The following is a 67,720-nucleotide window of genomic DNA, read 5'->3' as shown; positions in this document are numbered from 1 at the left end:
GCAGCTATTTCAGCCTGGATGATATACCCATCTTAGAGATGAGAATCAGAGGCACCTGGATGGATGGAACTTACCTCAAACCTACCGTGCATCCTGCCTCCCCCTAGGAAGCAGCCCACAGTGAAGCAGAATACACAAGCTTGGAGGGAGATACTCATGGTTCTGCTACTACCCACTCTTACATCACTATCTGGGCCTCACTATGATCTCTAAAATGAGGATAATCATACCTGCCTGGTAGACTCTTGTGAGGATTAAATGAGTCAATTCAAACAAAGAAATTGTTTTACAAATGGAAACTTTCAATTTGCGCTAGAATATGGTCAACGTGAATATAGAAAGAAGTTAGTTGTCCATCATGGTATCTTAGTTTGTCCACTATGTATAAAAATGGTTATTATTTTAACCCCCTCCAGTATTAAAAGACTAAAAGTTGATCCAATTTATACTGACTTCCTGGGTTCCCCTTACTAGAAAAAATGACTGAGTCGTGTCAAAAATGTTCACTTTCCCCAGGCTTCATTTAGTCCAGTGACAACATGTGCATCTGGAAGGGTTTTCTGTTGTCAGCCCACAGCTCTCTCCACCCCACGCCCAGGTAGGAGCTTCAGAAGATCTTAGCAAGACTGACAGTACATGGGGTGACTTGTCAACAGTGTATGCACTATAGATAAATACATTGGGCTTCATGCTGCTGCTTTGTTCCAGTATATTCATTCCAGCTTGTTTATACTAGCAAAAGTTTGGAGACAAACAGAATATCCTGAATATGGGACTGGTTAGAATACCACCGTATATCCTTACAGTGGAATACTATGCAACCATTAAATAGAATGAGATGCACTCTTGCTACTGGCATGGAATATGTCCAAAATATATTGCTAGTGGGAAAGAGGTAATGGTGTAGTGTGCTGTGTATCGAATGCTACTATTTATGGGGAAAAGGGGGAGATAGACACATCTTATATACATGTCAATCAGCATATAAATGCTTGTTATATATAGATATATAAAGACAGTAAAAGGATACAAGAAAAACTGAATAATTATTGGGACTGGAAATGAAAATTGGGGCCTAATACCAAAAACTAGAGGAAGACACCCTTTTTACTAGATTTGTTCTCCTAATGTTTGAATTTATGTCTTCCATTTGCATGTCCAATGCATCTATATACGTAAACGAAAGAAACAGACTGCCTCACTGTAGCCCTTTTTCAGTTGGGTAAGGAAGGGTCCCTGGTAACAGAAAGTTCAAACAACTAAGTTATGAAATAAAGCTTAAAACTACCATGGTGATGCAGCATAGAGTTGACCTGAAACCCCCACTCTCAGCCAACAGAGAAGCTGAGTGCTACAGACACCCACTCCTTCCTCGTCCTGCCCTCCTTCCGCATGTCCAGCCACCTTCGTAACGGAGAGCTCATGGTACACAGCAGGCTCACATTATTTGAAGCCTATTTGTTTATTCTCCAGCGGTTTTCCTCAGTGACTATAAAAGGCTTTTGAAAGTTCGAGGTCATCTCTAAGAAGGAGCAGGAGGTAATGTTCTTGTCCCTCTGGCCCGCGGGGTCCAGGCGGCGCAGCGCCCCCTGCCGGCCAGGTCGGCGGCGGCCGCGGAAACCGGCCTGAGCCAGCAAAGGCGCTGAGAGCAGAGGTGGGGTTGCCCCGCTCCGCGCCCCCTCCTCTCCTGGCCGAGCCTCGCTCCCGGGCTGTGCCCGAAAGTCTGGGTTTGTTGCTATGAAGGAAGCGGGAGGACCTCCGTGTAGAGCCTCCAGACCCCTCCCTAGGAGCCGGTAACCCGCCCCCGCGGTGGCGGAGCCTCTGGGGGTGAAGGGAACTGAAGCATAACGCGGTGGGCCCTTCCCTCGGGGCCCAGGGTCAGCGCCATCGGAGTTTTGTTAGAGCACACCATGGGCAAATCCGTCCGTGACCCATCCCGGGGTGGGAGCACGGGTCTCCGGAAGTAGACGCCCCCGACCCCGTTACCACCGCGCACGCGCCCAGGCACGCACTGACTCCTCGGCCCTCCTCTCCTCCTTCATTCCCGCCCAGGGGGAGAGCGGGACTTGGGGAGGTGGGGAACCAGCGGAGCCGGGCGCAAGCCCACCACGGGATCTCGCAGCAGCTCCCGCCCTTTCCTGGCAGGAAGGCGCATTTACACGTGGCGGTCACTGAGGGTCGCCGAGGGCGGCCAGCTCCCTCTGGGCTTTCCAGTCAAGGGCCCTCAGCCATCCGAGAGGCTGTGAGAGAGGCCGCGGGCTGGAGTCAGCCAGGGGTGCAGATTCCAGAGAGGAAGCATTAGAAGCAAGGATTGCAGTTCCCCACAGGTAAAGAAGAGTTGATCACCAGCACTTATCATACAGGGCATGGGGTGGTCTTCGCCAGCCCCCAGTAGGCCTCCTGGATGACCAGGGTGGAGATTCAGTCACACAAGCAGCTGGTAAGGGCTGGCCTGGAACCCAAATCAGTCAGTGACCTTCACGTCCCAGGAATATTGTACGGTGGCAATTGGGCCCTTAATTTGGGGAGCCTTATTCAGCAAACATTTCTTGAGTACCTATGTGCTGGGCACTGTTAGAGCATTTTTAAATGGGGTTGTTAAGGTAAGCCTCCTTGATGAGGTGACGTTTAAGCAAAGACTTAAAGGTGGTGTGGTAGTTAGCCTTGCATATATCTAGGGTGAAATGTAAAGCGAGAATGTGCCTAGTGTCTTTCAGGAACAGCAAAAAGGTCAGATACTAGAGAAGAGTGAGTGAGAGGGGGAATAGTAGGGGATTTGTTCTGAAAGGTAAGAGTGTGGGAAGGCAACGCACTTAAGAGCATAAGGACTTTTGTAAGGATTTTAGCTTTTACTCAGAGCGGAATGAAAGAGGTGCTAGAGGGTTCTAAGCAGAGATACATGATCTGAGTTATGTTTTAAAGGGATTTCTCGGGCTGCTGTGTGTGAGGTCAAGGGTAGAAGCAGAGAGTCCAGGTCCAAGGCTTTTATAATAACCCTAGTGGGAAGAAATGGTCTCTCAGACTAGGTGGTGCCAGTGGAGGCAGCGAGAGACGACTGGTTGCTGGATGTGTTTTCAAGGTGACAACGATTGACTTGACTAACAGTTTGGAAGTGTGACAAAAGAAAAAGAAAGGAATCAAGAATAATACCAAAGCTGTTGGCCTCAGAATGGAAGGGATGATGTTACCTTCAACTGAGGTGGGGAATGCTAATGGAGGAGCAGTTTTAAGGGAGGAGTAGGGGAGAAGAAAATTGTTTGCATCTGGGACACGTTAAATTTGAGGTGCTGTTAGACATCCAGTGAAGACGTCAAGCGGACAGTTGGATATACGAGTCTAAAGTTCAGGAGAGAGAGCTGGGCTAAAGGTGTAAATTTGGAAATTGTTGGAGAATCAATGCCTTTTAAAGCCTTGAGACTGTGTGAGGTCACCAAGACATTGTGTGTAGATAGAGAAGAGGACAAATAACTGACCCCTGGGGCTCTCCAAAATCCAGATACCAAGGAGAAGGGGAAGAACTTGCAGAAGAGGCTGAGAATGAAAGCCCTGTGAGGTCATGGAAGAGCCAGGAGACTGTGATGTCCCAGAGACCAAAATGCAGCTTGACATGACTGTGTGCCTTGAGGGCCACAGGACTGATCTCACAATGCTTTTCATCTTTGCTTCTATCACAAGAAGTCCCATTCCCAGGTCAGCCTCATCAAGGAGGAGGGAGTGACCAACTGTGCCTCAAGCTGCTGAGGACAGAGAATCAAGCCTGTTGGGGTGGGGAGGGCTTATTTGAAATGAAGGAGCACCCCATTACCCCTATTGCTGGAGCTGAGGAGTCTGGAGTGTCGACTGAGGAGATTTACAAAGTTCCTGGCCTAGGAGACTGTCTTGTCCAGGAGTGAGTAGGAAGAGGATCCGCATCTGAGTCATGTTTTCCGTCCTAGAAGAGGGAATGAAGAGACAGAAGGCAGGGCATCTGTGTCTCACTTCCCCTGATTTACCAGTCCCTCATTTCCCAGACCCCAGACCCTCAGTACTTCACATTCGCTCCCTTTCTTCTCTCTCCACACTCCTCTAAGGACTCACCTGAGGAATTCACTTTGTCATATCCTCCTTCCTCTTAGGCATCCCGTTTCAGCTCCTCCCTCCTTCCTTTATCCCACTGCCTTGACTCTGCACATTCTCCTGGAGATCTCTACAGGTTGCACAAAGACCCACCCCATTTTTTAAATTGCCACGTAGTACCAATGGAATCCTCATATCAGGGAGCTGTGTGTTTAATTCCCAGTTCTGTCACTAATTTTCTGTTTCAGCTAGACAAAGCATCCCACTGTTCTGGTCCTCAGCTGTTCAATGAAAGACTTGGAACAAAAGAACTCACAAATTCCTTCCAGCTCAGACCCCTATAGTTCTCTGAATTCCTGATAAAGGAGTAGGGGTGTGTGTGTGTGTGTATAGAGGAATGTCTACAGAAAGGGCAATCCACGTTTCTGAATTTTTCTAATATGTAAATCTGATTTTCTTACAAGATTATACCTAAATCCAGAAGAAATAGCCTGATTACCTGAAATAAAATTATTATATTATGTATACATATATGTAGGTATATGTGATGGTTAATTTTATGTGTCAGCTTGACTGAGACACGAGGTACCCAGATGTTTGGTCAAATATTATTCTGGGTGTTTCCATGAGGGTTGTTTTGGATGAAATTAATCCAGTCATGCATTGCATAACGACGTTTTGGTCAACAAGGAACACCGTATACCATGATGGTCCCATAAGATTAGTACCATAAAGCTTAGGTGTATAGTAGGCTATGCCATCTAGATTTGTGTAAATACATTCTATGACGTTTGAATAATGATGAAATCGCCCAACAACCCATTTCTTGAAATGTATCTCCATTATTAAGTGACGCATGACTGTATTTAAATCAACAGACTGAGTAAAGCAGATTGCTCTCCCTGTGTGAGTCGGCCTCATCCAATCAGTTGCAGGCCTGAATAAAAGGAAAAAAAAAGTTGACCCTACCCAAATAAGAGAGAATTCTTCTGCTGGATGGCATTCAAACTGGGACATCGACTTTGTCCTGCCTTCTGACTCAAACTGAAATATTAGCTCTTCCTGGATTTCAAGGGAGACTGCCTTCAAGACTAGAACTACACCATCAGCTCTCCTGGGTCTCCAGCTTGCCAACTCACTCAGGAGATCTTGGGACTCGCCAGCCTCTATAATTGCATGAACCAATTCCTTATATTAAATCTCTTTATATATATTTAGTATATATCCTATTGGTTTTGTTTCTCTGGGGAAACCTGACTAATGCAGCATGTATGTTTATTATTGTTGCCGTTGTTGTTGTTGCTTTAAGATTACCAAGAAAAACATTTATTATATTGCAGGCAACATGCAAATTCCTATCCCTCAGAGCTTTTGTTCAACTGAGCAAGAGAAAAGATCAGCACAGAAGACTGCAGGGTGATCTTACGCCTCTGAGACCATCAAGATGTGAAGACCGGGTAGTTGGCTAACACACTGGGGGATATCCGTCAGTCAGCAAACATTAATGGAGTAGCTCCCATCCCTGGCTATCTCCAACAGGGTTCACCAACCTCTGGTCTAACAGGAAAACGAGAGGCCTAAAACTCAATAAACCTACAAGGAGGCTTTGATGGGTGCTGTAAGGCCTAAAATATCTCAGCATCATTCACAATTTTTATGCCTTAGGGAGTATTGAAGATAAATGCAAGGAGTATTGAAAATAGACAAGGACGCCACCACCTCTTTGATGCACCTATTCCATACCAGGCAATTGGGATTAAGCCTCACGATAATGCTGTCCAGTAGGTAACGCTCTCTATACTTTCTAGTGTTTTGACCTGTGCTCAGGATCCAGGGTGACCACCGTCAGATTTAGTATGTCTGTGCATCGTGGAGAATTACACTGTTCCCCTGGTAGAAAAGAGAAAGCAAGCTGCTTATCTGTGGTCACATGGTTGGTGAATAGCAGAGCTCTGAGTCAAACTCTGATCTGTCTTTTTAAAAAGCCCATGCACTTTAACAGACAACTAAGTTTGTCCTTCTTAAGGGGAGGATGTGAGGCAAGTAGGAGACCGAGGTGGAGGAGAAATGATGCTTTATGCAGGAAAATAGCCCACTTTGGAGGAAGAACATGCCTTGATAATTAAGAGGCTCTGAAAGGCATTCAAGGGAAAGCCCCAACTACTAAGAATATCAGCAGTAATGATTGTTGTTGGGAAACAAGTGGAATAGCTCAAATAGAGAAACCAGACAGCTATGGTGTAGACCCAGGTAAGCCTGACTGTTTATCTCAGGCTTTCCCAGACATCAGGCATTCTCCACCGTGGCTCCTTTCCATCTGTATTATTGATTAATAGTTCCTTTTTATCAACTCACTTTTTCACAGTTTTGTTTTAAGCAATAATACATATGAAACCACAGATTTGATGTATTGATTATTCGTTCACATTAAAATTAACACTTCAAATATTTATCTATGTACTCCCTAACGTCAGTCATCTCACCTGCCACCAGTTGTACACATTTCATACTTTTGCAAACAGCTTTATCTCGAGCTTGAACTCGAAAAATTCTACCTGGAAAAATGCTTTTACAGAAGAACAAAAGACCCAAAGACAGTAGGAAAAATGAAGCCCAGGGTCAAAGATTTGGTCATACTTATCCAAATCTGTTCAAAAGAGAGGCTAAACCAAGCAGGCTCTATATTCTCATCATTAAGGAAGCGTTTCTAATTGCTGGCTAGGACAGTTCCTCGTATTTTTCATAGAGTTCAGGAAAGAAGTCCTCAATATACACGGTAGTTACATTCCCAGAAATTCTTTGTGTTTGAAAACCATGCAAAATGTAAAGAAGTTAGATTAGAGGCTCAGATAATTATAAGCTATTTATTGCCCACATTTTTTTTTTTTTTGTGAGGAAGATCAGCCCTGAGCTAACATCCGTGCTAATCCTCCTCTTTTTGCTGAGGAAGACTGGCTCTGAGCTAACATCTATTGCCAATCCTCCTCCTTTTTTTCCCCCGCTAAAGCCCCAGTAGATAGTTGTACGTCATAGTTGCACGTCCTTCTAGTTGCTGTGTGTGGGACATGGCCTCAGCATGGCCGGAGAACCAGTGCCTCAGTGCACGCCCGGGATCCGAACCTGGGCCACCAGTAGCAGAGTGCGCACACTTAACCACTAAGCCACGGGGCCAGCCCTATTGCCCACATTAATATCCAAGAGGACAGTCATAAGTTGTGTAGGATATGTACTAATTCTTCATTTTTCAGGGCTCTCTTACACATTGTTGCTGTACACTGAGCACATCTGGCCCCTACCCATTAAATGCCAGTACTGGCTCCCTGCCCAATCATTATAGTTACCAAAAATATGTCTAGAAATTTCAAAGCCACAAAGTCACTGAAAACAACTGGTCTAGATGTATGATGAAAATATGTGTAAAATTACTTTTCTTTTGCCATTATGTCATCAAATTGGAATAGCTCCCACTGCATTTCATTTTTTTTCCTTTGTTTTTCTTTTTTTTTTTTTTTTTGGTGAAGATGATTGGCCCTGAGCTAACATCTGTTGCCAATCTTCCTCTTTTTGCTGAGGAAGACTGGCCGTGAGCTAATATCCATGCCCATCGTCCTCCATTTTGTATGTAGGATGCTGCCACAGCATGGCTTGATGAGCAGTGTGTTGGCCCATGCCCGGGATTCGAACCTGCGAACTCCAGGCCGCCGAAGTGGAGTATGTGAACTTAACCACTGCACCACCGTGCCGGCCCCTCCAACTGCGTTTTAGCCACATCCTTACATCCTAGCTGTGTATATTTGATTTCATAAGTCTTTGCTTATTTTTAAGGGACTCTAACAATGTTTAACTGTTCATTAATTCAGCATACACATTTCAAGTTTTACAATGTGTCCGGCCCTCCTCTAGGCACTGGAGATACAAATGTGAATAACAATTTGTGTCCTCCAGAGCTCCAGTCAAAAGAATGGACGCTCACAGACGATTATGATACACAGTGATGTCAGCATCACAGAGTTTTTTGAGACCGAAATGGCTAACATAAATAAAAAGGCCCTGTAAGACAGTGAAGGTAGTTCGTTGCCATTCCCTCTTGAATGATGAAAACTGGCGAGAGAGATCCCTAGGAAGTCTCAACAAGGCCTCCCATACAAAAGCTTTCCTCAGTGAGGCCCAACCACTGACCTACTCCACCGCCCACGTCTGTGTCAGTGGCCATGTGATCCGTTCAGAGCATCCCTCAGGAAGTTATTCCCTCAAATACGTCACTGCAGTCTTTCCTGTACTTTCCTGTTTCATTCCAGAAACTTGATGAGAATGATCAAAATCTGCTTTACTTCAATGGCCTTCAGAGGAGATATATAGGAGGCTCCATACAAGAAGGAGGAAGGCCTCGGCCATCTTGCTGAGCCCAAGAGACCAGGGAGAAACCAGTACACCATTTAACTTTTGAGCTCAGGTTACTTCGTTCCCCCCATTCATCACAACTAAATTAACCTGCACCGTGTTATTATTATGACAGTCCTTCCAGTGGTACCAGCAAGCAGTGTGCATTGTCATTCCCATAGACAGCCGCGGCATTGGGAAAGCTGTGTGTGGGAAGGTGTGGACGGTTGGCATCTCCCTATCAGCAGGTTAAGGGCGGACACTGCAAGAGTACCCAGGGGCTGAAGAAATCGCAAGTGCTGGACACTGAGATGGCTTTGAGCAACCCTGTGGCCAATGTCCTCAACAGTAGTTCTTACCACAATGCAGAAGGCCTTCTCCTGGGACTACATCTTACAAAGTCTTTTGATTACAAATAATGGCATAATGACATTAGCTGATAATTCAGTGGTTACGGTGACACTGATGTGGTCATTAAACTAAATGAAATAACAGACCAAGCTCACATTTACCCGTCTTTTGATGCTAGAGACAAAATCATTCTGATAATCCAGTGTACTTTCATTAACATGGGTTTGTACTGATTCCTGTTTCAAATACACAGGTCCACAGCCCAAGATCTCTCCTGTCAACTTGTCATTTGGATTCAATTTGGAGGCAATGGAGGGCAGTTAAAAATGTGCACAGTGAATCTTTGAAAGAAGAAAGTATCAGAAAATGTGTTGAGGGATGTTCTCTGAACACAATTTAAAGGAATGGTTAAGGATTGGATAGAGTATCATCTAGACCTCTCTCAGGACACGTAACACATCTGATGGCTCGTAAACACAAATGTCTACAGGATCCAGGCAGGTGTCATCACTGAGTGAACAGGCAGGATGGGCGTCAGGAGGGAGGAGTGCATCAGTGAAGACCTCCTGAGCTTTTGAGTAACGGTGGCTGCTACTCAGCGCTAGCTGATAGTTACATTGAGGTAACGGCGGCCACATTTTGGGCTACTTTAAGGCAATCCAGGAATCCAAATTTTCTGTGTGAAAATCCCCGTTTGGAAAGGTTACTACCAACTCCAAAAATTATTTTAAAACACACAACAACAACAAAACCCACTGAATAGGCCAATCAGGGCAGCTCTTGAGCCAGGTATACCCACCAGACTGCAGTGTGTGATTTTTGCCTCATATCTTAAGCACCTGAGTACAGCTGTTTCTACCCATTGAGACTATGGATAAGCATCACAGAGGGGGTACACTATACCTAATTCATGTTTACATCCTCATCACCAAAGAAATGTTTCACACACAATAAATATGAAAAATTGCTTAATAATTGAAGGAATTAAGGAATTCCACAAAACAAGATGACAAAGGAAAGCGCTATTAGCTCTGCATTCAGTCCTGTCCAGACCACAATTCGTGTCCATATTTATATAAGGACATCAACAGTGGCGTGATCGCATTTTCAGGGAACAAGGATATGGAAAGATAGTAAAAAATTATGTGAATTAATTTTGTTGGAAGATGATATTATATCAATTCAAGAGTCTACTTCCACATTTTGTCACCTAGAAGCTGGTCGAGGGATTTAACATCTATCTCTTATACTCAGGCCTTTCCCCACCTTTATGCGTTTTTCCACACCAGTCCCTTTGTCTAGAATGCCCATCCTTTCCCTAATGCCCCAGCAAATGCCTGCTCATCTTCATGATCCTGCTCAGATGGAGCCTCCTCCTGGAAGCCTTCCTGGCCCCATCAGGGAAAGTAACTTCCTTCATCCCTGATCTCCCATAAAACCACATTCATACAAGTGTTATTACTTCTATCACATGTTTAGTTTCTCTATTTTTCCATAAGCTACTTGGGGATCAAGACTACATTTCGTGTATCTTAATATACCCTGTGATTAATACAGTTTCAGGAATAGGGTGCACAGTCCATAAATGCTGGTTTATATGTAAAGATAAAGTTCCCATTTTGCATAAAGAAAAACAAGCACTGGGAATATAACGACAGTTGTGTAGAAAACAGCACAATGTGAAGGAATGCAGGACTCTAGAAACCCCGGTTGGAGTCCTTTATGCAACAGCAGATATGCATTCTTTACGGATTCTACAGAACGACTCCTGTGTCTCCTCAGGTTGTTAGTTGACACGGAGTGGAGGCAATCATCCAGTTCAAGACTAAAAACTAAAAGTAAATCCAATGCAAGTGGAGCAGAGGAAAAGCTCAGAAGAATTTAACAAATTTCTTTACCCTCTGCAGAATTTTGAAAAGCAAGAAACTCAGAGACTCGAGTCTCCAGCATCGGGAGGTCATGATGAGACGGAGAGTGTTTGTGTGAGGAGAAAACAAGGATGTTACTAAAACAGAGAGGAACCTGGGTTCCTCCTTTGCAGACAGCCCTCCCTGGCTCTATTTGTTCGAAGTATAGGCCTCTCTTTATGTAACGTGGCCCTTTGGTGGGCTGGAGTAGGACTAAAAAGAAGGGAGAGAGGCTGCACTGGCCTGTAGAATCTCGGGAGATATTGTTGATGTTGATGCCACGGTACCTTCAGAGCTTGGATAAAGGCATCTTACCAAGTTCAAAATATAAATTTGGAACAAGATTTGTATAAGAAAAGAAGATACCACCTTGCATGACACATTCCACTCCTCTCCTGGTATTAGCCCTTAACACAACGATGGGCACATCTAATGCAGTCAGTAAAGAATTCCACTAATTCAGAAATTTTAAATAATCAAAACTATCTGCATATCATAAATAAGCTGTTTCTCTTCATGATCTTTCAACCTCCAGGGCCCCTCTCTCCCTGCGGTCTCTCTAGCAATGAAGAGCTTTATGAAGACAGTTTATTTTTATCTTTACTGAAGGCAGGGCTATAATGACAATACTTCCATAGCCTCCAAATTCTGCAATTTCCCAAACGCAATAGAGGAAAAGGACTCACTTAATATGGGAATCTTCATGAATCAGGGGAACACAGGATTACATATTAGTGATCACCACATAGGTTTATAGTCTTCTTGGGTGTCCTAGTAAATACTCAAAAAAACCCTCCAGGAATCCAACCTTATTTGAGTCCTTAACGCAACAGCTGCCATTCTGCACCTCTAGGAAAAGTCATTGACCGAGTGACCAAACTCAGATGTTTTTGTTGACAGCTTGGCTCCAACTAACATCCTCCTCCCACTGCCTTGGATAATAGCCTGATAATGGATAACCATGTTTAGATTTTTAGCCCAAAGAGTGGCAGGGCAGAGAGGCAGCAGTAGGAAAGCTATGAAATCAGGCGCCAGTGTGGAACATCCCCTTCCCCTCTGCCTAGGGATGCTATGCTGGATGAAACTGATATATAACCTAACAGCCCCAAAACCCTAATGAAAACACACATTTACTCACATTACAGATGAATGGTATGAGCTAACGAAGGATTTGGATGTAAAGTGTTTTTGTAGAGATAATACCATTTAAATCAGGTAATCGGAAGTGCTGCTTGACAACGACATATGTATGTGGCCCTAAAAATGGCCACAAGTACACATGCTAGTTTACTTAGTATGTTCCAAAAACATGTGTTTCACAGGCAGGGATAATGATAGGGCTCCTTGGGGCTGTAAAGGGTGAGAATCACCAGAATGAAGACCCCCTCCCATCTCTCACATTCTGGAATACGTATTTTACTATGGAAACAACATTAGAATCTAGAAAATAAGCCTGATAATACCGATAGGTTATCCTCGTCAACTTTTCCTATTTTAGAAACAAAGAAACAGCAACAACAAGAAGGAAAGGATTTATCGTAATTGTACTGTGCACCCAGCTCCTCTAAGAGGCAGCTGGAATAAACGGGAACATTCCAGCTTTTGAGGGAGACACTCCTGGTTCTGCCACTACCGTCTGTTAACTGTGTGGGCCTCTGTTTGGTCCTCTTTAAAATGAGAACAGTAGCATTTCTACTTTGTGGGTTGTTGTGAGGATTAAATGAGTCCATTTAAGTAAAGTGCTTACCCCATAGAAGTTGCTTGAAAATGAGAGCTGGCAATCTGCTCTAAAATTTTCTGTATGTGATTAGAAACTAAATTAGTTGTCCTTACTTGTATCTAAGTGTATCTAACACATATAAACAGGTATTACTTTCTCTCTCCGGTATTAAAAGACTTGAACTTTGAAACAATAATGCTGACTTCTATGTGCAGAGATGTTACTGGGCTCTTGTTACAGGGGAATCATTCCGGTAGTCATGTTTATATTCTGGAAAATAATACTCTCCCAGGATTCCTTGGGGTCAGTGACACAGATATGCTTCTGGAAGATTTGGTGTTGCCAACCCATGGCCCCCCCACCCCACCCCATGCAGGAGCTTCAGTATGCCAGGTCCTAGGATCGCTGATAGTGCATGGGAGTGAGCTTGTCAACAGCTAAATACACAGGGTGTGTTGTTGCTGTTTTGTTCCAGGATATACATTCCAGCTTGTTTACAGTAGTAGAAGATTGAAACAAACTATATGCCCCTGAATAAGGGACTGGTTAAAGAAATTATTAAATAGCCATAGAATAGAATACCATGCAGCCACTAACTAGAGTGAGGTACGTCCTTTGCCAAAATATATTCTTAGTAATGAAAAATAAGGTGCAGACGGCTGTGCATAGGATGCTACTATGTGGGAGGTAAAATGGACAAGATACACACAAACATACACAAACCAACATACATACCAATAAGCTTATATATGTGTATAGGCTTATATATTACGTATAGACTGTGAAAGGATACAAAGAAAGTGAATACTTGTTGTTTTTTAAAAGAAACTGGAGCCTAAAAGACAAAGATTAAAGGAAGATATCCTTTTCCAGCATACTATATATGCTTCACTAATGTTTGAATTTATATTTTTACCATATGCATCTACTGTCATATCTGTCTGTCTAGCTGTCTATCTGTCATCTCCTCAAAGAGAACCCTTGCTCTTGGAGCAGAAAAGCGAAGAGCTCTGCTTATACCCTCTCACTCCTCCCCTCCTCCCCCTCCATCTTCGCTGCGCTGTTGGAGGCTCAAGGCACACAGTCGATGCTCATTAGATGTGTCTGCTGCTGCCCTTCTCTCTTTGGAAAAAAGTGTGACTCTCCCAAGGCCACAGATAGAATGAGAGCTTGAGGGCCAGTTTGCTGCGGAAGGGTAAAAATCTTGGGCTTTGGGAGCTAATTCTGCTTTGCGATATTTAAATCTTATATGTTTATTTCTTTGTTGCTCTCCTTAGGGCTCAGAAAGACTTTGAAAAGATAAAGCCGGTCTCAGCCTTGCTAAGTAGAACCAAGAGGGAAAGACCTGGTGCTCTCTGAGCTCGCAGGGAGCAGGCAGCACCGCGCCCCCTGCCGGCCAGTTCGGGGGCGGCGCCTCTGGGCGAGAAGGTGGCGCAGCTGCCAGAAGACAGACGCCGCCAGCCTGGATCAGGATCAGCGCCTCCGGGAGTTTTATTAGAGCAGCTCGTGAACAAATTGGCTCCATGACTCAGAAAGCAGCACCCTAGGGCGGGATCAAGGCTGGCAGAAGTAGATGCTCCCCCCACGCCCCCCCACGCACTGCGCACGCAGCGAAGATTGCCCAGGTGAAAGAGGAACTAAGGAAAAGCTGAAGAAGAGCCGAGTCGCAGCCTAGGATGTCGCAGGGCCCCCTGCACTCATCTGGCAGGAAGGGCAGTTGTGCTGGAGGAAACAGAGTGGCCTTTCTCCCGCGGTCCACCCATGTCTCCTCACCCCACCCCCTACCACGTGAGACGCCCTGAGAGAGCTGGCGGGCTGGGGTCAGTGAGGGGTGCAGATTCCGGGAAGAAGTCGAACGATGGGGAGGACCACAGAAGGCAGTCCAGTTAGGGTGCTGGGATCCCCAGACCGCCGGCAAGGCGTGGTGTCCCGGGACCCAGCCCTCCAGATGAAGGGGCTGGTTCCGCACAGGTCAGGTGATGCTTCGGGACCACACCCTAGACCTGTGAGGTCAGGGGGGCGGGACCCTGGGGAGGCCACGCCCTTGGTGATTGCCAGTTTTCAGAGGCTGAAGTGACAGGTGCCCATTGCAGGATTCTGAGACCTCGGAGGTGGGCGCTGCATGTGTCATTTATCCTTCGGAAGCTCTGGGGAATGAAGGTATTGATGGGCTTGCAGACCCCGGAGACCATTCCCCTGCGCTGCGTCGTCACGTGGCCCTACAGGCTGGACCCGCGCGGGATCCCGGGCCCCTAGTAGTCACACGAGGGCGCTGGAGAAGCTCCGGGCCTGGGAGAAAACAGTCTGGTGTAGCAGCAGAACTGAGGAGGGCCCACATCAGAACCATGTTTTCTGTGAAAGACATGAAGTGGGGATCAGTCCCTTCCTGAGACACGTGTCTTCCCCGCGCCCTAGTCCAGAAGTGTAGTATTGCAAATTCTCTCCACTCTCTACCCGACTTTTTTCTACACTCCCTCTTCTGCTCCATCTCAGAAATTCATTCCATCACACCCTCTTCTCCTTGACCCACCTCCTTCCTTTTCTTCTCTAGAGCTTTTCCTTCCTTTCTTCCCATCCCTCTGCCCTGGCCCAGCACATTTCTAATCATATTTCTTGTGTCTAGGTTCGTTCCAGGAGCTGAGGTGGAGGGAGCTGTCACACGAGAAAAGGGCCACATTCCACCTCCTTCTAGACGCAGGGCAGAGATCCCATCTTATCCCAAAGGATCTGCGCTCCTCACCTCACTGCTCCTCAGTAACTGCCAGAATTTACTTTTCTAAAGGGCTTTAGGGATGACAAAACTTTTTTCATCTGATTCTCACACAACTGTGTGAGTTAAGGCAAGTATTTCTACAATCCTATTTTATAAAGAGAGGACTGACTCTCCGAAAGTTTCAAAGTGAGACAGCTAAGAAGTGAGAAGCAGCCTAGAGTAGTGGCGAGCCCTTCAAATTAAATAAAAATAAATTCCCACCATTAGAAACCTGCTTCATGCCGCAAACTAGGAAAGCATCTCCAGCCTCCTCTCCCTCTTCACTCACTTCACCTGATTCATAAATACCTCACCCGGCCCCTTACCCACTCTTCTCCCCAGGTCCACAGAAGGATCGCCACAGCTCTCTCTACCCCTCCAATGAGAATCTTCACATTCATAGCCTTGTTCCCCTGCGTGCGGCCCCCTGTACTAGGCCCTGGGCTAAGGGCCCCGCAGAGTTAGATGTGGGGATCTGCGGCTGGAGAGGTGTTGAGGGTCTCTCCTCCCAAGTGTATTGTTATAGTGCCCAGCTACAGGGAGGGACAGGGGGCAGTGGGGCTGAATAAGGCGTACTGCCCCCACTTTATCTCCCAGAGGTGAAAGTTGAGACTTTCAGGCCTGACACTCAAAGAGGACCTGCAGCAATGTGTGGGGAGACGGCACAGCAGGAGCCCAGTGGTGCTTGGCGAAATCAAACCCACACGTGGCCTGGAGGGTGAAGACAAGCAAATGGAAGGCAGCCCCAACTCCTGGGCTCCCCAAATAGTCGTCTTCACTCCCTGAGCCTCTTTTTAGCCTCGGATCATATGAGGAAGGGGTCCTCTTATTCTGTTTTAGCCAGAAGAGCAGTGGCTAAGGAGGAACAGAGCCTAACTAGACAGCATAGATCCTTTGGCCAAATGCAACCCAGCCTGAGCAACAAGCCAGCCTCCATCCTGGCTCTGCTCTCCCCAAGCCCTGCTCCCTGAAGTAGCCCTGGGGCTGTAACTAGAAGGGCCTGGGGAAAATAATACTCATAGTTTCCCAGTGAGGAAGGGTCCCCTCAAAGTCAGCTGGAAGGAAGGGAAGAGGGCCTGAGGGGCCGTTGGGGGGTGGGGGGAGCAGGAGCTAAGATCTGAGGGAAAGATCCAGTGCTGATTCTGTGGGCACCACCCTCTCTACTGCCCTCCCAGCTTCCCTGAAGGAGATCCCTGACCCCCTAGCGCTCTTCTCCTTGCACCACCAGAGCCAGAGCTTGGGTCTCAAGACTTTTTGCCACAGTCCACACTCTGGAAGGGCTCTCCAAATGCCTCAGCAGCCTTATGCACTGCAGGCTGGGTCATCCCTCAGACACCCCTGAGAAACAAAGACCCACAGTCTTTGTTTCTCTGTTAGTTGGTTCTTTCAGCCTGACCCCTCAGCCCTGCCTGCCCTCTTTCCTCTTGGATTCAGGGCTTCCCCTGTGATTCAGACTCCACTCTGATCTGCCGTAGGCCCTTTGACGGGAATCGTTACCCCTCGTCTGGAAAATGGAAATAAAAAGATACATATTCACCTATGATGCATGGTCCGTAGCACATGCTAAGTAAAGCTTTACAGAATGGAATGGGGCCGCCCCAAGTGAACGGAGAGAGCCTGAGTCCTAAATCAGGCACCTCCTCTGCATACCTCTTCACAACATGGCAGGGTGATGACAGGGCTTCTCCCTTTTGTAGAGCTCTCCGGAGTCTCCTAGATCCCTGTTCTCGCGTCCACATGGTTCACTCCTGTAGAATCCTTTCTCACATGTGATGCTTACCTGAACACCTTTGGGACCATTGGGGTCACTGCAATTGTGACCCCATTTGACTTGTTCTGTTTGGGCAAGAGACGGAATATAAAAACAAACTTCTTAGTGTTGCCAAACTTTTCTTTCCCCAAGTCCTCTCTTCTAACTTTTCCTTTGGTTAAAATTCCTAAGCTTTCAGTCATGTCTGCTGACCTTCTCTGGCTCTTCTACAGGGTCCTCCACCTCACTCTTGGCAATGCTGGTGAGCGGGAATGAGTCTTTTCCTCTCTGGAGACAGTTAGGATGTGTCCCCATCACTTCCTCCTATACTGTGGCCTGATTTCCCCCCTGCCAAGCCACCAGAGGCCCAGTGCCAGATGACAATGCCATGGAAAAGGGCAGGGACCATGCAGGTACTGCCTATCCTGTGCCCTGTGGCCCCAGCTGCCAGTCTTTCCTACCCAAGGAGTCATCTCTGCTTCCTCTTAGGGGATCAGGGGTCATGAAGTCCTGCCTGGTGCTAAAGGGACCCAGGGAGCACAGCTCGCGCTTGCCAGTCGCTGCCACAGGGGGGTTTGTGGCCAAGGTGGCATGATTTGCCTATGTGTGTCCCAGGAAAGAGAAGGGATGAATATGCACCTCTGGGCAGAAAATAAAAACCAGAGTCAACGAAAAGAAACTAAATGTGTGAAAACTTTTTCTAAAGTCAGCCTGGAGAATGCCTGAATGACTTCCTGAAATCCCCTCCAGGCCTGTCCTCCAGCCATGCTGAACCATGGACAGCCACCTCCAGCTCTGCCTGAACATCCCTCCCCTGGAACTTCGTCTTCTAGGGAGAGTATTATTTATCCTTCCAGGTTCAGTTTGGTGTCATCTCCTGCAGGAAACCTTCCCTGTCCCCTGCCACACACTCCCCAGACCTGCAGTTAGGCCCCTTCCCTGCTCACCTTTGTGTTATTATCATCCAGTTATAGGTATGTTTTCCCCCAGCAGACTGTCAGTTCCTGAAGGGCACAACCTACAACCTCAGTCTCTGACGTCTCTGCCTAGAATGTTATCTGACATATGGAAGGGACTCTATAAATGTTTATAGAATAATAAAATTTGGGATCAATGGAACAAAGGATATGAATATCCTTTTGGCTCCACATTGCAAACTCCCTTTCAAAAGGTTTGCACCTATTTATACTACAATGCCATCTGCTATGCATAGAGTGTAGGTTTCACTGCAAACTTGCTATTTTATTAAGAGAAATTGTGTCCTAATGTTTTAACATGTATATCACTGGCTGGTGAGATTAATAATTTCCCCAATGTTCACTTCACTAATCATAATGCTCTATTGTGGATTATCTCTTTATATCCCAGTAATCTTTTCTAACAGCTTGCCAAAGCTACGCCCGAATTTCTTTCTCCCCCTAAGCAAGGAGCCACAGGCTCCTTGAATGGAGAACTTTTTTCCTAAACTATGTAGATACACATCAACGTGCCCAGAAGGCATTTTACAATCTAGGTTTGCTACAAGGCCTAAAACAGTTAAGATTCTCTACATTACAGACTATTTTCTTGGTGGGAGCTACAGATAAGATATACAGTCCAATAGTTTTCAGCAGATACTTGAAGTTTCTGCAAAAATGCAAGTCCATAAAAATGATCCTTCCTTGCTATCCCTTGAAATTTGCTGAGTCTGTTCTCTAGAACTTCTCCCCTTAAACCTCTAGATGGAGAAGGATATCAGGAGTAGGAGGAAGTGGCATCGTCAGAGCATAGCTCAAGGACATGTCCACACTGAGAACTTCTTAGCCAGCTTTGCGGTCAGTTGGTTATATGTTGTGATATAAATTAGAAGGACAATATCTTTTTCTCTAAAAATGTAGGCTCTAAAAGTCTATCCTTATACCTCCCTGGTATGGGTCTCCTCGTTTACTCTGATGGACAGCTATGGAAAGAATACAAACTATCATACCATGGTGACAATGACTTTTCATTATACATACTAGATAGCATTAGTGAAAACTTATAGATACTATCTCATGCCCCACAATTCGACTTCACACAGTCTCACCAACTATTCAGGTTTTGAGGCCTACTCTAGTTCGTCTCAAAGTTCACATGTACTGCCAGTCCCCATTGTAGGCCACAGCGATTTATTCCTTGATCTCTGAAGAAGCAGGTTTCTTTCAATCTCAACTCTGGGCCCAGTCTTCATGGCTCAAGGAGAAACTACCCTCCTTATGTCCATGCAAAGCCAACTCGAGAGTTTGTCTGTGTTTTGTTTAGAGAACATTTCTAAACTACTCTCTTCGTGGCCAACAGTTCTAAACTTCTCCTGCCCTGAAAGCTTTCTCCCCCTTGTCTGTACCCTAAAGAAACTCTTCTTAAAATTCACCAACTAGAGGGCATCCAAAGAGCCAGCAACTCATCTTTTTCAGGCACTCATTCCATTCACTCAAAAAACATTTGAGCAGGTACTTATTAGGAACCCACTATGACTACGTACCTGACTTTTGCCTAAGTGCCGAAGATACAGCCAGAACTACCCTTAGACCCAGGAAAGAGGGGCCCCTTTCCTGGGCCTCACATTGAAGAAAGTCCCACATGTAACTAATGCAAATATGCAAAATAATAAATTTATTAATGAATACAGAGGTGCCTCTGTCCTCGGGATCCAGTGAAACTCATGATCCTAATCTCTGTTTCATGACCAACCTGGCTCTAACCCAAGGAAAACTTCTTCACATTTCTTCTCCAAGATCCTTAAAAGATGACCACGTCTGAGTGATAAGACTCCTTGTAGATGGTGACTCTACCAGGATAGGAGACAGACACTGCTTCCAGGTGCTGGAAGGATCTGGGCAGCAGAGGCATATGGGTAAAAGAAAAGACTATCTTGTCAAATTCTTCCTCTCAGATAGCGTGGCTGAAATGCATTTTAACATTATGGTGTATCATGGTGCCAAGCATCTCTTTTCTTCTTTCCCTTCGTGTTCCAGAGCAGATTTCTGAAGGTACTCAGAAATTAGCACAATATTGCCAACAGCTGTACAGGGCAGCTGAGGCACATTTTGCAATATTCAACAATTTTACTCATAAATTTATATATATGTAGGTTTGGACAACATGTGTGAAACTTGCCACTAATTCTTTACAATACTTTATGTATCTAGATATTGCTTTAAGAAGTGGTAAAAATCACAATATAAGTTATAGCACTTTAAATGATAAAATTAAAATAATCAATAATATTTTCTGTGGTCATGTTAATTTAACATATGCAACCCCATTCCAATATTAGAAGATGATATGAAATGAATTTACAATTCATTTCCAAAGCTATATATTGCTTTAAAGATTGTACGGACAATACCAATTGCCGTAGCCTTAACAGAGCAAAATGTCTTCAAATTAAAATTAATTTTTAAAAAACTATCTAATAACTATAATGACTAAGAAATATTGGCTAATTTGATATCCATTGCCATCAGAAGAACATAAGTTATGTGAGAATCTAGACTATAATTACAGGACTTTGGAAGGGATGACTTGGAAGGGACACGATTATATAGACATTAGAGAGCTATTTCTGGTACAGAGGGTTTGTATGACTATAGAAAGGAGGCTTGAGGAGAAGTACATTAGACTCTCCATATATTTCTGAGTCGCTGATGCTATCAGCATTGGAGATAATGAGCAGAGGTTGGGAGATTTCAAGCAAGAGTGAGTCATGCACTTCTTGCCTCCTCCCATCCCAGGAGCCCTTGGAGTCCCCTTTAGCCTCCTCTGCTTTCAGCCATCAATACTTTCCTTTCTTCCTATGACCATTTCTTTTCCCTTTTCCCAAGATCCTTACCAACCAGGACCAAAAGCATTTTGAGTTCAAACTACATTGTATCAAGAGCTGGAATAAAGCTAGAGAATGGCTCCATAGAGGGAACATCGGGATCAGGAAAAGGAAACAATATTGGTCATTTTTAAAAGGTACGAACCCCCAGCCAGGAGCCAGAGAGGACTATAAGGGAACAGAAGACAAATGTGATTTCTGAATGAACTTGAAATGAGGAAGGATGGAATAAGAACCACAGGACAGGAGAGAGAGCTGAGTTAGCTGGGAGGTAATGACTACAAGCCAGTCTCAGGAGTGACTTAGGAAGGGAACTGGGACTGGGAAAAGTTAGGAAGCACCATGCCAACCACAGTGAAACACTGTGTCCCCATGGGCTAGACTGGAATCTCTAGGACCGACAAAGAGGTCAGTCAAGGACAGCAAACTCCCTCTCCCTTGCTCCCAGCAGAGAGCATCTCTCTCTACCTAATTCTTGGGTTTCTTGTACACAGACATCTATAGCAGAGAGACACACACAGTCACCACCCATTTCACACACCACCTCCATGACGGGTACATACACACATACTCATATATGTACACATACATGTAATTTTATTCTTCTTCCGAAGATTACCCTGCTAACAGTGTTATCTATGTAGATAAATGTGCTGAGAAGACCTGCTGTCCCTTCCAGAATGTACAGCAGCAGTATTGCCAGGCAATACTCCAACTCCAGCTCCAGTTGGAGTTCTTTGCTGTTTCCTCATGTTTTGCCACAGCTTAAAAACATCAGGGCTTTTAATGATACTCTGTCTGTCCTCATACTAAACTCACATGTTCTTCCTGACATCAAGCTTTGCCTTCATAAGAAAGAATGGCAAGAGACCAAGGGAGAAGTCAATGATGATTCATCTTTTAGAAAAATATTCTTATATCAAAAGTAGAGTTTCCCTGGGTGGTATGTATTACTAATTAGCCTTCTGAAAGACAACAGAAAGAAAATTCCAGTTATGCAGAGAATGAAGTATTTTTCTTGAGAGGTGCTTGGAGAAAAGAAGTGGACTTACCCCATAAAAGTCAGTCAAGAATTCTCTGAGCAAACCCTGGGATTCCAAACATTCCTCCATCAGTATCACCCCACCTGGAGGAGGAGTCCAAAATTCTAGGTGAGTGTGTGGTCCCCACTGCAGCAGGAAGCGGGGTCTTATGGGGCTGGAAAAGACCTCAGAATGTCTGATTTAAGGAGCCAGTATTTTAAAGAACATTTTTATTTTTTCTTATGACAGAAGTGACACATATTCAATACGGAAATGTTAGAAAACAGGAAAAAAATAACAAAAAAAATAGCTGTAATCTGACTAACCAAAGATAAATTCTCTTCATATTTATAAATTTCCAACCAGTATTTTTTCTGCTTACATTTAAAACTAAAATATGTGATCTTATACATCATCTTATGATCTACTTTTTTTGCTCAACAATGTAAAGGGAATGTTTCCCATTCCCATAAACTCTCTCCTAGGGTGTAATTTATAGTGGCAGGATAGTTTTCCATCCTAGAGATGTGCCATCACTTAATTATCCTTTCTCTTATTGCTGAGTATTTCAATTATTTTCCACACTCAGGACAGCAGCCTGAGAGCTGATAACTGTGCTTGAAATTTTGCCCTCAGTGATGGTGACCTTTTCCAATAAGTTGTTTAAGAATATGTGATTACCAGGGTGGGGACTTGTTCTCATTAAAGTTCTTGATCTTTGTTTCAGTTTAGAGTGTTAACAACATAGCTGGAAAAACAAAAATGCATGCTCTTCTAACCGAAGACCTTTATTGATTAATGCATGGGAGGATAGCTGGGCCAGCCTAAAGGCTGCTGCTACTTTACAGATGAAAAAATGACAGTGCAGAAGGAGCAAGAACAACCCCGGTCTCATGATGTGCTCGCTTGACTTCACCTACGTACAGTTTCACTCTTCTAAAACTTCTCTCAAGGTGAACATAAAACAAAATGGATGTACTGTTCCAGGATTTGCCTTTACCCACTTTATACAAATAGTATTTTCAGTTTCTGCCAGATTTCAGAGCTGACAGCCCAGCCTGACTCAGTAATTGGTGTCCTCCAGGGTAGAGATGTTGCTGCAGGCTCCATGGGAAGGGAATACTCTTTGCGTTCTTTTTCCCCCATTGGTGAGGCTCTGCGCTAAGCCACTCACATTCCATCAGCCAGGTTTCCTTTAGGCGATGACAGGGAGCCAGGGATGGACACTCAGTTCCCTCAAAGGAATCTGGCCAGCCCAGGTGTGGTCCTCCGTTGATGGAAAGATTGAGTAATGATAGGAGACTGTTTATAGCTCTAAGACTCATGGGACAAATCAGAGGGATGCCAGTCAACTAATACTGGACATCTGTTGTGATTTGTTAAAGTACTTTTAAAAGATGCCTCATCCCCCACTGAAGCGAATCTGTTTTGACAGAGGGTTTTCACCTTGCTTTGTCAAATTATACACGTTGTTCTTAAGAAATCTCATAAATATGTTTATGTAAATCTTGTTATAGACAAGATTTATTTATAGGTTATTTTTTTTTCTTTGGTGAGGAAGACTGGCCTTGAGCTAACATCTATTGCCAATCTTTCTCTTTTTGCTTGAGGAAGATTGTCCCTGAGCTAACATCTGTGCCAGTCTTCCTCTATTTTGTTTGTGGGATGCCACCACAGTATGGCTTGATGAGCGGTGTGTTGGTCTGCACCTGGCATCCAAACCCGCAAACCCCGGGCCTCCAAAGCGGAGTGTGCGAACTTAACCACTGCACCACTGCACCGGCCCCATAAACTTGTTATTTTTGAGAGAATTTTTAAAGTAGAAAACATATTTATATCTGAAAATTGAGTAACATATACATGTTGTTTGTTTTTGAGAGGAAGTCTGTGGAAGAACTGATGAAGATCTAGGCTCAGGCTCTTGGCTGCAGTAACCCTCAACTCCTGGTAAGAGTCTAAGCATAAAAGCCTGGGCAGCCATACCCTCCTTGAACTTTGAGCACTGAATACAAATCTCCCTGCACTTCTAATGGGGAAAGTTGAATTGGGTTTTCAGCAGAGCATAACCCCCAGTCTTTGAGGGGTCTCCAGCCTACTTGTACAAAATGAGGAAGAAAATCTTTCAGGTGGAGGTCACTGATGCATTAGCTGGGCATCAGTGACAGTCTGGCTCTGAGCCACTGATTGTTCCTGTAGGTTGGTGTGTGTCTGTCCCTTGTGCCCTACCCTATGTATTTGCTAGCTCCCTGCTTAGCTAATTGACAGAAATAAATGTAAATGTGGCATTGATGAAGTGGGTGTATGTATCATAACTATTTTCTCTCAGTATTGCCTATACTTTGAAATCCTGAACCTAAGGGGTTTACATTTAACCTTGAATTATTACTCAAAATAAAACACACATCCTTTCTTCTCATAGTTCTTGGCCAAAATGGCCTGCTGAATCCTTGAAAGCCATAAGAGAGATGTATGGCAACCTATTCTTACTCAACTTGGTCAATCTAGTGAGTCTTTGTCACTCTCAGAGAATTTTCCTGAGAGTAAAATCCACTCTGCTCTCGGACAACTATCACCCTGACCAGGGTCAGGTTTAATTGCATTCCAGCAACACAGAAGTCCAACAAGTAGAAATGCACAACGCCTACTTGTTGAATATCTAATGTGGTCCTCTAATTTATTAACAGGACCTACTAACCTGAAAAAGCACAAAATCTCTATTTTGGAATATATTAATATTTTTATAACTCCCCATTTCTACACTGTACAAAGTACAGTTTACAAAGCTCAGTCAAATACCAGGAACCTAAATATCTAAACATTAGAACGAGTTTCTAATTCAGTTGATAATGACACTGTCTTTAATTACAGGGGGAAAAAAGGATAATGCATCTCACTTGATTCACAGAGAATCGACCTAAAATATACTGAGATGCGTAAAATGAACAGAAAAAGACACAGAATCAATAATCAAAGATAGAAGAAACATTCTTTGGCAAAGGGTGGGGAGCTGTTTTTAGAATTAGATAGAGATCACAGAGTCCCACCATAAGCAGAAGCAACACAAAAACATTGCCTTTTGAAAAATGTCTAAGACATAACAAAAGAGAAGGCATTCTGAAAGTTCCTAAGTACGAAGAGCAGGCCACTAGGAGTAGAATACAGACAACAGTAGTCCAGGGCATTCCACTAAAAAACTAAAAACTACCCTCTGGACACCAAGAAACAAAGGATACTGTGTCCAGTTAACTTTTTATTCTTATGAAAACAATAGAGAGACATTCTTAGGTCACTAATATTTATTTAACTGACATCTCTGAGTGCCTTTGATGTGATAAGCACTGTGCAAAGTGCTGTGTGTATTGTGGTGAACAAAACAGACACCTGCCTGCAGTCTCTAAATTTTGTCCCCACATACCTTGCTTGTGACAATAATTATACAGCATAGGCCAAATATTGAACTGTAAATCTGTGAAGGAGGGTGTGAATGAGGATGCTGCCTATTTATCACAAGTGTTAACCAGGGATATCAGTATCTCTGGGCCTTAGAAATGAGGATTGGATATTTCCCCAACTAGCTCTGAGAGCTATATTTTAACTAAGAAGAGAAAATCCTTCTATTGCAGCAGTCAACTACCCCCAGTGAGAACCCACTTTCATCACCATCATAACCAGGAACATTACAGGGGAAAGAATGGCCTTGCCTTTGGCACCAAGACTATGGCTTGGGACCTCCTATGTGGCTGCATCAGTGGATCAGGTGAGGACAATCATTTATCAAATCTGGGAAAGATAAAAAGCAAACAACGTAAGATGAAAAGGTAGTGCAGGTCATCACCAGATGGCTCTGCTGGCTTGATAAGTAAAATCAAAGTCACAGAGGGTATAACCAAGAAGAATCGCTACTTTAAAATTTCTCTCAAAAATAACAAGTTTATGGGGCCGGTGCAGTGGTGCAGTGGTTAAGTTCGCACACTCCGCTTTGGAGGCCCGGGGTTTGCGGGTTTGGATGCCAGGTGCAGACCAACACACCGCTCATCAAGCCATACTGTGGTGGCATCCCACATACAAAATAGAGGAAGACTGGCACAGATGTTAGCTCAGGGACAATCTTCCTCAAGCAAAAAGAGAAAGATTGGCAACAGATGTTAGCTCAAGGCCAGTCTTCCTCACCAAAGACGGTAAGTGGAGCCATTCCTGCCTCTACTCTTTGGTTGCTGAATCATGTATTCTTCCTATTGGGGACACAGTACTATTCAGAGGTCTCTGGTTTAATAAATACACTGCATCCTGAAATGTGGTACTCCTTCCTTCCAGAATGTTGCCTCTGAGCTGTTGCTTCAGCTGTGTCTTCAGAAAGCCAGTCTGTCTCTCTCCCTACCTCCCTTTGTCCCTCCCTCCTTTCTTTCCCTCCTTCTCCACCTCCTCCTCCTCCTTCTTCTCCTTATTTTCTCTTTCTCTCTCTCTCTGAGCTGGAGCAGCCTGCTCCTTCTCCTTTGTTCTGAAGTAAACACCAATCAACTTTTCCCGTTAGTCCTCTACATTCTTCCAGAGGTCATTGATATTATTGATGTACCTTCAACAGAAATTAGGAGAGTGCTTCTGAACTGTGATTAAATAGAATTTGGTAACAAAAAGAAATGAAGCAGGAGATAAAAAGGATACTATTTGGGATCTTTGATGGCAGAATTTCTTTAATTTCCCAAGAAACTTATTGCAGTTGCTTTACACCTTCATTGTTGAGAGTTTCTCTGAATCTAATTATTAGTTATTTCCCTTTTTCATGAACTCAGTGGAGAAAACCAGTTGGTCATCATCCATCTCCAACCAGATTATCCAAATCTTCCTCAGAGAATCTTTTTTATTTTCCTTTACTTAATTTGGGGGTGGGGGTTATTTCTCTTAATATTGTCTATTTTCTCCACATTTATGTCTGTTTCTTTTAATGTAGAGCCACTAATTGGAAATACTACCCAAGTCAAGGTATGACCAATGCTAACATGGCAGAATTTACGGATTAGGTGTGAAATGGGCTCATCTATGTATTTGGGGAATTGTGACCTGGTCAAATGATTAGACTCAGATCCTCAAACTAGTCTATTCTGCTGACCTTTTCCAAGCATGAAAACAAAGAGGGGTCATTTTATCAACATAATCAACAAATATTGATTAAGCATTTTCAATGCACCAAGAATTGTGTTCACTGTTTTAGATGTCTTGAGGACATCTTTGATCTATGAGGAGGATGGTGTGGAGGTTTTTGTTTTCTTTTGTTTTTATGAACAATACTTTGGATTAAGAACAAAGACACTTAAAATTAGGTCCAAGTCAGCTTTTGAGATGTTGTATTACCAAAGGAAGAGAACAATCCTAATTAGGCCAGTGCTAGAATGAAGGAGGCCACAGCTATGTTGGCAGCTTGATGGGAAAAACAAGACGGACATTCAGAGGCACCACCCAAGTTCTCCTGCTCCTTACTTCTCAGTCTCCACTGCTCAGTCTTACTTGGCCCCAAATATCCCCACTTTCAAGTCTGTCTTGGAAATAAAACATAAATTTATAATAAAAATTAAAATGTGGGGCCAGCCCCGAGGCTTAGCGGTTAAGTGAGCGCGCTCCGCTGCTGGCGGCCCAGGTTCGGATCCCAGGCGCGCACCGACGCACCGCTTCTCTGGCCATGCTGAGGCTGCGTCCCACATACAGCAACTAGAAGGATGTGCAGCTATGACATACAACTATCTACTGGGGCTTTGGGGGAAAAAAATAAATAAATAAAAAAATAAATAAAAATGTGATTATGTCCCTTCAAGTTCCCAAAATACATGATCACATATATGATAACAATATCATAAATATATTGAGCATTTACTTTGGGCCAGACATTAGCTCATGAAATCATCATTCCAATAACCCTATGAGGTAGCAACTATTATTATCTTGCTGTTCTAGAATTCAAATTCAAACTGCCAGATTCCAGGTGCCAAGCATCTTATCCCTATGTTCTGCTACCTCCCTATGACAAAAAATAACATAGCCAATCTTATGCTACAGCTAACCTACAGTGACAGGGATATTTTATTTTGCTAATACTTGAGCCAGCAATTTAAAGTAAAAGCAAAGTGTCACAGACATGAGGCTAAGTGTAGCACTGTGAATCAAAGCGTGGGGAAACAAAATGAAGAAGGTGAACCTGAAAGGGAGGAGAGCAGTGAGTAGGGAATTTACAACAGTTGTCCTAAGCACCCCTCAAGTCTCCTTCCAGAGTATTCAGATTATAAAGCAAAGACCTCCTTTATTAGAATCAAAGCTTAATAACCTAAATGCAAACCAGACATTTAACTCTCCAGATGATACAGTTCCCCATATTCTATCTCATAATTATCATATCTGGACTCTTTCAGTTACAGCAAAGGCAACAACACTTCTATCCTTCCAGCCAACAGATTTCTATCTCAAAAGGTTAAGATATACCAGAGTTGATTAATATGTTTGCTATAGGAATCAACAGGTTACAACACAGTGAGTTTGTTTTAATGCTACACGGTAACTTAACACTTCAGAACATTTAGCATATTGTTCTTAGTTAACTTGCTAACTTGCATTCCAAGGAGCAACAATGTGAGGTAGGACTTATGTTTAAAAGTGAAGCTCAGACTCAGACTGCCTAGGTTTAAACCTAGTTGTCACCTAACAAGCTTTGTGATCTTCGGCGTGATATTTAACCACCTGAGGACTCACTTTTCTCAGCTGCAAAATGGGGTTAACAACAGAATCTACCTCATAGGATTGTGGGGACTAAATGGAGTAATATTGCGTAAAAGTGCGTGCCACAGTATCTGGCACATAATGCTCTAAGTGTCAGCTATTTATCAAAGAGGGCCGGTTTAATATGAAGACAAACTAACATGTAAAAAACATTAACTCTATTAACTATAAATCTCTGTTATCTTCGGTCACCTAAATCTGGTTTTTCATATCTCATCTTTCCGTTACTCCATTCTACTCTTTTCACAAAGGGAAAAAAACTCCAAGGCTTCAGAGTTCTCCGTAGTGAAAGCAAGGAGCTCAGGTAATTATTACACCCAGAAATAGTCTTTGCCTGTCTAAGGCGCCTTTCTAGAGACTCCAGGAAAGGGCCCTTCCCCACCCCGCCCCGCCGCGCCCCGCCCCCTCGATGTCTGGACCCGGAGACCAGTCCCAACGCAGCCGCGACGCCACCTCGCTTGCGACTAGTTACGTGGGAACCGAGGTCCGAGTCCGATCCATGTACAGTTACTCTGCAAGGTGATTTACATATCTATTGTTTATTGGCTACCAGCAAGCACTGGCTCTCTTCATTGGCTAATACTGCCCGGTGCCGCTGTTCCGCAGGGCATGGTCCCCGCGAGGGTCACAGGCACCTACATTTCCGTTTCCGGGTCGCCTCGGGAGCCATGGCGACCGCGTTGGAACTGAAGTATCTGCTGACATTAGGCAGATGGCGCCGCGGCCTTGGAGTACTTCCCCAGTCTCGCGTGAGTGCCTGCTTTTCCCTGTTCTCGGAGGGACGCTGGATCTCTGGGAGGCGCTCTCGGCAGCTCCTCTCTAAGCGAACGCCCAGAACCTTGCCTTCTGCCCCTCGCAGTCAGCTTTCTTTTCCCGGGCTGCAGGCTCTCGCCGCCCTCGTGCCCGGCGTATCCCAGGTGGATAACAAGTCCGATTTTCTGGGGAAGAGGCCCCATCGCCGGCACCCTGGCATCCTGCAGCTGCCGCGCGTGCGGCTGCCGCAAGCCCTGGCTGACGCCGCGCAGTTACTGCTGCTCGGTGAGTGACGGTGGAAAGGGAGGCTCGAGAAGAGGCGGAGACTGGGGCTGCCCGCGAGTGATGCCGCTTTTCATCTTTCGCCCGTAGAGAGGTCTATGCCCAATGTGGAGAAGCAGGTGCAAGCACTGACCAATTATCTCTGGAGCCGGCATTTACCTATAGAGCCAGAGGAGTTGCAAAGACGGGCTGTACATCTTGAGAAAAAATTCTTGGAAAACCCAGGTAGGGCTTAAGAATAAAGAGGCCAAATTGAAATATCGGTGAGAAGTGAAGAGCAAGAAATAATATTACCGTCTCTCAAATAGATACTGCGTTTTCTTGCTTGACTTTCTGGCCAGAGCAGTTATTACAATGACGTCTTATCAAAAGAAGAAAGATTATTTCAGAGATTGCCCTTGGGGCTTTGGTAAAGGTCAGCGAGTGCTTCAGTATCCTGTTGAAATCTAGGTCTTTATTTGTTTCCTCCAAGTCCGCTGGATTAGAACCATCTAAGTTTTTATTCAAGTGAAATAAAGTCCCTGTATGGCTCCCTGTCCAGTACTGGAACCCTCTTCAGGGATAGGAGAATACTAAGTATAATTTGTCAAGTTATTTTCATGATTGTGAGCTCCTTCATATTACAGACCTACTTTTTCTTCGTCTTGTATTCCCTGCACTTCCCACAGTGCCTGGTTCATAGTAGGTGCTCAGTAGATAAAATAGTACTGAACTGAACACGGTCATGAGGCTTAAGATATTCAAGCCCCTTTCCTCCCTATAGGAACATTGAAGACATCACAATCTTAAGTGTGGGAGAAAGGAGGAAATCCACAATATATTGTCCTTATCCAATCCTTTGATTCTTTACCATACTTCCCTTGAATAAAGAACAAAACCTGTGGGATAGGGTTGATGGAGTTGAATAAACTGCTGGTAGAGGTGAAATACTATCTGATGCAATCTGTTGGTGGTGGTAGTCATCGTTATTCTTACCTGAACTTTTTCTCTAGGTTTGGCTTCTCTCCTAAGCTTTGAGGCTTTCCCTGGTGGGAGTTGGGGAGGAATGGGCAGGCAGTATATTCAGATACTGGATCTGAGCCCTGTTCTTCCTAGGTCCTCACTTCCAGTCCTTGTTCTCACCCCAGACTCATCTCAGACAGAGGAGAAACTTTGTGGAGCAGTGCTGCATGCCCTGCGCAGAACTACCTACCACTGGCGAGAACTGAGGTAAGGGGGACTAGAAGGGCTGTAGAAGAAAGAAAAGTTTGACTTCAGAAGGAGAGTTGGGGAAGTACAGTTACACAGTTTAGTGTTTGAAAAAGCTGTCTGGTTTGTAAGGCTCCCCAAGAATCTTCTCTGTTGAGGAGTCAAAGTGTTGAATTGGAAGAGCCCTTTCTAAAGATTTCGTTTCCTAAAAGTCTAGAAGATAGCTATGGGATAGATAGTTATTTTCCAGTGGGTATGACTCTCTGATTTTCCTGGCAGCTACAATGAGGGACTGAGCCTGGTGTACATGGCAGCAAGACTGGATGGTGGCTTTGCAGCAGTCTCCAGGGCATTCCATGAGGTGAAAGTCCCTCAACTTCAACCTGAACCCTTTTACCATCAGTTCCGTGATTCATAAAGTAGTCTCCTGGGGTAGGATTCTTGGGACATTGCATGTCCATTTCTTTCTTTAAAGAGGCCCTCTTTATCCTCTGAAAAGATTTTGTGACCCAAGAAAGATTTAGAATCACTCTTTTAGGAGCTTCCTATCCTATAAAGTATTTACATTGAATCTCAAAACACGTTCACATCGCATCTCCTCTATCGTAGTCCCCTAATTCATATTCACCAAGGCTCTAAATAAGTGTCTATTTACCCTAATGTGGGGTGTTATATATTTCTTCAGATCCGGGCTCGAATTCCAGAGTTCCAACCACAAACCTTGATGGACTTTGGTTCGGGTACTGGTTCTGTCACCTGGTGAGTATCTTTCTCTGTCAATTCTAGCTCTGGAGAGCCATGCCTACACCACTTCAGTATCAAGACACTGTGGAACCAGAGGGAGAATAGGAAAGTTGGGAACTAGAATGTTTCTTGCCTCATGTTAGGCAAGGCGTAAGATTATGGATTAGGGCCAGAGCTTAAAAGAAATGTCAAGTAAAAAAGACGCATGTTTAGAAAGATAAAAAAGGAAAAGAATTTAGTCTAGGGTGTAGGTTTTACATATCATCAAAATTTTTTGCCTACAAGTAGTTTTTTCAGTCTGCCTTTTTTTTTTTAAGGAGTTGTAAACGAAAATTGTTAGTTTTTCCAACTATTTTAACATAACACTCTGTTTCAGCAGGGGTGGGGTTGGAGGTGGAGTGGTCTCTTGTAGGGATGACTCATTGTCATGAGAATTGGCGATTTATATTTTGCCATCTTAGGGCTGCTCATAGTACTTGGGGCCAGAGCCTACGTGAATATATGTGTGTGGACAGCTCAGCTGCCATGTTGGATTTGGCAGAAAAGCTACTGAAAGGTGAGGACAAGGTATAAGAAGGGCTTTTCCAAAGTTGAAGGAGTTAAGAAAGCAAAGGAGTCCTAGAAAGGGTGTTTTATTGGGGAGTAGAGGAGAGGGCTAAAAGTTAAAGATGAATCTGATCTCCTTCCAACATTATGGTCAAGCAGAGGGAGGTGGAGGCCTTTGCTGGACTGTGGATGGGTTGGATAAGATTAACAGGACGGGAGACCCAACATTCTCCCTGCCCTTTTTAATATTTGCTTACCCTATTGCATCTCACTCTCACCTAGCGTTTTTCTTTATTCCCGGGGCCATGTTTCTTGTCAGGATATCACTTCACTTTATACATACCTGTACATTCATAGTTGCCACATCTCTGCTTTCCTCCACAGGTGGTTCTGAATCTGGGGAGCCTTATGTTCCAGGTGTCTTTTTCAGACAGTTTCTACCTGTATCACCCAAGGCAAGTGGCAGCGTGTAGGAGTGCTGAATGTGGAAGTTGGCAGATGGGAAACTGTGGCCTCGGCTTCACAACCCAGCATTGACTCTTAGAAGATAAAAGAAAGACGAAGAAATTTAGGGGATAGAACTTTGTTGTACTCTTGGAAGGAAGAGGTGGTGGGTCTGTCATATGTCTTGTCTCGGTCCTCAGGTACAATTCGATGTGGTGGTCTCAGCCTTTTCCCTAAGTGAACTACCCAGCAAGGCTGACCGCACGGAGGTAGTCCAAACCTTATGGCGCAAGACAAGTCATTTTCTGGTGAGTTGAAATCCCTTTTCCGTTCAAGTTTTAAACGACTTTCATGGTTTTCTTGCCTTTCCATCTCTCCATTAGAGCGTGTCATCATTCTTGACCGTTTTTTTTGCTGCATAGATCCCTTTGTCCCTCTTTTAGGGTCTTCATCCCCATCTTATATATAATGTCTATTTCCCTTCGGAGCCCTACTCCATCTGTGAATGTTCTTAAGGAGCTACTGACATTTATGTTTTCATGTCATTCAGGGCTTCTGCTTATTTTCTCCTTTTGTGCACAGATACTGGTGGAGAATGGAACAAAAGCTGGGCACTGCCTTCTCATGGATGCTCGGGACCTGGTCCTTAAGGTAAGGTTTTTTTCTCCTTTTTTCACACCCCTCCATCCACCTGTCTGTCACGAGTTACTAGTACTCCCTTAAAAACTGAAGGTAATTCTATCATACAGTGAGAAGGGTCACTCAGGATATTAGGCGTATAAAGTCAGTATGATATAGGGTAGTGGTTGGCAAACTAGGATCAAATCTGGCCTGCTACCTGTTTTTGTATGAGCCATGCTTATTTTTGTGTCTGTGTCTATGGGGACTTTCTCACTACAGATGGCAGAGTTGAATAGTTGGGACAGAAACAAATTTTGCCTACTCTCTAGACCTTTAAAAAAGAAGTTTGCCGACCCCTGATCTAGGGCATTGCTGAGCCAAGAACCTTATCTCTTTGGGGCCGTATGAGCCAGTGTATAATCATAAATTTAATTGTCCGGGATTCAGATATTTTTGAGAGTGGAGGTTGCTGACAAGGGAGAGCACCATACTATGTGCCAAGTTCTTGCCTTTCTCCTGCTGCAGAGAAAAAGTTCTTTGTTTGGAGTTTTAGAGAAGCAACCAGCTTAACTCAAAGAACATAGTTAATAATTAACAGAATTGAATGTTAAAGGAGTCCTCAATTTACTGAGTGCAAAGATTGAGTTATGAGAATAGACCCCTCAGGCCCAGCTTAATTTTTCTGATTTCCTTTGATTTCAGGGGAGAGAGAAGTCTCCTTTGGACCCTCGACCTGGTTTTGTCTTTGCCCCCGTGAGTATTACTTCCACCTTTCCCAGCTCACAAAGATGTGACCTCAGCTGTGGGCAGGAAAAGGGAGAGGTGAAGCAAAGCCACCCTCCACTACTTTGTGTCCCTATCCAGTTTTTTTCTCAGTGACTCCCTGGTTCTCCCTACCCCCTGCTCCTGTGCTCCCATATTCCTTACCCTTCTTGACTCTATGACTCTTAGCTTTTCAGTTTTCTGATCTATGATTCTTTTGTCTTACCTCGTGTCTTTTATGTGTCTTCACAGTGTCCTCATGAACTTCCTTGTCCTCAGTTGACAGCATCTAAGCCCCTGGCCTGTAGCTTTTCCCAGGCTTACCATCCCATCCCCTTCAGCTGGGTATGTACCCTGGGAATATTGCGGGAGGGAGAAAATAACCTGGGAAAGCAGGATGAAAAAGAATCAGAGGTGGGAAGAGTTGGAAAATACAGAGAAGAGCCTGGAGATTTTAGGGCCTGAATGTGCATGACTCATAGAATATGAAAAGGGCTGCAGGAATGGGGGTCAATTTTTTTCCCTGTATCTTTTTCCTCCAAACAGTCTCTATATCCTTATCTTAGAACAAGAAGCCAAAGGAGGAAAAGTTCTCAATGGTAATCCTTGCCCGAGGGTCTGCAGAGGAGGCTAATCGCTGGCCCCGTATCACTCAGCCTGTCCTTAAACGGCCACGCCATGTGCATTGTCACCTGTGCTGTCCAGATGGGCATATGCAGCATGCTGTGATCACAGGCCGCCGGCATGGCAGGTAGAGAGGGTGTGACCAAAATTAGTGGGAGGTGGCAAGAACCTGCAGCCCACGTTGACCTCTCTTTTCCACAGGGATTTGTATCGCTGTGCCCGTGTCAGCTCCTGGGGAGATCTTTTACCTGTGACCACGCCGCCTGAGCTTCCTCCGTCCCCTGCTAAAGATCCCCCTGAAAGCTGACAAGGATATGTAACAAAAATTTTCTTCTGTCAGGCCTGCCAAGGCTAAAGCTACCTGGTATCCAGGATGGAAGGGCTGATACTCCTATACATCTGTGTGTGTTTGAGGTTTTAATAAAAATAAAAAGTTTTCAAAGAATGGAAATGGAGGGCCGGCCCCGTGGCTTAGCGGTTAAGTGCGCGCGCTCCGCTACTGGGGGCCTGGGTTCGGATCCTGGGCGTGCACCGAGGCACCGCTTCTCCAGCCATGCTGAGGCCGTGTCCCACATACAGCAACTAGAAGGACGTGCAACTATGAAGTACAACTATCTACTGAGGCTTTGAGGGGTGGGGGTGGGGGGTAGGAGGATAGGCAATAGATGTTAGCTCAGAGCCAGTGTTCCTCAGCAAAAAGAGGAGGATTAGCATGGATGTTAGCTCAGGGATGATCTTCCTCACAAAAAAAAAAAAAAGAATGGAAATGGATCTTGTGAGTCTTAAAAGATATAGAGGTCAGTTGTCATGGCCTATCCTATAACGAAGAGGATCCTGAGATGTTCAATGCCTGTTTCCCCACACAAATCTCAAGCTCACCCTCTCCAGTAAGAACTGCTTCTCCCTGAGACCAGGCTTCCCAAGGAGGTAATCTAGGGTAGTGGGAAAACCACCCCGGCTCTCTGCAAACTGGCTCAACAGGTCTCAGGGTTGTTAGGCAGGCCACCTGGATAGGAGAACCAGCAGCTGCCTCATTCCCTTCCATCTTCCTCAGGGTTCGTCAGCTCCCCTGGAGTTTGCCTAGTATATTTCTCTCAAGAGTTGATCCCCATCAGGACTGAATCTGCCATCTCCACCCCTGTATACACAAGCAGGACCCTTCAGTGTACTTGGTTCATTTCTCAGTTTTCCCTGGGCCCTGCTGTTTCAGAGCTAGAGTGACTCTGTCTTAAAACTCTCAGTCCCTCTCCAGCAATATATATCAGGAAACAGGAACAGTCAAAAGTTGTAATATCGATGTTGTAATACTAGAAACCTCAACTTCCCACTAGACATTTCCTTGCCTGAAGCTATTTTCCTGGGGGGGGCGGGGTTACAGGAAAGGGGAATCCCCTCATCTAGTTCTCACAGCGATGGCAGCACCACCTCTCAGCCCCACCTCCTTACCCACAGGTGGCCCCAAATCCCTTCTGAAAGGGTGCAGTTCAAGTATCAGCATAGCAACCTCTAAGACTTGGGGTGGGGTGGAAAGGATGTGGAAGGCTTAGATCAAATGTCTTGAGTGAGGCAGGACCAGATTGTCCCCAACACAAAACAGCTGGGAAGTAACTACCAGAGACTCTTATTTTGGGTTAGACCAGCCCCAGGCATGAACGAAGACCGTCCACAGCCCTTGGATTAGTCATGGCATTGAAGAGGAGGAGAAGACGTAGAGCATGGGGACTGTGCCTGGCAGGGAGTCTGGAGTTTCTGGTCTCAAGGTTCAGGAAGGCATGAGCCAGGGGAGGGGCCTCCATGCAGGGGGAGGGCGGAACGCTGGGGCAGGGCCCGAGTCAGCTATGCAAGACTGTGCAACCAGAGGCAACACAGAACAGAAAGAGGATCCCAACAGTCTCCTGAAATTCAGGAGAGTGGACATTCCAGCTTTGACCACCTAAGACACCACTCCTCTAAAGATTACGACTCCATTTGTCATTCTGAGGCCTCTGCTTGTCCTGTACCCCAAGGATGGAGCCACTTCTAGGAGTAAAAATTGGTTGCCTGTTTGCCCTGCTGGCTCTCACTCTGGTCTGTGGCCTTATTCCCATCTGCTTCAAATGGTTCCAGATTGATGCAGCCACAGGTATAGCCCACATCTTTGTCCCCATAACCTAAGTCTGACTTCAACCCTATCACGCTATCCTGATACCTTGCCCTGATTCTCTCACCATCCCCAAGCTTGGGATATTGAGTGCTGCTTGTTGCTCTTTAATCACCTTCTTGTATCTCCTTGTTGACAACTGGATTGTAACTCCTGCTTTTTATTAGGTCGTCACCACCGGGTCCTCAGCCTCCTGGGCTGCACTTCTGCTGGTGTTTTCCTGGGAGCAGGGTTCATGCACATGACCGCTGAAGCCCTGGAGGGAATTGAATCAGAGATCCAGCAGTTTGTGATGCAGGTGAGCTGCAGAGATGCTGAGCTATAGGGCTGTGAGTCCAGAACAATGAACAGAACCAAGGGAAGAAAGGGGGAAAAGTGATGGAGCGGGGGACACGGGTGGAATGACGGGGAAGATGACAGCTCTTGGGATGTGTGGAATGATGAAAACAGGTCAGATTGGGCTTCAAGGAAAGCGGTGCCACGGAAGAGACAGGACAGGAAGCTGAGCTGCTCCATCCCCATCTAATTTTTGCTTTTTTCTCCCTAGAACAGGACAGAAAGTAAGAGAAATTCTTCTGATGATGCTGATTCAGCTCAGGTAAGTGTCTCCCACCAGCCCCAACCTCGAGGGTGAGGAGAACCAGAGACTCCTTCCACACCCAGACCATTTTGAGGGGAGTATGTGGGGAATACCAAGAATCCCTTCTGCTCCTCGGCTCAGATGTTGTAGGGGAAGGGAGAAGCCAACCCAATCCTTTTGGGTTTAGGGAATCCCAGAAAAAGCTCTTGCTCTACTCTTCCATTCTTTCCCTGGACCCTTGACTTGCTTCACGTCATTTTCCCATATCTCTAATCCTATTGATATTGTGCCCCTAGTCCCTCTGGCCTTCCTGTTGTTGCATGTCCACATCTACTCTGGGCTTCATTCCTCTCCTGTTTTTATGTTCTATTACCACATTTCGCTTCTCTTCGCTCTCTCAATGCCATGTCCATCCAGTGCACTTCTTCCCTTCCTCTCCCATCTCACAGCCCCTCTTTCTGTTCCTAGATGGAGTATCCCTATGGAGAGCTCGTCATCTCCCTGGGCTTCTTCCTTGTCTTCCTCTTGGAGTCACTGGCATTGCAGTGCTGTCCTGGGGCTGCTGAAGGATCAACAGTGCATGAGGAGGAATGGGGTGGGGCTCATGTCCTTGGACTCCACAGCCATGGGCCTCTGCCCTCACCCTCACGGGGTCCCCTTCGAGCCCTTATCCTCTTGCTCTCACTCTCCTTCCACTCAGTGTTTGAAGGTCTGGCTGTGGGGCTGCAGCCCACCGTAGCCACTACCGTGGAGCTCTGTCTTGCTGTCCTGGCTCACAAGGGGCTCATAGTGTTTGGCGTAGGACTGCGGCTGGTGCGGACAGGCACTGGATCACGATGGGCCGTGTTCTCCATACTGTCATTAGCTCTCATGTCCCCTCTGGGCCTTGCTGTAGGGCTGGCTGTGGCCCAAGGAGACTCTGAAGGGGGGCGAGGCTTAGCACAGGCTGTATTAGAGGGTGTGGCAGCTGGCACCTTCCTGTATGTCACCTTCCTAGAAATTCTGCCCCGAGATCTAGCTGGTCCTGAGGCCCCTCTAGCCAAGTGGGGCTGTGTAGCTGCTGGTTTCGCCTTTATGGCCTTTATTGCCCTGTGGGCCTGAAAGATCCCTGATTTTTCTGATGGACCTATCTAGGATGACCTCCTTCCTACCCACAGGAGACACCTCCCAAATGTCTTTGGCATTCAAACATTTCTTCACTGAGACATTCACTAGGCATCATCCCCATGAACTGGGCCCCAGCGTTTCCCTACATGAGATCCCATTTCTCATCCAGGACTGAGAAAAGGATGTTTAGGTTGACTGCCTATAAATTGAAGAATTGCATAAACACCATCTCCAGATTTGACTCTTGTCCCATTTATGCTACTGTGTGTAATAAATGTCTGCTTCACCCTTCCCCTTCAGCCGTGCTATACTTTGTTTCTCCGGGTTGCTTAGGAGCTTCCTGGTACAGGACGTGGAGGAGTGGGGAGCAGGAAGGGTGATTTTCTTCTGGAATCAGGGCCACTAGCCATTCTGTCAGTTAAGGGCCATGCCCCCGAGGCATGGGAGCATTGCTGAAAGTTCAACAACCTGCTACCACCTTACCCAGAGGTGTTGAGAAACTGAGCCCGAGTTCCAGCATTTAGAGAGAAGACATTTAGAACAGAAACCATGCAGATCTAGATTTTTCCTAGACTAACCACACCCACCCCACTCCCAGTACCTATTATCAGCCACCCACAACATGTCCAACAGACTCTTGAGATCAGGCTAACTGACCTAGATCTATCTGGTTCCTATTTTTCACACTGAGCTCTGTGTGGCCCCAGGGACATTATTGCTCTTCTTTGAGCCTCTGTCTCCTTCCAACTGCCTTGTGCTGAGGGATTAAGGAGCAGTATCTTTAGAGAGGGAGAAAGGCGCCAGATAGATGCTTATGGTGATTACTTGGCCCTACCAGGACTTAGTGGCTTTCTTTTCTGCCTGCTCTACCTGCCAATGTGCCTCTGGCCCCTCCCTACTTGACCATCTGCCTTTCAGTTTGAGTCACCCCTACAATGTGTTACTTTTCTTAAAAACTGCTAAGGACAAATACAAAAACTGATTATCTGGAATTGAGGAGGAGCAGGGTGGCAGTTGGCCAGCTGCTGACCCATGAGATGGAGGAGTAGCTCAGACTTAGTGGAGAAATTGGGAAAGAGAAGGTGTGCCTGTGAGCTCAATTCCTCTCACCAGTTTGCCCTTCTAATATTTTCAGTGTGGAAGCCCAAGTGGCCTTTAGGTAGACAAGGTCTCCTGAGTTTCATTCTCATCTCAGTCTGTGTCCTGTCCATCCCCTCCCCTTCCCCACACATTGAGATAGACAAACCTCCTCACAAGCCCAGCTTACCCACCAGGGATCAGGGAGAAGGCAAGCTTCAGGCAAAACTAAATATAAATGTCTGACACAGGAAATAATTTCCCTGAAGCACCATCCTATTCTGTTTTCCCTTCAGTACTAAATGCACTCACATGTAATACACTCAGAATAGTGCCTGGTGTGTAGGAATAATAATAGAGATTCCACGCTGAGCACCTGCTGTGTCCCAGGCCCTGTGCTATTGCTTTCCCATATGTTATCTCACCTTCCCAACCCTGCCAGATAGATATTATCCCCATTGTAAGTCTAGGGAAGTTCATTCAGAAAAGTTAAATAATGATCACATAGCTATTTCAACCCACAATAACGTGATTCTAAGAAAAGCTCACTATATAGATTTTCTTCTCCTTCCTTACCTTTATCCCCTATCTTATATGTTAGAGTCTCAGAAGTAAGCAGAGACACGTTGGATAATTGAGGCAAGTTTAATAAAGGGACTATGTAGGAAAGTGTGGGCAGGGTTTGGACAGAGCAAATGATGGTGCAATACCCTGGGGCTGAGTAGTAACAATGCTGTCACCTAAGCTGAAGAGAAGGGAGCAGTTACCAAGAGCTAGAGAGGCCAATAAGAGCTGTGGCCGCGGGGAGAGGGATACAACCAACCTGCAGGGACTCGACCATGAGGAAGCCGGAGGAATACCCTCACTCTCCTTCTACTCTTTGGTGTACTGCCAGTGTCTCTTGTTGGCCATAACCAAAAAGAAGCCAAAGGACAAAACTGTCTCTTGCTGCACTGCAGATAGGTCAGCTGCATGAGGGACAGGTCATAAGGAAATCTGAAGGGGCAAACAGAAGACATCCAGCATGCCATTGATTCTCTACTGTTTTCAACTCAAGTGATCTTACCAGGACTTTGGAAGAGATGAATTGACAGGGACACGATTATATAGACATTAGAGAGCTATTTCTGGTACAGAGGGTTTGTATGACTATAGAAAGGAGGCTTGAGGAGAAGTACATTAGACTCTCCATATATTTCTGAGTCACTGATGCTATCAGCATTGGAGATAATGATCAGAGGTTGGGAGATTTCAAGCAAGAGCGAGTCATGCACCTTTTGGCTCCTCCCATCCCAGGAGCCCTTGGAGTCCCCTTCAGCTGCCTCTGCTTTCAGCCATTAATGCTTTCTTTTCTTCCCATGACCATTTCTTTTCCTTTTCCCCGGATCCTTACCAACCAGGACCAAAACCATTTTTAGTTCAAACCATATTGTATCAAGAGGAGGAATAAAGCTAGAGAATGGCTCCATAGAGGGAACGTTGGGATCAGGAAAAGGAACAATCTAGATCATTTTGAAAAGATATGAATCCCAAGCAAGGAGCCAGAGGGGGGTTATAAGGGAGCAGAAGATGAATGTGATTTCTGAATGAGCTTGAAATGAGGAAGGATGGAAGGACAACCACGGGACAGGAGGGAGAGCTGTGTTAGCCAGTGTGTGGTGACTAGAAACCAGTCTCAGGAGTGAACCTTGATTCACTCACCCTTGAGAGATAGGTTGCAACTGAAGAAAATTAGAATCATGAGAGTTAATCGTGAAAAATAAAAATAGGAGGGAAGATACGCAGGATGGGAAAAAAGATAAGAGGAGAATCTTGTTGGAATAGTCAGAAGAGAATTTATGTGGAATGGTTTTCAAGTCTCCTCAACTCCTGTGCCACTTCCCCCACGCCTCATTCTCCATGCCCACACATGTATTTTTTATGTATTTAAACAGAAGAAAAAAACCAGAAAACAGAAGAATGGGACCTCCAACTGCCCTCCCACCTGGAACCAGCTTTCCATTTTTGCACCAATAAATGGTTGTCTGAAGTAACACTTTGGAGCCCCCCCACCTTTCTTTTACTTACAAGCTGAGGCTGGGTTGGATATTGCAGTTCTAAGATGATAGTTTATGTGAAGAAAGGGAGGTGGGGAACAGCAGCAAAGAGAAACCAGAGTTTAGGGACTATCCCCGAGCAGGACAGGAGGATGTTGGTCAGAGACCAGCACACGGGAACCAGATACACCCGAGGACAAAAGCCTAAGAGCTCCAGACTGACTCTTGTGAGACAATTCACGCCACCTCACCCCTCCCCTGAGGGCATTTTCCCATGTCTTGCCTCCCTCACCATAGGAAACAGTCCCTGGCTCCTGGCTCCGGTCTGTTGGAGCACAAAGAATGGCTGCCAGCCAAGTGCCCTGACATCACCCCCACTGACTTGAAGAAGCCCCTGGCCACTAGCAAAGGTGACCCAAAAGGGTTGCAGAAAAGGGTTATGATGCCCCCAAGCCCCAGTCTGTGTGGATGCTTAAAGATGCCAGTTGTAGATCATTTCCTTTTTATTTCAATTTTGTTCTGTTACTATCTTTAGCTTTGTTGAATGTCAAATACAGAATGCATTCTACTTTTACTATATATTTATCCAATTTGGGGAAAATTCTGATGTTGGTGAGAAGAGAGGATGCAAACAACTTACACTGCTCTGGCATCGTTTACCCTGACCACACTCCTAGCCTCTAGTCAGAACTGACTCTCACTTTCCAGTTGGTCCTAAAGTCTCTCTAGAAAGGTGGCCTCTCCTCCTCTGACATTTTCCCTGACTCTTAGAGGAGTGCTCTCTGAAGCTCAGCATCCATCCCTCCTGCTGCAGTCCCACTGTTTTCTGTGTACCTTCAGAGAATCACCCTTTAAAATCTCTTCATGAGTTCCAGAATTCTCAAGCTGCAACCACAAGTCTCTCATCATGTGTTCTTCTAGTTTATTCTCCTTCCCATTGAGCCCTCTCTTCCCATTGAACCCTCACTTAACTATCTTGGGTTTCTTTCCCTGAAGTCAGGGAAACGCATTCCTTGAGAATGAGAGGAAGAGAGAAACAGGAGTCCTAAGCTTGAAGCAGAGACAAAACAGAGAGAGTTTGTGGCTCAGCTTCTATGAAGTCACCCCACCTCTCCTCCGAGCCTCTGAGCTCTGATCTTGAGAATGGGCAGGAGCCACAGACCATGGTATCAGGCCCTTCCTATGTAGCTTAATCTAGAATCAAAAAGAACAATGAGAAACTGAGGAAGGGAACCGGGGCTGGAGAAAGTTAGGAAGAAGCATGCCAACCACAGGGGGGCACTGTGTCCCCATGGGCTAGACTGGAATGTCTAGGACCAACAAAGTTGAGAGGTCAGTCAAGGACAGCAAACCCCCTCTCTCTTGCTCCCAGCAGAGAGCATCTCTCCCTCTACCCAACTCTTGGTTTTCTCATGCAGAGACATCTATAGGAGAGAGACACACAGTCACCACCCATTTCACACACCACCTCCATGACGGGTACATACACACACACTCACATATGTACATGTAAATGTAATTTTCTCCCTCTTCTGAAGATTACCCTGCTAACAGTGTTATCTGTGCAGGCAAACGCGCTGAGAAAACCTGCCTTCCCTTCCATAATGCACAGCAACAGCTATTGGCAGTCAAGGCTGATGCTGGTTGGAGTTCTTTGCCTTTTCCTCATGTTTTGTTTACCTAGGAGCTAGCTGGTCCAATGATTCCAATTATGCCCTTTCTTTCCTTTAGTGTGGCATTTAAGCACTCTTCGCTGCCTGCCCTGCATGTGGTCACCCAACACCCTCGCTATCAATAGCTAGCTCTGTAAGCCTGCTAGTCACCTAAAGCCCCCGCCCCCTTCTGATCCTGGCCTACTGCACTTAAAATAGATTCCATCCTGAGAGAATGATGAAGTCCTCAAAAATCAAGAAACATTCCCTGACCCGCTTCCATGAAATCAGTCTGTCAGCACTGGACATCAAGCTGCATGAGTCCTCAGCTCAGTTTTGAGGAAAGTGTATAATTGCCTGTGGGATTCTATAAAGTAATCTGGCAAATGACCTTGTAATATTCCACCCACAGTACTCTCACCAGTAACACTACAAAGTGAGTACCTTCTCGTTTTTACTTTTTGTGCCCCAAGAGCCCAAGAATCAGCCTGCAACAGCCACAAAATATCTGAAGTCCTCTTGTTAATTATTGTTCATACTTGTTGAAAATCTTCTCAGAAACCACCAATATACTCTGATTAATCCCCCAAATTCTTGGATTCATAGGGGAGAAGGAATTCCTGAGAGGAAATCCTTGTTGCTGTGACTCTCCTGAAGGAGTCTTCAGATTGAGATCAACTAGGAGCAACCCAACCCCTCTAGTAACTGCATGAGGCCTGGTCTACTGATTGTACTGAACCATCTAAAATGGAATCTAGGTGACCCCTAGGGAGCATCCTGCAGGAGGGTGGGTCACAAGATGTCCTTGAGCACTTTAGTCAGCTTTCTGTATTTCCTTCTGTAAGATCAGGATGTTGGTGACATCTCTGAAATCCCATGGCATTTCTCTCCTTCCTAATAAGGAAGGCTTCTAAGACATGAATAGCTCCTCTCTCCCAAAACTTGAAAATACTATCAATATCAAGAATAATACCATTCTACTGGAATAGGGACCAGTGACTATGTAGTCACATTTTATAAGCCCTCTCCCATGGTACATGTCACTTTGAGAAGAGAAGGTGAGAGTTGAAAAGGGAGAGGACAGGAAAAGGGGCATGGGGCAGGCATACCCAGACAAAGAAGAAGAATGATGCTCAGATTCCTCTACAGTTTATTGTTACAGCAGAAGTTGTAGAAGACAGGAGGGCACCCTCCACACATAACACACTGTAGTCAGGTAGCCCTTCCCACCCCTACGCCAAGCCCCAAGCAGCCCTGCCCCAGCTTGGCTCCCTCCCGCCTCCCACTCTAGACACACACTGTCTAGACAGCCACAAAAGTTAGTGTAGCCAGTGGCCCCAGGCCCCTTCCTATTGCCCCAGCTCCGATCCTTCCCGCATACTTGTTCATTGCCCACCACCTCCCGCTCCAACTTCCATTTCACACACTGGATGTTGCTATCACATCCTGAGGACCACTAACCCACAAGTAAGCCTCCCCGGACTCACACTCATTTAGGCCCATAACCTTCAGAGATCTGAAGGGTTAATGAGAGGCCATATCTGCTTTGGTGAATGGAGCCTCAGCCCAAGTCCCCTACCCCTGCAATGGGATAAGTAGGGAGAGTGTGGTGGAGGCACCATGGACAACTACAACAACCTCTTATCCCTTATCTATGGACACCTACATTAGGGAGAGGGGATACATGCCCTCCCCGCCTTAACACCAAAATGAGGGAGAGGGAAAATTTAGGGGTCTGAGTCCCTAAGAGATATTAGGACATCTCTCCCAGGAGCTGAGGGGAATGACAGGTTAGAGGTCAAGGTTAGGGTAGCAATCAAAAGATCAAGGTCATCTCCGCACAAGATCTGCCCATCTTCCCTTGCTCACTCTGGCCCAGTGCCCTATGCACCTCCCAGGTTAGTGCTGGGGGAGGTGAGGGCTGGGTCCCACACCAGAGCAACAAGGGTCTTTCAACAGGAGACCTCCATGGTGTGCCCCGGGGGCCCCGAAGCAAGAGTCCCAGACTCGCTGCTCTGGGACAGGGTGCGAGAACGGGACCGGTTGCCATCGATGGACGCTGCACTGGTCAGGGAGGCTGTGCGAGACCGGGACAGGCGAGTCATGCAGGATGAGGCCACTGTGGAGACAAAAGGATAAGAGGGCAGTCAGAGAGGACAGGGGAAGAGAGGCTGGCAACTCAGAGGTGGGGGCTTGGGTGGAGACGAGAGTTACAAATGGGGCCAGGGGTCAATGAGCTTGATTTGGCAGATGGTCGTAAGTCTAGGAATTAGCCCAAAAGGGTTACTCTCCCTCAGTGTCCATCCCTCCTCCTGTGCAGCAATCCCTTGTCCTCATGATAGCCTCTCACCCCATACTTACTGTAGCCCATGCCTTGCAGAAAGTACTTGAAGGCCTCAGTCAGCTTGCCTGGCTGTGGAAGTAAGAAGAGGAGAGGGAGACAATGAGGTGAGGTTAGAAGCTGAGCTAGAGCCCGAGGCCGTGGCTAGCTGGGGGTGGGGTGTGTGGCACAGTGTACAGTTCATCCCATGGATGGCAGGGGTACTCACTTGAGTCAGCTGGGGCTGACCTCCAGAGTCGGCCATCTGTTCAGGAGAGAGCCACCCAGAAAAAGTGATATGCACATAAATAAAATGAGCCATGCGAGAGGTAGAAAAGGGTCTCTCTTCCCTAGCTTCCTGATTCCAGGCCCTTAGGGGTTTTTTTTTGTTTTTTTACTTCAACCACCCCACTTGCTCCCATGCAGGACCCTGGAGGCCCAGAAGCTGAATCTAGAGAGGATATACGGCTCTGGACAGGGGGCCAGGTCAGGCTGGGCATGGAGTAGGGTTACTGACCTTGAGGAAAGAGGTCTGGGTGGGGTCCAGTTTTGAGTTACATTCCACCTGGAGGAAGTAGGAGGCTGAATGAATGAGGTCACACTCCCTGGGGCCCCTCCCATCCACAGACCCAGGGACACAGAACCCAGTTGCTTTCCCATCAGCCCCCTACCCATTCCCTTCTTACCAGATATCAACCTCTTATTCCCCAAAGTTGCTCTCCCTGTCCCAAAGAGCTTGCCTCTTGGCAAGGGACCCCACTGACCACCAACACTCCAACCCTCCCTCACCCACCCCAAAATTCCCTACTGACCACTGCATCTTCATGGGGTGCTTGGTCTCCTACCACCAGCATGACGGGACACCTAGAGGCATAGTGTCGGGGAGGAAGCGGTGAGCCCTTGGCACTCCCTCACTCACCTCTTCCCAGAAGAGCAGCTGGAAAAATGTCTAGCTCCAAAGAGGGAGCAGCCTTCTGAACCCCACTGACCTCACCAAGAGGATTCAAAAGGGGAAGACCCAGAGGGAGGTGATTTGCCAAATAGGACGGGGTGGGATGTGACAGAAAATTCCCCAGCAAGACTCTCCTTCTTCTAAAGGATATAAGCACCAAGGGCAGATGCAGGGAGAGGCAAAGCTTTATCTCTTAAAGTCTTACTTGAGGGTAATGTCACTTCCACGCCCAAAGTTCAGGTCTCGGCGGCTAGATTGGGGTTAAAAGAGGAGTAGGAATTTTAGGCAGGTGACGCTATCCATCCAGAGATACGCTATCTCCCCCATGAGGAAGCTATCCTCCTCCCCAAAATTATAGTCAAATATTGGTGATTAAAAGTGGGAACGGAAGGGAAAGGTGGCAGGCAGGCCTCAAGCACAATCCCTGGTGAGAGGGCAGCGAAGGGGGAGGAAAGGCATGAGGACAGGAGGTCATTTTACTTCTCAGAATCCAAAAATCCAAGGGAAGTCCACAGGAGAAAGGGGGACAGCTCCTCACAGTTCTTCCCACTGGGTCTGACCTGCAGCTGCCCCAGCTGCACACCAAATCCTGCCCTCCCAGCACACCTCGTACTTCCCAGACCTCCCCTTCCCCCTCCATGCTTCCCCATGCCCCCCTGGTACCGCTTCTACATCTCTCTCACCTGCACACATGCATGCACACACACACACTGGCCACTCACTTGTTGTAGCTGTTCCAGTACAGTTCAATGTTGTCTAGGTTGGGTGCATGTGTAATGATATTTCTATACTTTTGTATCAACTCGGAATTTCCAGACAGCTCTTCCTGAAGGAAAGAAGAGGGAGAAAACTAGGGTTGGGAAGAGAAGCCAACAGTTACTGGATGCAAAGAGGCAAGCCTTCTTCCCTCCCCAGATCCTGTCCCAGCTAAGGAAGTCACCCCAGGCATTCAAGTCCCTGCTGGTCCCCTCTTCTTCCTCCATCTTCCACACCCACTTACCTGGCTGAAAAGATGTCCAAGGATCATCTCCGGAATGGAAGAGGTGAGGCCTGTTAGCTATGAGGAAAGGGCAGGTGAGAAAGCTCGGGACACTACGGGGAGAAGAGACCCAGGCAAAGCAACACAGTTTCTTTCCTGCTCCATCCTCCCCGCCTCCTTAAAGTTCACAGGCCAATCAGTTATGCTGGTAGAGCCTAACAGGACCCATATGAGGGGAACCCCCCACCTAGATCTCAGCACACAGGCCCCTCCAAACCTTGTGGGCTGCCCAATCCATCCAACCCTTGGCATTGGGATCAATGTTGATGAGGACAAGACCCTCGACTGTGTCCGGGTGGGTAAGCTGAGGGGCAGCAGAAGTAAGGGAAGTCAGAGGTAGGGCAGGGCCTTATCCTCTTCCCACTGAGCTCCACCCACTCTTAGCTCCCATGAGGCCTGCCTCCCCACCCTCGGACCCATTTCCTCCCTCCAAACACACACTAGCAAACAATGCTCTCCTAATCAGTCTGCCACGGGCCTTGGACCTGCCCTTCCCTCATCTGGGGGTTTTTATTTCTTACAGCATATCGCGACAGGACGTAGGCTCCAGCTCCCACACCAATTCCAATTATTGTGGAGAAACTGTGAAAGGGAAACATATGTCTAATGGGCCCTGGTGTCCAAAGCTTTTAGTCTCCAAACTCCTCACCCTCCTTCCCAAGTCCACAGGCACACAGGAGGGCCTTCCTTTGGGCGATGCTGACAAGGAATGTGCCAAGAAGCTAAAAATTGACACTGGTAGTCAGTGTAGGTCCCTGAAGTCCGTCCCCAACTCCCTCCTGGAGAGCTAATGTTTTGAAAAGAAACACCCATCCACCAACCAACCAGACACTGTTTTCCTATGTAGCTCTTTGTCCATTCTCCACTTTCAAAGGAGCTAGTTCAACTTGTTCTGCTTTAGTTCCTGGTTCCTCCAGAGGAACTAGGAAGAAGGGAACTTGAAGCAAGATGTAAAAAAAGACACAACTTCAGTGAACAACAGGGAGAATGGAGGAAACAGAGCCAAAGAGGTGACCCAGAGCTGCCCGGGGCCCTGGTGCCCAGGAAAAGCTGAGCCAAGGACAGCGCCCAGGAGTTGTCAGCACTCGTGTGCATACCAAGGAGGCCTCGTCTGCTTTCTCTTCCTTCTCCCATTCTCCCTTACACACAGGGCTCCCACGTCACCAGGTGTAGGTATGGAGGAGTGGGGAGTGGGAGGAAAAGAGACAAGTCTACCTGGTTCCTCAGGGATCGTCACCCCCTCCTTTTCCTCTCTAGTATCCCAATTGGGAAGCCCCTCTTCAGCCTGAGGCAGAGCCACACACAGACCCTGCCTTTTCCTTTCCTCCATCCATTAGGGCTACACGGCTGACTCAAGTCAGTTTTCAAAACCCACCCCATTCCTCTCAACAATCAGGTGAGAGCATAGAGGAGGAAGGATATATCTAGGCCAGAGGCCAAAACTCGCCCAGGAACCATGGTGAACACAGGAGTTCTAAGAGCCACCTTGTGCGGGAAAGAGAACTCTGGTTTGGAGGGGTCCCCAGGCCTCTCACTTTAAGTACTGCAAGATGCAAGGGATCATGTCCGCAAGCTGGTCCAGAGACGGGTACTGATATCTGGGGAAGAGAGGAATGTTAAGGAAATTATCAACCTGCCTCTACTCCTCCCATCTCAGGATGTCTGACTCATCCTCTACCAGAACCTCCACTGCCCCCTCTTTCCTCCTCCCCTGGTCCAATCTTCCCCACACCTGCCCTGTGCCTCAAGGTCTGGTGAGGAGGGAGGGAGCTAATTCTCACCCCAAAGGGAACACAGGAGCCCCCTCTTCCATTCCAGGGGCATCCACATGAACCCGCACGAAGTTCTGAATGATTTCCTGCATATCCCCGAACTGAAACAGCGGCTGGAAGCAAGATTTACCTGAAGAGAATCCCCATCGCCCCAACAGTAGAATCAGACAGGGAAAAGCGTCCCCGAGTCAGAACCCACCCTCTTTCTTTCAGGCCACAGTCAGACTAGGAGAGAACTTCTCCTAGACATGCCACATGGCTCCCTTCCTGCTCATGCTGACCCTGCCCCTTACCCTGGGGTTCACCCTGCCCCCCAGCCTCTTTCCAAAAAGCAGTGGGAGGGGAAGTGAAGGTCCTTACAGTTGAGTCCTACATCATGGTAGGTGAGGATCGCTGGGCGTTTGGGTTTGGGGGTGCCATAGACAGTGAAAGTGACAGAGCCATAAGGTGTCTCCACAGAGTGAGTCTGCAGGAAAACAGGTCACCATCAGGGAGGAGTTGGCTGAGAGGAGAAGAGGCAGAAGGAGCCCCACAAAAGTTGGGGGGTTGAGGTGGGAGGAGGGGCAAAGAGAGGTGAAGGGAACAAAGAATTAGAAATGGGATCAGCAAGAGTTTAGTTTAGGTAAATATGACAGTGGAAGATGATTTAGAGGGTGGAAAAGAATAATGAAAGATTGGAGAACATCAAGGAACTCTGAGAAGGGAGGAGAATGGAAAGAAAGGGGAGAGATGGGAACAGGAAAGGACTGGAATAGAAGGAGAGGAGAAAGAGCCAGGTAGAGCCTTTCTTTCCAGGGGGAGAAGAGAGCCCCTCCTCCCACCCTGGGACTGCCCCCAGATGTTACCTGTCCCTGGTCCAGGAGGATTCGGGCAGCTAACTCAGCCTCCTGGAGAGAGACACACAGACAGAAACACAGAGCCACGCAGAGTCACAGATGGAGAGACAGACACAGATAAAGAGAAGTAGGTAAAGAGACCAAACACAGAAAGAGATGACAAAAAGAGACATGGAGAGGATGAAGGTTAGTGTACTGACAGGACAAAGGCCTGCACTGCCGATTGTGTATGGGGAGAGAGACAGGGGTAGAGGCACAGAAAGTAGGGGTGTGGGTTAGAATGAGATCACCGACTGGGGAAGGCAGGAGGTGAGGGGATGCTTGGAGGTCGGGCCTGGGAGTCAGAGCGTCTCTAACAACCTTGGCCACCTCAGGTGTCTGCCCTGGCAACAGCGGCTTCTCCTCCGTGATCTGCACTTCCCGCAGCTCCGCCATGGTGGCCTGGCAGGGTGAGGAAACACGGAGACTAGAGAGCTTGCTTCCACACCCCACATCTCCTGGAACACCTCACTCCCTTTCTCAGCACAGGACAATGCAGGGTGCAGAGGGCCCCAGATATGAAGACTACTCCAGGACACACACAGTCTTTCCTGCCCCTAGCTCCATGTCCAGGCCACTGAGGAGGAGCGGTTGTGGAGGAGGAATCAGGACAACACTTCTCCTCAGACTGGCCACCCCCACTGCTCCCCGCACACCCACACCTCCGGACCCCCTCCCCTATCTGGATGGAAATATCAGGGTGGGGCCGCAGTGCAGCTCGGGTTTCCCAGGCTATATTTAGGGGCCACCCCACACTCCCAGTTAGGTAGGGAGAGAAACTCCTGGCTCAGTGACTGGGTACTCCAAAAAGACTAAGGGACGGGTAGTGAGAGTTCACAACTGACTGTGACCTTCAACTCAGGCCCCAAGGTCAGCAGCTCAAAGGGAAAGGGGCTAAAAATGACCCGAGTAACATGACCAAAAGGGGAAGGGGGGAAACAAGAAAAGAGGGACAAGGGAAATATGTGTCCAACTGACCCAATGCCTCCCTTCCTCCCAAGACTCTCCCTCCCGACTGTAAATAAATTAGCATACATTCAACATTAGTGGGGCCCAGGAGGAGCAGAGCACCTATGCAGAACTGCGGAAAAAAGAGCCTGCAGCCTGGAGGTGGGGTCACTTACTGGGCTCCTATTGGCTGGATGCAGTGGGGTTAGGGGTCAGGGTTCTCACTCTTCCTGGCTCTGGGGTCTGAGAAAACAAGGCAATGAGGTGAATGACATGGGAGACAGACCCTGGGTCTTTTAGGGACAGAAAGCCTCAGCCAAGTCCTAGACTACCTGGGTGATCAACCCTCCCCAGGTCACTAACCCTCCCCAATCTCTACCTCCGGGGTCCAATGAACATGTCTTTTCTAGGCTTCAACCAGAATCAATACAGGCTGGAGGGGCCTGGGGGAGCAGGTATCAGTCCGGCTGGAGGGAGGAGAGAAGGAAGTGCTGATGTGGAAGAAAGGAGGTGGCTTATGTCAGAACCTCTGGATTCTAGTCCCTGCTCTGCAGCTACCAGAGTGACCTTGGCCCAGTCAGTTAGTACTCTTGGCCTCGATTTCCTATTTGCAAACTAGAAGTGGGGACCAGAGTATCCCCAAGATTTTTTACAGCTCTCGAGTGAAACGAGGATAGCACAGCATGACCATTTCCAACCACCATTCAAAGACAAATTTTTAAAAGCCTCGTGCCTTCACTTCTTTTCTCCACCCAGTCTCCAAGTAGGTCCCGCGAGTGGAGAAAGGGGGAGAGGGCGGTCCCACAATCTCCTCCCAGCCTCCCCAGACGACCCACAAGGGCCGAGCGCCAGCTGGGAAGGGATGGGTACGACGGATGGGACTGACGGGGCCCAGCACCCGGGGCCTGTCCCTACGGGTCCCTATGCTGCCCGTCCGCGTGGGGACCGACACCCTCGCGTGAAGCGCCCTGGACCCTGGGCACAAGCTCGCGCACGCCCCAAACACGCCCTGGCACTAGCGGAGCCTCCGCCTTTGTGCGCAGCAGCCCAGCGCCTCCTCCTTGCCGGCCCTTCCCGCGAGCGGTCGGCTCCGAGGGAGCGGGATCAAAGGGCCCACCCGCCCGCCTGGCGCTCTCCAGGGCCTGCGGCCCCTCGCCTGCCCCTCCCCCTACCTGCTGCCGCCGCGGCCGCTTCCACCTTCACTTGCCTTTGACTCTCCGGCCCGCCCGGGCTTGGGCTCCCCACAGACCCGCCCCCGGCCCGCCCCAGCCCGCCCACGGGCCGACGGCTCCCTGCGGATCCGCCCCAGACCCCCAGTAAACACGCCCCCCCTCACCCCGCCCCACGCTGTCTGCCGCTCAGGGAGGGGCTGTGCGGGGGGCGGAGGGAACTCCAAGGAAAGCAAAGTGCTGGGTGCTCCCAAGCTCCGCGCGCGCTCCGCACAACATCCCCCCCGCCACAGGGAGGCTGTGGGTGTGCGGGAATCCCTTAGTCGTGCGGGGGATCCCCACGCCCGCCCTCAGCAGCGCCCCCACCCGTGACCTGGATCTGCCTGTCGCACTCTGGCTCCTTCCTTCGTCCCCAGACTCAGTGGTGGGGACGGTAGGGGGGAGACGAACCCAGGGTGCTGACACCCCACGATTTCGACTCCACACGCCCGGAAACAGAGAGCTAGGTTAAGGGAGGAGGAGGTGGGCGGGGATCGCCGCTGAGAAGGCGGGGGTCTCGCCCGCTGGGAGGGGCAGGTGTGCCTGCAAGGACTGGGGGTGGGGGGGCCGTCCGAGGCGCAGGAGTTCCCACTCCGGTGCGCCGGCGGTCCTGGTACCTCTTCTCTCTGCTCCGTCCCGACGTCTGCTCTCCGGCTGCTCCCTGAGAAGTTGGAAAACAAGGCGGGGGGAGGGGGGGCGGGGAATGCGGGGGGCCGCTATAAATAGAGGGAGATCGCAGGAAGGGGGGGAGAGGATGGCCAACGGGGACTCCTGGGTCAAGGCCCCAAGGGGGGGCAGAGGAGGGGCCAGGGACCCCCCGGGGGCTCAGACTCTAGAGTAAACAGGCGCGGGGGCGGAGTTAACTCTGCGGGAGTGGAGTAGGGGCTTGGGGAGGACGCAGTGTCCCAGGCTGGGACCCAAGAGACCCTGTGGCTTGGGTGCTAACCCCTCCTACTCCGGCCCAGAGAAGGATGGTGAGACCAGCTCAGCCGGGCTGAATCGCATTGCCCAGGCGCTGATTTCTCAGAGACTGCTGCGTCTCTCTCGGGGCCTGGGTGGGTTTGCCATCCTAGACTCCTCACTCGCTCTGCTCTCCCCCGACCTAGATGCACCTTCCCTGAGCCCCTGAGAGGAAGGCCACCTGGGATGGGATAGTTATGTGGCCAAGGGGATTCGGAGTTGTCTTAGGCAAATGAAAACCAGATTGAATTTCTCCCCACCTGTACCCCTTCCAGCTCCCCTCCCCCAGGGTCCCCACCCCATCCTCCTTCATCCTGGCTCCTGAGTTGCCATTTCGGGGGCTGGGCGCCAGGCCAGTTGGGAACAATGGCCAATGGAACTGGAGCTGCCAAGTGCAACACCAGCACAGACTGCCCCCTCCAAGACCCCCAAATTGCCCTTCCCCCTCCTGCCTGGGAACCACCCCCCACCATCACCCTCACCGCCCACAACCCCCCTCCCGTCCAAGGAACATCAATGCTCCTTTCATCCTCACTTGGCAGCCGTCTATTGGAAAGGAGAGGCCAAGAGGGAGGAGGTGACCCGAGTAGAACTGGTCAGGATCAAACCCAGCTTTCAACAACCCCAAATCCAAAGGACCCCCCTACATCCCCCAATTTGGAGCACCCAAGTTTCCTCTGTTCCCTTCCCCCACTCCCTTCATAATTATTTCCCCAGAAACTGGCACAGAAGTTGGGCACCCTGGCTCCTTGCCTAGTCCCCTCTCCCCTCCGGATGCCAGTTTAACACTCTCCTGGACAAGGAAAAGCCTGCTGGAATTAGGATCACAGATAAAGACGCATAGGAAAGGAGAGAGAGCTCACCAGCCCTACTGGAACTGGGGTAGAGGGAATGCCTAGAGGGAGAACTTTTGCCTGCAGCTTTCTCTGATGTGTCTCAAGTCAGCTTACTTGGAGTGGGGGAGGGAAGGACCTGAGGGTTCCAGCATCTAAATTCGTCTCTGGGTCAGGATGACTCAGGGGGAACCTGATAAGGGGCCTATGCAGGGGGACGGGCAGACAGGAGATGGGAAATTTCCACTGGGATCTGTTTGCTTCCTAGGCCTAGGGGTCTCAGCCTGCTGCAGGCAGAAATGAGGCTGCTTCTGCCCTAAGATAGGGTTCCTCTCTGTCACAGCAGGTCCCAGCCTAGCCCAGGTGTAAGTGGCCCAACAAGAATAATCTCTCTCTTTAACTTCCTTCTCTTGGGCCAGAAGCAGCTTCAAACTATGCCTTCAACTAAGTAACAGTTTTAAGTACCTGCTGTGTGCAAGCCACTGTGAATGCATGGAATTCGTGTGAAGTCTAGTCGCACCCTCTCTAGAAGCTTATGATCAAGTAGTTGAGAGGAGGTGTAAAGACAGGAGACACTAAGAAAAATGATGGATATATATATGATTAATTGTTTAGACAATAAGTCCTAGGGCAATAGTTTCCCACCCTTCTCAAATGGGAGATCAAAGATTCCCATTCCCACGTGATGGCTTTAGTATCTGCTGATGGAAACAAATGATGAATTCAGCAATAGTTTCAAATAAGCTTGTACAGGATTCTGATAATCACAACCTCTATGTATGTAGTAATACCTACATGTGCAAAGCATATTATTTATTCAGTTGACAATCAATCTTCTGTATACATATAGATTCCAGGGGACCTTGCAGACCTCACCCCAGGAGGCTGCAGCCCACAGGCTAGGAACCATTCTCTTAGTGTGATTCAGAGGAGGAAAAGGATTTTGTTCCTAGGGTGAACTACCCTACGAGGAATGCAACCATGGAGTATTTGAGTAGGAGAGAGGGGCATTCTATCTGAAAAGAGAGAGAGCACGAGGGAAAGTTTGAGGGCAGAAATATACAAGTTACTTTGAAGAACTGAATAGTAGCTACTATGTGCAAGGTAGTTCCCATTTATTGTCCCCCAATACTATAAGGTAAGTATTATTGTCCTCACTGTACAGTTGAGGAAACTGAAGCTCAGAGATGTTTAGTGTCCTGCCCAAGGCCAACCAGCTAGTAAATGACATATCTGGGACTCAAATCCCCACCCAGATTCATTTCACTCCAAGGCTGGGCTCTTTCCACTACAGGTAGCCTCTCAGTGTATAGTAATTAGGCCATTATGGCCCCAGATGAAGAATAATGTTGATGAGAGGTGGGTGCTGTTTGGTAAGGTAGATTGGGGCCAAGTGTGAAGGTCCTTGAATGACAGGCCAAAATGTTTGGCACTGAAGATCCATAGAGTGCTCTTGAGCAGGAGTAATGGATAAAAAATAGTTTTGTGAAAATTAATCTGATGGGGGGTAATAGAGATGATTATGGGGTGGGTGGAGGTGAAGCATTCAGACTCAGGAAAGAGGTCATTTAGAAGCCAGAGTAATCAACTAGATATGAGATGAAAAGGACTTGAATAAGTGTGAGAGTAATAAGAAAATGGAAAGAAAGGAATGGATTTGTAAGACAAAGAAAACACATTTATAGGAATTGTTGACTGATTAGATAGGAAGGGGAGGGAAGTCACCAACCCAGTTACTCTATTTTAAGATCCCTGAAGTTCATCCATCTATATGGCTTCTGGCCAGAGAAAAGGCCAAAGAGAAACCTCTGAGGATCATACTTGACTTGCACAGAAACTTCTCTGGAAGATTTTCAGAGTCTGAGACTCACCCTCACTCTGACCTATTTCACCCTGATCTGCCCAGATGTGTTACACTCCAAGGCCTGTGTTCTTTCCATGTTGGGCCCAACGTTGGAAACCATTTAAAGTTCTTACTGAAGTATTGCCAAAGCCAGTGGGATTCTCCATATTGATCACCAACCTGGGCCTGGAGACTAGGAAGGAGGGCAATGTTGGACTGATACCAACCTGTTTTTATTAACCCCTTCCCTGGGCTCTCCTCAGCTTTTGTTGAGGGGCAGAGCATAAGACAGTTTGACCAGGACCCAGAGGACTGGGTCAAGCTGGGCTGAAATAACGAGGGAAGTTTGATCATCTGGAGAGATCAGAAAGTTGGCTACTTGCTTAATGCAGCATGTGAGGTAGGGAAACCAAAGACCCCTCTCCCAAAGACTAGAGCTGTAGCTGAGGCTGGAGGTGATGTCACATAAACACTGCTGAGGTCATAGAAGCTTCCCTTTCCTCCCTCTGTCTCCCCGTTGCCACACAGTCTCCCCAGTCACACACTTAAATACAAAGGCTGGGAAGGGTCGGACACCATCCAGGCACTCTTAGGTACACAAAAGTGATGGGGAAGTGGGTGGTGGTGGTGATTGTTCAGTATGTAGGATCCACACTAGTATCCCCAGTGCTGGGAATGGTAGGTGGGATGGGAGTAAGGGGGAAGAGGGGAGAGAGGAAAGGGGAGGAAGGGGTTTGTTCCTATTGCTGATTCTGATTTTATGTTAACCTCCATCCTCATTACTCCTCAGTCCTCCCTTCCCCTCCTCCCTCACCCCCGAGTCTCCCTCCCTACCACCCTCCCTCACCTCCAGTTGACCATGGCATCAGAAGCAGAGAAAATGTTCCAGCGATTTGCTGTCTTTGGAGAATCATCAAGCAGTGGCACTGAAATGAACAACAAGAACTTCTCCAAGCTGTGCAAAGACTGTGGCATCATGGATGGCAAAACGGTCACCTCCACTGATGTGGACATTGTGTTCAGCAAAGTCAAGTAAGGGACCAAAGATGGGAGTGGGTGTGATGAGGAGAACAAACAAGGTAGTGGACATGGAAGGGTTCACGTGGCAGAACATTTGTAATGGGTCTACTGTGCACCTACTGGGTACCTGGCGCTGTGCTATTCCCTGTCCTCAAGACTCTCAGTGTCAAGAGGCCAAGTCTGAGTGAGGGGAGGGTTGGGCCTTAGAAGGTGATGAGTTCATGTTCCAGAGTTCCTGGATTTCTGTCTGACTGACCAGGGCCAAGAATGCCCGAACCATCACATTTCAACAGTTCCAGGAGGCAATGAAGGAACTGAGCCAGAAGCGGTTCAAGGGGAAGAACCCAGATGAAGCCCTGGAGGACATTTATAAACTCATGGAGGGCAAGGATCCAGCTACCACTGGTGTTACTGTGAGTGACATTTTTCCTCCCTAAACCTAATTTACCATACTTCCCTAAATCCCTGCTGCTCCCATCTCCCCTCCTGCCCTCCCGTGTCCCTCACCCCTGCCTGCTGTGATACTGTAGGGAGACTGTTGGTATTGGAAGACTTTATAGATCATCTAGTCATTTCAGGGGCAAAGAAACTGTGGCCCAGAGAGGGGAAGTGACTCGCCCAAGGTCCACAGCTATTTTAATAGTAAAATTTAGACTCATTCCCAAGTCTCCAGTATCTGAGCCAGGCAACTAGGGCCTGGTGGCTTTTGGGGGACCCTGAGTGCAGAGGACTTGGTGCCTGATCCCCACTCCTCCTCCTGCTCTTATGGAAGGTCTAATCTCTGAATTCCTGCCTCTCGCCCACCCTCTGTTCCCTATTTGTCCCCTCTCTGCTAAAAGCTCTTTCTACTCTAGGTTTCAAATAGGGCCTTCCCAGAAGGAGGGACCTTGCATATTGGGTCTGGGGTTGAAGTTCTTTGGCTGCAGCCTGATCGAAATACTTCCTCTGGAAGCAGAAAAATCCACCCCCCTCCACTCATTCCCACACCACAGACTCCTCCTCCCTGAGGAGTGGATGGCTCTTGTCCCAGTTTCTGCCCACGGCTGCCTCTGGTCCCTGAGAATGCAGCACCGTGCCACTGGGAGAGCAGTAGCTCTGAGCACTCGCAGAATCAAGGGCCGACTTTAGAGAAGGGTGTGACAGTGGAGGGGAAGGAAGAGGGGGATCAGACCCATCATTCTTTGGCTTGCAGAAAACGACGACGGTGGGCAGGGTGAGCCGGCTGACAGACACCAGCAAGTACACGGGCACCCACAAGGAGCGCTTTGATGAGAGTGGCAAAGGCAAGGGCATAGCAGGACGGGAAGACATGACTGACAACTCAGGCTACGTGAGTGGCTATAAGGGTGCTGGCACCTATGATAAGAAGGGCAGCAAGTAGTGACTAGCCTCATCTTGGCCTTGACCCCGCCTCCTCAACACCAGGGAACTGGGGAACAATAAACATCTGTGTGTGCAGCAGCTAATGAGCTCTGTCTTCCACCAAGCTGAGGGACCAGTGGGCCCACTGGTAGAGAAAGAAGAGAAGAGAAAGCCCAAGGTGGCAGGGTTTCCAGCTTGACACCCTTTACGCTACTTAGCTTCATGCCTCTCAACCATAAGTTAGCATTTCCCTCAACAGCTGTTTCTAAGAACAGGAGTGAGGACTATATTTGGAGATGAGATGAACCAGATGTGGAGGCAAAAGTATTTGCTACTTGTGCTCACATAATACTGGTATGCATTCTCCTCTACTTCCTAAAGGGGAGCAGCAAGTCCTGATTTGACATGGTATGACCCAGATATCACCAACTAGACCCTTCCCTGTCCCTCCACCTTCCTCATCTGTGGCAGCCCAGGTTTTGTTGGGTGAGAAATAGAAGTGAGCGAGGGTGGGCCAAGGATCTACTTAGTCTGACACTTATTATGAGTTTGCTCTAGAGCTGGAGGGAAGGGATAATCCATTTTCAACACCCAACCTGGAACTGAGTTTTACCCCACCCCGCCTCCATCATGGTACACATGGAATAGATGAGCCTACTGACTGCTAAGGGTAGTCTAGAAAGATGGCCAGAGGTGGGGCCTGCAGGACTCTGAGAGTAGGAGTTCTGATACTCTCCAGGAGAAAGGAATGAAATCAGGACTGATTTAGATATGTTTTGTCTTTTTATTTTGAAATGATTATAGATTCACAGGAAGATGCAAATATAATACAGACAGGTCCCATGTACTCTTCACCCAGTTTCATCCAATGGTTGTATCTTACATAACTCAGATGTGGTTTTAAAACCTTCTGTGACTACAGCTAGGCCGACCTCACCCCTGTCTTATCAGCGGCAGATCCTGGAGTTTGGAGGCTGTCAGGAGGAGCTTTGAGAAGGAAAGGGATGCAGGAATCTTTAGGGGGATAGGTCAGAGAAGATAACTTGAGACCCCAGTGAGTCAAGGAAGAAAAAGAGGCCAGAGAAAGGAAGACAGAGTGAATAAAGGAGGTTGGGAGTGTGGGGAACAGACTGCACTGGTCTCCATGGTAGAAGGAGGGAGGAAAGGACAGGTTACATGAAGAGAAGATCAGTGATTTCATAGAGAGGAGAAGACTGGGAACTGAGGGGAGTTCTGGGGAAGTGAGGCTAAAATGAGCCTAAGGGTCTCAGGGAGGTTCCTATAGCTAGAGACACCCACTATGTGGGTGAGTGAGTAGAGGGAGTCCTAAGGAAATGGAGAGGCTGAGAAGAGAGGGATGGGGAGTTGAGATGCGGAGCTGGGTGCATGTTGCCATGGTGTGAGCTGAGGCTTCAGGCCTCCATCCAGGATTCAGGATCTGGCCCAGTGGATGGACAGTCACTGCCAACTGGACACAGTCAGCGTCTTGGGTAGGTAAAACTGTCTGTGGGAGAGGGAGGATGATGGGGGAAGGGGAGGTAAACAAGTTGGGACTAGAAGACAGTGTGACTTTGCATGGTGACCAAAGCTCTGGACATTTTTCCTACCCTCCCTAGTCTCTTGGGAGGAGCCTGCCTGCCTTCAAAGTCAGGAAGAAAGCCTTGTACCAAGGATCAGAGTTTGGGGAATGGGGACAGGCTGGTCTGTGGTGTCGATAGGAGGTGGTTCAGAATGAAACCGTCCCTTCCCTAGAAGAGGCCAATGATACCTATAGGTTCAGCATCATACTTTCGAGAACAGAGCAGGTAGAGCCTTTGGTTGGTTAGGGTGCTATTGTAGCGGCAGCTGGTGGGAGGCTGTCTGGATCCCAGAGAGCAGATCGTGACGGGGAAGGAGTCCTGGGTGAGTGTACAGTATTCATTGTAATTCTCACAGAAGCTGTCACTGTACTTGCAGAACTCCCGGACGGCTGTCCAAGGGGCATGTACCACATAGTGGATCTTTGGGCAATACCAGCTTTGCTTGACATCCCGCACATAAGCCATCAGACCATTACAGTAGCCGTGGAAACCCTTTGGATAGTTCACTTTGGGATAGTCAATGTGTAAGGTGCGGAAGTTCTTGATAGCCATCTGCAGCTTGCTGTCCATGGCCAGAGTTGGCTCTAGAACAAGCTGGAGGAACAGGAGCCAGGCCACAGCTGCTGCCATTCTTCCTGCTGGCAGAGTTAAGGTGGTTGGAGGCAGAAGTGGGCTTAGGATGGCTGTCTGCCCCTTCCTGGAGCCTCCAGCGTTCCCCTAGCCTTCCCTCTGTGCCTTCCCCTACACCCCAGAAGCTGGACTCTACCTCAGAGATCTTCCAGCCCAAGTCCTCATGCCCCAGAGAGAGGAGACATTTGCCCAAGGTCACTCAGCTGGTCAGCCGCCTTCAGCCATTCCCCCCTCTCCCTTGGCCCACCTCAGGGTCTCAGCCTCACCCAGTCCATGAGCTGTAACACTTACAGAATAAGAGGTCCAACTGGTCCTTGGGTGAGCGACTCTTCCTGATTATTGCTGGCCCTGGTCAACCCTTCTGGTAAAAAATGCAGAGGGGATAGAAGAAACAGGCTGAGGTACGATTCTCTGACTGCTCCTGAGGAAGGACAGGAGCTGGCAGACGGCAGGGCAGGGGCAGGGATTCTACTTGCCTGAGAGCAAGGACAGCCCAAAGGTGAGAAGAGGCTAGAAAGGTTTCTGGATAAAGACTAGTCTGGGAGGAGGGAGTGTCCCCTGAGTTTGAGGAGTTCCTGTGCTGCGGGGGTTGGATGGGTGGGAGGAAAGAGACATTGCTATCTGGTCTCCTCCTTTCTGGTGTCACCAGAACACTGAGTTCCCATCTTCTTGCCAGAAGTCCCTAAGTTCTTGGGCTTTCTTTGATGTTTTCTCTGGTGCATAGGCCCTGCTCCAGCAGAAAGGTAAGAAGGAAAGTACTGTTGTGTCTCTGAGGAACAAAGTGCTGCTCGTTCCTGACCCTCAGAGAACAGAGGGTCTGCCACTCTCTTATCCCACTCACAGGAGCCCAGGAGGCCACATATACCATACACCACACAAGGGCACCCCACCAGAGTGCTGGGCTGCGAATCAAAGACCTCCACATGGAGTCTCCACAGTCCCCACCATCAACTCCACTCCAGTCACAATCACAGCAATCACACCGACTCTCTCACCTGTGACCTCAGGCCCTAACAGAGTCTGAGCCCTCCTGGAAGTCTATGCATGCTGACCCTGAAGCCTCAGGCTTGTCAGGTTGGATTAGACAGCACAGCCTGGGCTTGAGGGAGTGCAGGCCACCTGAGCCAGCGGATCAGATTTGTAGTTTGTCATGTTGGAAAAAGGTTGGGCTCCTCTCTTTTTCATCAACACCTGCCCCCTTATCAGAACAAAAGAGCTAGCTCCCTACACCTGCCAGCCACAGTCCCTGACTTCACAGGCCTCTCAGCCTTGTCTCCCTGCAGGGTGCCATCCAGGTTGTGGGCCTCCTCTTAGGAGAGCCTACCCCCCTTGTCCTGGAGAGTGGGGTGGGGAGTCAGAACGCAGAACCCTGAGTGCTGCAAGGCCAATGTGTATTTCAGGAGGGGGCACAGAGAGACATATTGGTGTTCCTCATTCATAGGCCCCCTAAACTTGCTCTTTCTGACAGCACAAACTAGAGTCCAAAATTGACCCTACGCTCCCCACAGCTGGCTTCTCCTCCTGTGTTGTCTTTCTTGGTTTCCTCAGTTACCTGCGCACGAAATCTGAGAGTGGTTCTAGACGCCCCCCCTCTCCCTAAGCCCACCTGTTGGGAGGCAGTGGCTGCATGGTGGTTAAGAACAAGGCTTTTGAGTAAAACAGACCAGAAGGTGAATTCTGGCTCTGCTGCTTACAGTGTGTGCACCATCAATCTAAGTTTACTAAACCCCACTATAAGCTTCAATTTCTTTGTCTGTTATTGAGGGTAATATTTTGTACCTTGTGGCAGTATTGGGATTCATTAAGATGTATATTAAGAGCTTTAGCCCAATGCCTGGCACATGGTGAGTACTCAATATGAGCATGACTCATGCAGTAGCAGTCATGCAGCCCTGACAATCTTATCTAAACTTTTCCTAAACCTGTCCCTTCCATTCCTATTTATTTCTCTGCTCAGGCTCTCCCCTCTCCTGGACACCACACACTCTCCAACTCCAGTTGAAGGACATAAAACCTTCCATGACCTGATCCCCCCCATGTCTCCAACTCTATCTCCATCCCTGCCTGCTTCCTCCTTTGTGCCCCACCCCACCTGTATGTCCTTGCTCACAGTCTCCTCTGCCTGAAATGCTGCTTTTCTCCTCCTTCCACCCTTGCCTCCATCAATTCCACTGAGCTAGCTCATGTGAAGACTCAGCCCAGAGATCCTGTTTGAGAAGCCTCTACTTGGAAGACCTCCCCAGGGAAGTGTGCAAGCCAAGCAAGTGAGGGTAAAGCCCACACAGGCAGGTGGCTCATCTGTACCCTTCAGGTTGGTCTACAAGCCAACACCGAGTGGGAGCTCATGCAGGGTGGTGCCTGAGCCTGGCTGACTCATGTCTTTGTTTTTTGTTTTTTGTTTTTGTTTTTGTTTTTTTTTTATGTGAGGAAGATCGGCCCTGAGCTAACATCTGCCAATCCTCCTCTTTTTGCTGAGGAAGACCCGCCCTGGGCTAACATCCATGCCCATCTTCCTCCACTTTATATGGGACACTGCCACAGCATGGCTTGACAAGTGGTGTGTCGGTGCGCGCCCAGGATCCGAACCAGCGAACCCCGGGCCGCCGCAGCGGAGCACGCACACTTAACCACTTGTGCCACCGGGCCAGCCCTCATGTCTTTGTTTTGAGGAAGCCTACCACTTTGTGATCTCTGCCTCAAAGCATGCCATCACTTCCCTGTTTGCTCAAGACTGCAGCTTCCCTGAGAAGAGAAAGGGGTTTTCGTGTCTCTTGGTCTTCCTCTTCCTTCATTCACTGCCCGCCCACCATCACTCACCTCTGCATAAGCAATTACAGAAATGGAACAGCACATGGTCGAGGAAAGAGCTCAGGGCTTGATACAGATAACCTACTGAGCTTCTGTTTCGTCTTCTATAAAATGCGATTAATACCTTCATTACCTCATGAGGCTGCAAGAATAAAATAAGATGGTCAGCATGAAAATGCCTTTTAACCATTAAACAATATATAAAGGGACAACTGGATACGGTCTCCTAGGTTCTACACCAACTCACTTTTTTTCCAACCCACTCAACATTGGCAAAGCCTCTTTTATTCCCCAAATGAGCCAAGTGACCTCCCCCATCCCCACTCTGCCAATCTAGAGCCCTTCTAACACCTGACTTAAAATTCGTCTTCCTGAAGATGAATTACTATTCATCAGTAGTAAGTACTATTACTATTACTAGCCATGACCCATGTTGATTATTTAAAAATATTTTTTAAAAAGTAATTATTAAATACCATCTGAAAAGTGCTACGATAAATGTTGGGGAAAATATAGAGGTAAATAAGATAGTTCCTGTCCAGATTAACAATTCAGTGGAAAAGACACACGTATAAACATTATGTAACAAAGGCTGAGCACAGGACCAGGAAAAGTACTGAGTGCATGCTGGGCCTTGGGGTTCCAACCTGCAATCCTAGTGGTCTGGTCTTTAAAATCCTATCCTAGAGGTGCTGATCCATAGGATTGCTTCATCCACTCTGACATGCTCGCCATAGTTTCATCTGCTCTCTAAGCCTGAGATCTGTGGGATTGTTACTCCATTACACTGGACTTTACATATACAAAAATTACCCGAGAGATGAAGAAACGAAGTTTTAGAGAGGGACAATAACTTGCTCACGGTCGTATGTCTAATTCACTGGTTCTCAATGGGGGGCAATTTGGTCACGTCTAGAGACATTTTTGGTTGTCACAACTGGGAGGTGCTACTGGAATCTAGTGGGTGGTGGTCAGGGATGCTGCTAAACATTCAACATTGCACAAGACAGCTCCCACAACAAAGAATTATCCAGACCAAAATGTAAATAGTGCTGAGGTTGAGAAACCCTGATCTAATGAGAGAATCAGATTTCCTAACAAAGGCTGACTTACTTATACCTTACATATTGCAAAGAGTTGGTAAATATCTAGGACTTAGAAATATTTTTGTTAGATTTTGCTTGTAATGGTGTTGGTTCTTCTACCAGCAAAAGGAGTACTGAGAGTTCACCATTGAAACAACTCTGAGTTAGTTTTCCTGTAAAGGTGACCCTCTGCATGTAGTAATCCACACATAGTCTCCTTCCTCCCCTCTCCAATAGTAAGCATTTCTAGAACAACTGGCTAGGGTGGCCAGTGCAGGAGTAATTCCCTATGATTGAGCAGAATCCCAAGATTTTGCCCTGAGGGAGCTCACCATAATCTCAGTGGCATCACTTTTGCCCTGTCCAACTCAAATTGTCATACTGCTTACCGTGTCATGGACAGTTCCTGGATTGTCCTTGAACCCAAAGGATTGCTTCAGCCATCTCAACCTTCTTGTCATAGCTTCACCTCCACCCCAGGATTGAAGTCCAAGAGCTGCATTGTCAGTTCCTCAATCTGCTAACCAGTGCTGTGGGTGCTAGTGATCCCACCTGGGACTGGGGTCATTCCGGGCAGAGTGAATGCCTTCTATCCCAGAAGTTGAATCAGTTAGGGTCACTTATATGCAAGGCACTGTGCTATATCCTGTGAGAGGTGCAAAAGAAGTGTAATAGATGATCCTTGTCTTCTGGAAATTGACAGTCTAAACTGGAGGAAAATGATAAATACATATGAAGAACTAACTAATGATTCAAGACAGAAAATTATACATCTTGAAGACAGTAAATGTTGTAGGAATTTAGAGGTAAGAAAGATTCCTCTGAATTAGGAGGGTCAGAGCAAGTTTTCAGGGTGGGGGTCATCTTGCAAGCGGTTAAGTGCGCGCGCTCTGCTGCAGCGGCCCCGGGTTCGCCAGTTCGGATCCTGGGCGTGCACAGACACACCGCTTGTCAGGCCGTGCTGTGGCGGCGTCCCATGTAAAGTGGAGGAAGATGGGCATGGATGTTAGCCCAGGGCCAGTCTTCCTCAGCAAAAAGAGGAGGATTGGCAGATGTTAGCTCAGGGCCAATCTTCCTCACAAAAAAAAAAAAAAGATTAGCGTCTAGACATTGGGGCCGGCCCCATGACTTAGCGGTTAAGTGTGCACGCTCCGCTGCTGGCGGCCCAGGTTCGGATCCCGGGCGTGCACCGACGCACCACTTCTCCAGCCATGCTGAGGCCACGTCCCACATACAGCAACTAGAAGGATGTGCAACTATGACATACAACTATCTACTGGGGCTTTGGGGAAAAAGAGGAGGAGAATTGGCAATAGATGTTAGCTCAGAGCCAGTCTTCCTCAGCAAAAAAAAGAGGAGGATTAGCATGGATGTTAGCTCTGGGCTGATCTTCCTCACAAAAAAAGAAAAGAGTTAAGTGGAGATAAAGAGAATTATGAAAGGTATGTTTGAGAAAAGAGAGAAAACCGGTCTGGCTGGAGTTGAGGCACTCAGTGTCAGAAAAGGCAGAGATAAAGTTAGAAAGACAGGTTTGCCAGATTGTGGCAGACCTTGAATATCAGGCTAAGGAATTTATATTTTATTCTGTAGATAAATGGGGAGCTGGCAATGGCTTATGAGTCAGAATGACCTGGTGAGGCCTCTCAACCCCAGGCCAGGTCCCCCTCTCCTACATCCTGGCTTGTCCAAAGCCATTGGTCTGGGAGCCAAGGATTCCAACCTTCTGTCAGGGCCGCCTCCTCCAGACCCACAGCTGTTCCAGGAAAGGTCATGAGAATTCAAAGACCTAAAGTGAGTCCCACATCTGACCCCAACTTGCTGTTTGTTTCACTTTCCCCATCTACAAAACTGAGCCCATTACCTTTATTTATCCGAGGAGCAACAAAATTAGGATAACAGAACTTGGATCTGCTCCTGCTTGAAGGAAACTCTCACGGGCTTTCCATCAGTATCCAGAGGCTGTGTGGAACTCCGGAAGAGAGAGAGGCTGGGCACCAATCCAGGCCCTGCCTTCCTCTCTCCCAGCCCCCCTCATCCCCTCCCAACGCAGGCTAGAGGAAGCAGCAGCTGTTGTCCTGTGGGGAACACAGGCAGAGGTCCACCTGGCACTGCTGGGATTTTCACAACACCCACCCCAACAACTTCAAACACACACACACAGCAGCGATCTGGGGAGAGGTTAGGCCAACAGCAGTGACTATGGCGATAGAATGAGAAGGAGGCTGGGGTGGTTACCTCATATCCCTGGATAGAGGCTGCTGGTGTGAGGGGCTTTCTTCCCTCCCATCTTCTCTCCCACCATTTTGTCTTCTGCTCTCCCGTCTCTAATTTTTCTCTTCTCTCTCCTGCCAGATGCCCCAACCAGTCCTTGGCCTGATGCCTGACTCCTTTTGTTCTCCCTAACCTTGTCCCCCTTCCTCCATCTTTTCCTCTTGCCCCATGAATGCACTGAAGGAAAAATGGCAAAAGTTATCTTACCGAGTGCAGAGGGAAACAGATCTTGGAAGCTGGATAGTTTAAGCAAATAAATAAAGAAACAAAATCACCCACCTTATCCAAACAACAAAGGCAAAGTAAGGGTTTCAGCTTGAATTGTGCAGATGGTAGAGGTTCAACTCTTATACTTCAATTTTTGTGTGCAAACCTAAACCTTTACTCTCTCTTCCCTTTCACCTGAGACAGTAGGGCCGTATTTGTTTTACTTTCATGTAGCACTAAGGTAGCCTTCTGGGGAACCCAGCATAATGGAGTTGAAGAGCAAACTAGGATAATTATAATGACAGGAAAACACAAGAGTGGAGGGCAGTGCAAGTCGTGGTTTGGAAACATCTCACTCTAGAATAATGAGAAGTAAGAAGGAGTCCAGGCTAGGAATTCAAATGAGCTCTTGGCCTTCCACCCACTCCTCCAACCCCAGCCTGCGGGCCAGGGCTGGACTGGCCTGTGCCGATCTGCATTCTCTCCACGGTCTGCTTTAAACCATGAATTTTATCTCCAAACATTTGCATTTCTACAGCAGCAGAGGCAAAATTCTCTATCCAGAAGTTCAAACTGCAAAGATTCAGGCACCCTAACAAAACGGTGAATGTTGTTCCCTCGCCAAGACCTCACTGAGGGCCAACCAGAGGAGCCAGAGCCCTGCCGGAACTTGCTCCTGGTTCTCTGTTGCCATCTAGTGGTAGGTCCCATCTCCAACACCACTTCTGAAGGTCTTTCATCCTGACCCCAGCTGTGGTCTCCAGCGTCTAAAAGGATGTCTCTCTGGCCTCAGAACAAACACTCCATCTTCCTGACTCCAAATCCTAACTTCTGGACCAGAGCACAAACCTTATGATGGAGACGGTTTACGTGACCTGTCTACAGTCACAATCCACACAACAGCCAGGTG

At 47.5% G+C, this 67,720-nt stretch overlaps 5 protein-coding genes across 11 annotated transcripts; 3 read left to right on the top strand and 2 right to left on the bottom strand.

Annotated features, from left to right (window-relative positions):
- The first annotated feature begins 29,178 nt into the window (after positions 1 to 29,178).
- Positions 29,179 to 34,950, top strand: METTL17 (methyltransferase like 17). 3 transcript variants are annotated; one of them, XM_087424238.1, is made up of 14 exons: positions 29,179 to 29,290; positions 29,426 to 29,579; positions 29,667 to 29,801; positions 30,704 to 30,785; positions 31,044 to 31,125; positions 31,450 to 31,523; positions 31,970 to 32,064; positions 32,439 to 32,509; positions 32,699 to 32,806; positions 33,081 to 33,149; positions 33,822 to 33,872; positions 34,134 to 34,226; positions 34,457 to 34,632; positions 34,707 to 34,950. In XM_087424238.1, the coding sequence occupies exons 1-14, from the start codon at positions 29,210 to 29,212 to the stop codon at positions 34,810 to 34,812; spliced, it is 1,377 nt and encodes a 458-aa protein (XP_087280364.1). In that variant the 5' UTR covers positions 29,179 to 29,209; the 3' UTR covers positions 34,813 to 34,950. The 3 variants fall into 3 exon arrangements, with proteins under 3 accessions (XP_087280364.1, XP_014636025.1, XP_087280366.1); XM_014780539.2 differs by having other exon boundaries at positions 34,448 to 34,632; XM_087424240.1 differs by lacking the exon at positions 34,707 to 34,950 and having other exon boundaries at positions 34,428 to 34,626.
- Positions 34,951 to 35,142: 192 nt separating this feature from the next.
- SLC39A2 (solute carrier family 39 member 2) lies at positions 35,143 to 41,412 on the top strand. The gene is made up of 4 exons (XM_004421299.3): positions 35,143 to 36,627; positions 36,813 to 36,943; positions 37,193 to 37,243; positions 37,694 to 41,412. Exons 1-4 carry the CDS (start codon positions 36,513 to 36,515, stop codon positions 38,324 to 38,326), a joined length of 930 nt encoding a protein of 309 aa, XP_004421356.1. The 5' UTR covers positions 35,143 to 36,512; the 3' UTR covers positions 38,327 to 41,412.
- Positions 41,413 to 44,230: 2,818 nt separating this feature from the next.
- NDRG2 (NDRG family member 2) lies at positions 44,231 to 52,849 on the bottom strand. Of its 5 annotated transcripts, none has more exons than XM_014780536.2 (17): positions 52,829 to 52,849; positions 51,180 to 51,246; positions 50,377 to 50,457; positions 50,026 to 50,067; positions 49,541 to 49,646; positions 49,190 to 49,310; positions 48,944 to 49,006; positions 47,930 to 47,990; positions 47,626 to 47,712; positions 47,370 to 47,426; positions 47,092 to 47,195; positions 46,575 to 46,619; positions 46,230 to 46,281; positions 45,935 to 45,982; positions 45,647 to 45,682; positions 45,459 to 45,510; positions 44,231 to 45,216 (listed from the first exon to the last, which is right to left on the bottom strand). In XM_014780536.2, exons 3-17 carry the CDS (start codon positions 50,449 to 50,451, stop codon positions 45,050 to 45,052), a joined length of 1,116 nt encoding a protein of 371 aa, XP_014636022.1. In that variant the 5' UTR covers positions 50,452 to 50,457; positions 51,180 to 51,246; positions 52,829 to 52,849; the 3' UTR covers positions 44,231 to 45,049. The 5 variants fall into 5 exon arrangements, with proteins under 5 accessions (XP_014636022.1, XP_087280373.1, XP_004421348.1 ...); XM_087424247.1 differs by lacking the exon at positions 52,829 to 52,849 and adding an exon at positions 52,546 to 52,669; XM_004421291.3 differs by lacking the exon at positions 52,829 to 52,849 and adding an exon at positions 52,176 to 52,226.
- Positions 52,850 to 56,635: 3,786 nt separating this feature from the next.
- TPPP2 (tubulin polymerization promoting protein family member 2) lies at positions 56,636 to 58,319 on the top strand. Its single transcript, XM_004421289.2, has 3 exons — positions 56,636 to 56,879; positions 57,127 to 57,280; positions 58,060 to 58,319. Exons 1-3 carry the CDS (start codon positions 56,707 to 56,709, stop codon positions 58,246 to 58,248), a joined length of 516 nt encoding a protein of 171 aa, XP_004421346.1. The 5' UTR covers positions 56,636 to 56,706; the 3' UTR covers positions 58,249 to 58,319.
- Positions 58,320 to 59,355: 1,036 nt separating this feature from the next.
- RNASE13 (ribonuclease A family member 13 (inactive)) lies at positions 59,356 to 60,460 on the bottom strand. Its single transcript, XM_014780999.2, has one exon. The coding sequence runs from the start codon at positions 60,437 to 60,439 to the stop codon at positions 59,978 to 59,980; it is 462 nt and encodes a 153-aa protein (XP_014636485.1). The 5' UTR covers positions 60,440 to 60,460; the 3' UTR covers positions 59,356 to 59,977.
- Positions 60,461 to 67,720: the final 7,260 nt, after the last annotated feature.

This window comes from Ceratotherium simum, chromosome 3 (assembly GCF_057802395.1).
Source record: "Ceratotherium simum simum isolate JZ-2026a chromosome 3, ASM5780239v1, whole genome shotgun sequence".
Lineage (NCBI taxonomy): Eukaryota > Metazoa > Chordata > Mammalia > Perissodactyla > Rhinocerotidae > Ceratotherium > Ceratotherium simum.
This window is presented reverse-complemented; position numbering and strand designations above follow the sequence as displayed.

Coding starts and splice junctions, on each gene's coding strand:
- METTL17 (XM_014780539.2), top strand. CDS start 29,210: ATGGCGACCGCGTTGGAACTGAAGTATCTGCTGACATTAGGCAGATGG. Junction 29,802..30,703: donor AAAATTCTTGGAAAACCCAG/GTAGGGCTTAAG, acceptor TTCTCACCCCAG/ACTCATCTCAGACAGAGGAG. Junction 34,227..34,447: donor ATCCCATCCCCTTCAGCTGG/GTATGTACCCTG, acceptor TCCTTATCTTAG/AACAAGAAGCCAAAGGAGGA.
- NDRG2 (XM_014780536.2), bottom strand. CDS start 50,451: ATGGCGGAGCTGCGGGAAGTGCAGATCACGGAGGAGAAGCCGCTGTTG. Junction 47,991..48,943: donor TGCATCTTGCAGTACTTAAA/GTGAGAGGCCTG, acceptor TCCCTTTCACAG/TTTCTCCACAATAATTGGAA. Junction 45,217..45,458: donor TCTGCAAGGCATGGGCTACA/GTAAGTATGGGG, acceptor TTGTCTCCACAG/TGGCCTCATCCTGCATGACT.
- RNASE13 (XM_014780999.2), bottom strand. CDS start 60,439: ATGGCAGCAGCTGTGGCCTGGCTCCTGTTCCTCCAGCTTGTTCTAGAG.
- SLC39A2 (XM_004421299.3), top strand. CDS start 36,513: ATGGAGCCACTTCTAGGAGTAAAAATTGGTTGCCTGTTTGCCCTGCTG. Junction 36,628..36,812: donor CCAGATTGATGCAGCCACAG/GTATAGCCCACA, acceptor GCTTTTTATTAG/GTCGTCACCACCGGGTCCTC. Junction 36,944..37,192: donor TCCAGCAGTTTGTGATGCAG/GTGAGCTGCAGA, acceptor TTTTCTCCCTAG/AACAGGACAGAAAGTAAGAG.
- TPPP2 (XM_004421289.2), top strand. CDS start 56,707: ATGGCATCAGAAGCAGAGAAAATGTTCCAGCGATTTGCTGTCTTTGGA. Junction 56,880..57,126: donor ATTGTGTTCAGCAAAGTCAA/GTAAGGGACCAA, acceptor CTGACTGACCAG/GGCCAAGAATGCCCGAACCA. Junction 57,281..58,059: donor CAGCTACCACTGGTGTTACT/GTGAGTGACATT, acceptor TTTGGCTTGCAG/AAAACGACGACGGTGGGCAG.